General features: G+C 38.4%; 1 non-coding gene across 1 annotated transcript; it reads left to right on the forward strand.

The window, feature by feature from the left end:
* Window positions 1–30108: 30108 nt before the first annotated feature.
* Window positions 30109–30251, forward strand: LOC113935230. The gene has a single exon (XR_003523970.1). It is a non-coding gene; the product is annotated as a U4 spliceosomal RNA (small nuclear RNA).
* The last annotated feature ends 41838 nt before the right edge of the window (window positions 30252–72089 follow it).

A 72089-nucleotide genomic window follows, 5' to 3' on the forward strand; every position in this document is an offset into this window, starting at 1 on the left:
ATGACATTTACTGATTCTCCCAAATCATTGATAGAATTGCCTCCTTCAAAGTGAGAAGCAACGTGGTCCAGGAAGAAGAATTACAGGAGTACTGATGAGAGAAAAGTTGCTACTGCTAAGAAATGAGAGAGAATGATTCGGAATGGCAAAAAGAAAACAGGGGGAGGTTGGGGCTTAAGAGCAAGTCACAACTCAATTCCCCCAATGGTTACATGACCTTGGGCAAATGACTTGACCTCTCTGGAGCGCGGTTTTGGAATCCCATTCCATAAAATCCATAAAAATGAATAAGATAATACATATGGAAAAACATTTATGTGAGCTATTATCCATATATTTTAGAATATAATAAAAATTCAGCAGCTCAAACATATCAACCTATTTGACCTAAGTACACTGCTATTTCAAAACACAGAGCTTATGCCAAGGACCTGCTATGTTAGCAGAAAATAGTTGCTTTGCCTCAGAAGCTTCTGGTTAAGAAATAGTTGGAAGGGAGCAGGTGGAATAATCTAACATGATATTGGTAGACCAGTTCAGAAGATGATGCTCAGCTACAGTTAACAATACTGCATTGTATATTTGAAAGTTGCTAGGCAAGTAATTTTAAAAGTCCTCATCAGAAAAAAAAAAAAAATCTGTAACTATGTGAGGTGATGGATGTTAACTAAACTCACAGTGGTGATCATTTCACAATATACACATATATCAAATCATTAGGTTGTATACCTTAAACTAATACAATGTTCTATGTCAATTGTATCTCAATAAAACTGAAAAAAAAGGTTATAACACTCAGAGTTTCCCTTTTTGATTGGTTTGCTTCTATTCTGATAAGGGGAGGAAATGTTATGTGTGGTGTATTTTTATACTATAAGATAGCAAATAAGAGGGTGGTGTTTCACAGTATAGGCAATTGATTTCCTGTGGTATCTTATTTTGTCTTCTCTCACATTTTGACAGTAACAAACGCTTTTTTGTTTGTTTACTTGTTTTGTCATCCCTCTGGAACAAGAGGACATACTGGCATGTTAAAAGGGACCTCATATTGTGGGGGTGCTTACATGCTTGTACTCCATGAAAGTGTTAATTACCCTGAGCGTAAAATTCTAATCAAATAATTTTAATCCATTTCTAGGGGGCATAGAAAAATGGAAGTAACAGGAAGTAACAGGAAACAGTAGATGAGAGCAATTACTTTATCAGTGTAGAAGTTCTGCTTATATGTTAATATTACCACAGTGCTAAAGCGAAGTATAAAGTGGATCGATCCCTGAACTCTATTTATCTCCAGCAAAGAAACAGAGATTTTACACGAGACAGGGCATAGGACGTCTTTCCCATGAACCCTGGGTTGCTTACCTAGGAGCTTACCCCTGCCACCTCCTAAGGGACTTTGTAAATTTCAAAAGATTTTCTCATATCACCTTATTTGATCTTCACCACAATTTGGAAAGAAAAACAATTCAATTTAAAGCAATGAGAATAGAGTTACAGGGAAGTTGCTGTTTGGTCACCTTCACCCAGCCAACAAGTGGCATTCCCAAGACTATCTTTCTGGTTCCATCCCAACCCATCCCCCACATGGGGAAGCCCAGAGGAAACGAAACATCCATCAATTGCTTATATAAAGATTCAGGGACTGCTCTGTTGGGTAATTAGGTAGCAAACACTAATGAAGAGCTTCCTGGATACCATATTTAGGAAATAAATTCCTAAATATGAAATTTTAGGAATTTCATATAATATATATGAATATATTATATATGAATATAATATAATTTCATATAATAAATTCCTAAATAGAAATTTCCATTTCTACACATGGAAAAATGTGTAGAAACTCCAAAGAACTATATGGAGTTATAAATCTACACCCCAATCCAGTTTTCGATCCTGCTGGCAAGAATCCTATGATAAAGTTGCTACCTTCCTGGTTTTAACTTTTTCCCAATTCTTCAAATCACAGAGTTCTAGCTAGGAAAAAAAAAAAAAGCTTGTCAAGTTTTAGAAGAGGGGATAGCATTAAATACAGACTCATTTTGAACAAAATTAATTTAAATAATGTTTACAGTGCTGTTTGAATGGATAGAATTTTAATGTTTTGCTTGGTGCTATCATTTTAAGTTAGAAGGGGAAAAAAAGAAGGCATAGAGGTGCAGAGACATAGTTCAATAAATCCTAAAACTAATAATGAAACTCAAACCCAGCATGTTTCTCACCATTAAATAAGCTAGGTAACAAATTTGATATAATGGCTGAAAATTATTACAAATTGAGTCTCCTGGAGATAAAATTATGAGGCTCTTGACGCATGCCTCTGTTCTTCCAAGATGGCTAGAAGACCCGCTCTGTGCCAAGTGACTGGGTGGGACAAAGAAGAGCACATCACTGCCCGATGTAGGGGTGAAGACGAGATACACAATTTATAGACATGGAAATTAGACATTGAATTCTACAACCAGAATGGTTCTTAAAGACCAGGAAACTCAGTTCCCACCTTTTTGAGGAGAAAAATACAAGACCTAGAGTGGATAAGTTCCACGCTCAATGGCCCCCAGCTCCTAAGAAGCAGAAGTGAAATTAGAACCCGAACATCCAGATTCCCAGTGAAAACCTTGTACACTAGACCATGTATATTTTATTTTTACAATTACCTCCATTCTTAAAGTCTTATAGAATGAGTATGAGTGTGTATTGCTTTCATAATCAGAAAAAATTTTTAACGAAGGAAAGCTATACTATAGGAAGCATAGAGAAGGTGGGCACCTTAGGTTGTGGAATGTTCAGAAAGGAGATGAGTTTGGATGAAAGGAGTAGAAAGGGATGAGATGATGATGGAGATGGCATTTGAGGTAAAGGAAAGACAGAGTGGAATGAGTGGTGGGAACATAGTGGAGCAAAGACAATAAGACCAGAGTATATAGAATGTGTTGTGGATCTTTTCAGAAGATTGTGGACTGGCGGTCTTTGAGGAATGACTCATTCCCTTTTGTCTGGTATTTACTACTTTGTCTGGTGGATGTTTAATATTCTGGAAGGGAGGGAAGGAGGGAGGGAGGATGGGATAAAGGGAAGGAGGGAGAGAGGAAGAGAGCGAGAAAGCAAATGGAAAAAAAAATATGAGGGTAAGGGAAGTTGAAAGCACACTGTGGAGATTTTGCACTGTCAATTCTTGGAATTTGAACTTAATTTATGAAATTACATAAATCACTGAAGACTTTTGACCAGGGAAACCACTTGATTTCAGTTATATTTTAGAAAGAGCATTATGGCAGCAATAAAAACAGATGAATTAGAAGATGGAAAGACTGGAAATATGGAGGTTTGAGATTTCCTGAACTCCACATACTGTTGTTTCTTATCTCTTTAATTTTGATATTTTGGCTAAAGTTTCCAGGGCTGAATTAGTAAACTTTTGAACATAGGTACTTAAAAGAGATCTACAATTACTTTTTTTAAATGTTTTATAAGCCTTGAGTTTGCAAAATGTATTAGAATTAGCTTAATCGATTATATTCAAATCTAAATCAAAACTGTGAGTTTTAAAAGCTACAGTTTATTTTAAAAGAAGTTAAAATAAAAATACCAAATTCTAAACAATTAAAATCTCATTGTCTTTTATGATAAAAACTCTGAAATATTTTAAAAGCCCTCAGTATATTATTATTAAAATACAGAGTTCATGTAATTCAAACACACACACACACACACACACAGTCTTCCTGCACAGAATTCTAAAAAACCAGTATTTTCCAACCAAATTAATGAATGTGAAGAAGTAATAGCAGACAGGTTCTCACTCCATCCAGTGACCTGAATTTCTGCTCTCCCATCTTTCAGGATACCATAGTTCTCATGGAATGAGGTCTTCAGAGACAAAATCCTCATAAAGCTAACCCTACAAATGACCAATGGAGTGTGGAATTACATAATTCCTAGTCTCTGTTTCAGTTAACAAGAGGGGAAATGGTGTGCCATATGTAGAGATGAAACCCCAGGCTCTTGGAGGCTAGGCTATAAAGCTCTAAAGTTGAGGAAAAGAATAAGGGATGGCCTGAATTGGTGATGGTAAATAAGGTAGAGCAAAATCTCATGAAATAATTAAGTAACAGAAAAGGAATGAGCAGACAAAAGCAAACCAGTGAGAGACAGATCTATAGAAATTACCAAATCAACCATGTGGCCTTTAGAATGGAGGGATCATTCATGTGTTGCAAAAGATTAAGAGAATCTGCAAGAGCCTTAAAACCTTACTTCACTGGAAAGAAAATTCAAAGCTGCACACTAATGCAACCAGCACACCAACAAATAGCCGGAGACACTACCAGGAGTTCAAAGATGCTCTTGGCCTAGAGTCCAGTGCATTTGGAAAAAATGGCTTTGGATTCTTTGGGAATAAGATACATCATAGCAGCCCTATAAAAATAAAAAGGCAAGTGGATGGTGAAAGATGGAGGGAAAGACACACCTGAACTACTAACACAAGTCATGGGAACATAAATCATCCATTGTAATTAAGGATGGTTTCATACCATTCTATTGAACTCTTCAATTAGTCGACTCTTTAAGACTATCAGAGAATTTTTGCATTGTGGCATTCTGTACCCTAGAGGAATAATCTGTTACAGGATATCTCTCACCCCAGCTTTTTCAAAATTCAGTTTTCTCCTATTGGGCATTATAATTTTATTGAGAAAGTCTGCCCCATGCATCATTACACCACAGAAGCAAGGGCACTGTTCACCTCAGAACCACACATCTTCTTTCCATGGGCCTGACCTGGACTTCTAGAACTTCCAGAGGGAGGCTAGTCATGCACCAGGTTTTGCCTCAACCACTGAGATACACAACCAAAATAGAATAAAGAAAGTGAAATACACACATATATATACATGGACAGAGAAGTAGTATAAAAATCCATCTGTGAAACTAAAGGACTTTGAGTTTTTTTGTTGTAAGAATTCTGGAAGTATCTCTTGAGAAAAAAAAAATCACACTAAAATTCATCTGCCAAATCAAGTGACTCATTATTTTGGAACACAATGAATATAATCAGTGAGGCTGGAGTTCAGACTTAAGAAAGAGAAAGGACAGGTACATTCCTAATGTCAGGAGTAAGCAAACAATAACTCAGCAAAACAATACAAAAAAAGAAAGAAAAAACAACAAGAAACCATTGTGGCTACAACTCGAAAAGTCCACCCATTATGACACATCTGGAGGGGAGAAAGCAGATGATGTGAATAACAAGTTAAGTCAAGATGATGATACATGAGCAATAAGATTGGGTTGAAAAGGACTTAACGTTTGAATATTAAGAAAACCCAGGAATCTCCACAACAATTTTTGCTTGTGGTCAAGGGCATTGCTATGTGTGGTGAAGATTAGACTCCCCCTCAAGTTTCTCTCAGAGCTGTCCCCTCAATAGAAAACACAGGGTACAAACTCATCATTACAACGACCTTTCTCTGGGAGCAGATGGAGCATGGCGAAAGGTGCAGAGGGTGAGGATTCCATCTTCAGTTTTCTCCCCAACCCTCTCAGTTCAGTCATCAACAAGCAGAGACATGTCACATTTGGGAAATGCACTGAGGTTAAATAGCCTGCTACCATCTGTCCCCCATTAGGAACAATTGTTGGGGTGGAGCAACACTGAAAGCATTTCCTTAGGCTGGGCAGTGAATCCAGCCCCCTGATGCAGCTGATAGCTACTCTCCCATTGGGTCAATGGCCTCACTCGAGGTCCTTTCCAACTGACATTCTTAAAGGAAGGACTCTACCATCCGAGAGGTGACAATAAACCAGGAGAGAAATCAGGAGTCCTGCTAAAGGGTGATAAAGGTATTTTTTCCAAAGACATATTTAGACTATGAACAAAAAGGCCACCCACTCTTGCACACTGCCAGGCATTCAATGCGAGGCTGATGACTCATGTGACAATTCAGACAGGAGGCAGTTTGGGCCTTAGCAATAGAGCCCATGAAGAACCAGCTGATTGCTCCCCTCTCCTTCTGAAACTCCCTTCTTGCATACTTTACCCCTTATAGCCCAATATTACCAATCCTTCAGAGCCTAGCTCAAGTGCTACTTCCTGCAGGAAGCCATCCTAGCTTTATGCAGCTGGGTGATATTTCCCTCTCTTCTTCATTCCTGTGATCTATCCTCCAGCAACTTGTGCAGCATCTTCATTAAACTCAGGAGCATTTAAAGCTTGGATCTGGAGCCAATGTGGGTTTATAACCTTACCAACGTATTGTAGGTTTATTGTTTGTAAAATGGGATAGTACAGAATCTACCTTGCCAGGCTGTTAGGAGGACAAAGTAAAGTAACTTTTGTAAAGTGCCTAGAACATGGTAAGAGCTACAGAGGTGCTTATACTTACAGTTACTATTACTAGTGGTATAAACCTATACATGAACCACTCTAATAGATAGTTGCTCCTTGAGGTATTTGTCTTACTGTCCCATGCAAAGTACAGCACAGTGCTTAGAATATGAGTAAATAATTAGTATGACCATCATCCTTTTTTTTTCTTAGATGTTTGTATTTTAAGGGTTGAGGTCTTGGGCAGCAGGTAAGACCTGGCAATGGGGAATGAGAGAACGGACTATTCTCTAGATTGGCCTCTACCAAAGCAGCCAGGGGTTCAAGGAATAGATTTAAATGAATTGGCCAGATTCAGATAAGTGTCACCTTCAAGGGAGTTTAATCTATTAAAAAGGGAGTAGCAGTGAGAAGCCCCTAAAAAGAGAGACTCAATGAACACAGAGCTAAGCTATTTTGGACCTATCTACTTAAAGTCAATACAATAGTATGAACATGGTTTGTAGGGCCCAAACAGCCAATAATATCCAGAGCAATGTGACAAAGTAGACTGAGGTTTTGTGGTCAGAAAAATATGGATTAAAATCCCATCTCCACATGTGGCTAGTTATGTGACCTTGAGCCAGCGTGTAAGCTTATCTGTAAAATGGGAATAATTACACCTAACATACAGGATTGGTGGAAGGATTAGCGATAAGTAGCCAGTTGAGTATTGGACCCACAGCAGAAGATCAACAGCTGCCCTTTACTTTTGTTACTGCTAAGCTTGGCAGGCTAGAGAATGGGCTGCGAGCAGAAGATCCGATTCCAAGTCCGGTGGGCCGGGAACAAGCTGGGATGATGTCGGCCTGGCCAAGGATGGACTTGGTGACTAGTGCTGGCAAGGGCAGAGAAGGCAGAGGAAGGGGTTTCACTCAGCCCTTCCATCTTAACATTTTTGCATACAAATTGACCATACAAATATTCTTTGATCCATTCCCCAAGAATTGCTCCACCTTCATTACTGGAATCACCCAACCAGAAAGCATAATCCCATGGTGCTTCCTTTGAAGGTAAATTAAGCTGGAGGCTGGGGTGAGGATAGGACGGAAAAAGGAAAGCCCATGAAAGAGCAGAGAGATATTTGGGAGGATGGGAGAACACTTGAGTTGAAGTGATACAATTCCACAACAGCTTGCTGAAAAATGAGAAAATCATTCAATACGCTTTGCCAAACAGCTGCTTTGATTGATTTTTTTTAAAAGCCTGAACGAACTAAGTAGTCCAGTTGTCAGGAGTGTGTAGCTGAAGCCATAGACAATGTTTCTCTAAGAAATAATAGATGGCTTGAAGCAAGCACTTCGAGTGGGACCAAAGAATGGCATTAAGAATTCTAAAAGGAAAGATGGAGTAAATGAAAATAAGCAGATATTCCAAAGCTATTTCTACATGTGTTACTGAAGGAACCCCAAGTTCTTTAAGATGAACACAAGTAAGGAGGGATCCCAAAGAACACATCAGAATAACAACAGTTGTCTGGCAATCAGATGGCAGAGAGTTGGGGCTATTTAGAGATTCTCAGAGCCAGTAATTTAAAGATATTATTCTTTTATTTTAGGTTTTAGTAGTTGAAGGCCTTCTGGGCTTTTTCGTCTACGTTTTCTTCTAAGACACGGGGTCATGAGAGAAATTAGCTGAAGACAAAAGGGACAGTTCATTGCTGCCCCCAGTTTTTTTTTTTTTCTTTCTTCTAAGTTACTTTCGAGTCCTCACCTGTATGATAAAATACATCCTCATTTTGAACTAGTCTCCAAGAACTGAAGCAGAAAAGGGAGGCTTAGGAGGGAGGACAAACCTTTAGGGGCCAGAAGGTCAACAGAGAGCCATCGACCAAATTAAAGCTGTCTTCTCATTCATCTGCCAGACCCTGAGGCTTTCACATGCTCTATCTTCATATGACTGCATATCCCAAGGACAATTTAAAAATATATAAATTTTACTTTTATTAAAGCAATTCATGTTCACATTTTAAAAATCAAATACCACTACAAGGGCTATAATGAAAAACTGTATTCCCCTGGCCCACCCCACAGTCTGGCCCCCAGGCAACAGTCTGAAACACTTCAGTTGTTTCTACTGACATCTATTTCCACAGCTTTCTTAATATACTTATAGTGCTCTTTTTCTTGGTTTATCTTTTGAAGATATTATTTAGTAATTTCCTGGCATTTTAGTTGATGAGCTAGGTCTCTTGTATCACCCCACTTCTTCTACCCTCACAATGGAGATACTGCGTCAGCTTTTCCTTTGGGTATAACAAATTGCCCCAAAATTGGTGGCTGAAGGAAATAATGATTTATTACTTGTTGTGCTTCTCTGCATTTGCTGGGTGGTTCTTCTGCTGATCTTACTTGGCTTCACTTGTGTGTCTGGGTTCAGCGGCTGGCCTGAGTGCGAGCTGGAGTCAGTCGGGGCTTCCTTCAGAGTTCTTAGTTCTCCTCCACATGGCTCACTTGTACTTTCTGAGAGCATGGTAGCCGCAAGACAACCTTCCAAAAGGAAGCACTCCAAAATATTGCAAATGGAAGCTATAAGATCTTTTAAAGTCCAGCCCCCAAAGGCTCCAGCATCACTTCTACCGCATTGTATTACTTAACATAAGTGGGGAGAGGGAGAGCCTACACTCTAGGGAAGGGGAGATCATCTCCACCTCTTGATGCAAAGTCTCACTGCAAAAGGCATGCACGCCTGACTGGCTCGGTCGGTGGAGCATGTGACTCTTGATCTCAGAGTTGTGAGTTTGAGCCCCATGTTGCATGTAGAGATTACTTAAAAATAAGATCTTTTTTTAGAGGCATGCAAAATGGGTGATATTTGGACATAATTTACCACTGCTATATCTAAATTCACTTAATCAATATCAGCATTTAAGTTATTGTTTAAAGATTTTACATGGTAGAGCCAAGTTCAACAGGTATAATTCCATTTCTTGACAACATATTTATTCTTCCTAGAGTTAACGATTACCTTTCAGCATGAGTAGCCTTTAATGTACCTATCCTTGGTTCTTCCAACAGATCGATCTCTGTGCACTTTTCAAATACTCCAGACTGCCAGGAGAACTTCCTTCCCAGAGATCTCTATCCTCCATCCTCTTGCTGCAATCTGAACTGGCTTCTCCCTAGATGTACTATGTACCTGTCATCTTGTGACTTTGCTTCACCACTTTTCTGTGTTGGGTTTCTCTTTCCTGAACACTTCTTTCTTTTCTTCCTTTTTCTTCAAAATCCTTTATTTTGCACATGTCCAATAGCTTGCTAATAAAGGTAGGGGAGGAATAAACATTTTGAGTCCTTCTTTTCAAAGCATCTTTAATCTCCAAAATAAATCTCCAGGGACATCAGGCACACAAAATTGAAATTACGACTTTACAACAGCAAGTTTTCATAATGCTGAAAAAAAAAGTGGGGACAATTTCGTGAGGTCAGCATAACTGCACAGGAAGCTCTAATGAGTGTAGTTTTAAAGGATATGTACAAAAGAGATAAACAATGAAGGTGACCAACTGGTCATAAAATAATAATTAGATTTATATGATTCTTGGAATAAGTGTGAAGGACAACCAAAAGGGCTTACTTAGTTTTGTAATATGCAAGAAGGAAGTATTGGAACTAATGGCAAAAAATTTTATATGAAAATATATGATGATATAACTTTTAATGAAAACTGAACTTCACAATCCATATTTTGTTACTATGAAGAAGAATATTTTCAACTCTAACAAGGGCAGAAAAAACGTGGATTTGTGAGGACACTACCATGATTCACTGATAGCTTATTCTCTCCTTCTGGATACGCTGGAGGGTTGTGATTCCCCACTCTTTACAGTTTGGCTTGGCCATGTGATTTGCTTTGGCCATGACATGTTGGCAGAAGTAACTGTATCATTTTCAGTTTGAAAGAGTTAATTAATTGTCTGCGCATGACTTTCCATCATCATCTTCCAGTCATTGCAGTCATGCAAACCCATTTTGATACATAAGGGCAAAACTGAAATTACTAATGTTATTTGTTACGGCAGCATAACCTAGCCTAATTCAACTAAAACAAGAAAATTGAAGTCAAAAACAGGTGAGGTGATTACAGAACACATTAGGCGTTTCCTTGCCTAGAAAAGTTATATTTTAGACAATGAATATATTCATTAAAAATTCATATTCACAATCTTTAGATTCAGAGGTCTGGCTTTGCAATCTGACCATATTACTTAACCAGGGTGACCCTGAACAAATATTTAGCTCTTTTAGTCTTGGCTTCCTGATTTATAAATTTCAGATATTCATACCTACTTCATAGATTCGGGGGGAATTAAGTAAGATAATGTAGGTCAGATGTGTATGCAGTGTTTATACATTGCAACTTTTCAAAAAAAAAAAAAAATGCTTGTGGTTAAGAGAACTTCCCAAATGTATCATTAAAATTCTGCCAGAAATTGGGGCGCCTGGGTGGCTCAGTTGGTTAAGCGACCGCCTTCGGTTCAGGTCATGATCCTGGAGTCCGGGGATCGAGTCCCACATCAGGCTCCCTGCTCAGCAGGGAGTCTGCTTCTCCCTCTGACCCTCTTCCCTCTCGTGCTCTCTGTCTCTCGTTCTCTCTCTCTCAAATAAATAAATAAAATCTTTAAAAAAAAAAATTCTGCCAGAAATTTTGTAAGAATTAAACTAGAAAATACTATCTTGCCTCAGCAAAAGGAGTGTGCTGCAAAAATATACAATGTATTTAATGTCTATCCCAAGTAGTTTTCTTGGACAAAGGATAAGATTTAATATTTGTGAACTCTAAGAGAGGGAAGAAAGATGAAAGAAATAATATGGTCCTAAAACATAAGACATACCTTAAGCATTACTTTTTAAAATGGGATTGTCAGAATCTGGGGAAAAATTATCAGATTTGGGGGAAAACTACAGATATAGTATATCTAACCCCACCAAAACATTTCACAGTGTCTTTTAATAATTATAGATAAAAGTGCAGAAACAAGGATATCTTAATAATATAGTCTAGTGGATTTGTAACTGAAAGGACCAATACTACTATATGTCTATGGAGGCATGACACAGGGCTCTGTCTTGGCCCTATATTTTTCATTCATTCATTCAAAAGTTATTTATTGAACACCTATTATGTAACAGGTGTTGTGCTAGGTATTGGGCATACAGCAAGGAACAAACCAACTTTTCTTAATTTTTTAAAACTGAGGACTTAGATGAAGGCATAGAATGTTGAGCCAAATCCTCTTTGACACAAAAAGTGGCCAGAGAGTAAATGCATTGAAAAGAACGATCCAAATTCAAAATAACAGATTACAGCTGTAGATTGACTCTAACATTTAGTTGTGCTTCTCTTGAAAATTTATTTCATCTCTTTGAGACTCCTTGTAGATAAAATGGAGACAATGATATCTGCTGTTTGACTTGTTTTGAGCTTTAAAGATAATGTAAGTAAAGAATATAGCACAATGCTTGTAATATTCTAGATGCTCAAAATATAACAGCTTTTATTACTATGGGAATTACCTTCCCTCAAAGAGTCATTTTTCATGCATGCAAGGATTCTCAGAATGTACCAGAAGGCCAAAAGACGTAAAGTGAATGGTTCAAGGTCAAATAATGAGAAATTGACAGGATCAGAACTTGTAGACATTGTTCCCTATTTCAATTAAAAGTTTAACATTCTGGGGCACCGGAGTGGCTGAGTCATTAAGCATCTGCCTTCAGCTCAGGTCATGATCCCAGCATCCTGGGATCGAGCCCCACATCGGGCTCCCTGCTCAGCAGGGAGCCTGCCTGTGTTCCCTCTCTCGCAGTCTCTCTCTGTCAAATAAATAAATAAAATCTTAAAAAATGAATTTTAACATTCTATCTGGCAGTGACCAATATTTGACATTGAAACTCGTGTCATATAGAATGCAGTTATTTAAACAACTTCAAGGTACAATAACATGACAGTACAGGGACGTCTTTTGGAGCTCAAGAAATCCTTTATATCCACATAGGAATTTCTGCTTCTGTCATTTTAGGCTAATTATAATCATTGTGAACCAATCTTGTTTTTTTAAATTTGGTGATGCTCCTTTCATCAAATAATTGTCCTAACCTATTAAGAAGGTCCTTCTCTGTAAGTGAATATAGGTTAGATGAAGAAGGGAAGTTGGTAGAGCACAAGCAGCCTTTCTCTTGGCAATCAAAAGGGTGAATAGGCTGGATGAAGTGAAATAAAATAAGACTGAGCATTTGCTCTGTGGTAAGTAATAGAAATAGTATCTCACATGATCCTCACAGCAGCCCAATGATGAAAGTATTTAGTGCCCTCGTTTCTATAGTGAGGAAACAGGCTCAGAGGGGTTAAGTGACTTTTCAAGTCACACAACTGGTAAATACCAGAAAGGAGACTCAAATCCAGGTCTTTGTGATTCCATTTCCCATGCTCTTTCTCCTCCACCACATTGCCTCTGGCATGTTTTTCTGTCTCTGATGAGCCACAGAGTCCTTAGCATTACCTCAAAACTAACTGCTTACTTAGGTATGTCATACTTGGCTAATTCCCACTCCCCAGAGAACAGCCTTTTTCTTTGTTCTGTCAGTATAACAACGGTGCAAAGTTTAGGAAGTAGATTTTTTTAAGCTACTAAAATCTTACCACCTTAACAATACCATTTTAATTGTGTTTCCATGCATTCATACTTTTGTTTTATTTTAGTTTAGTTTTTATGGTGGTAACTATAAGCCACTATAGGTATATACCACTAGGTATAGCCACCAGGGTGCAAAGAAGCTCTCAGTTTCGGGGTCACAGAGACCCACGAGCTGACTCCATGCAACCCACGACAGGCTAGGGGGTACTACTAAACCAACCGGCTCTAAAGAAAGCACAACGCCATATATTTTTAAGTAACTGTAGTCCTACTTTACATGTAATTTTGTATCATTTATTTATTCACTCATTCAATGTCTATTTGCTGAATGTCTGCTATAGTACAAGCACCATCCTAGCAGCAAAAACTACAGCAAAGAACAACAAAGTCCCTGACCGCATTGAGATTACATATGCTGGAGGAGACAGATAAAAAACCAACATAAATAAGTAAAATATATTGTATGTTAGAGGGTAAGTGCTAAAGAGAGGTGGGGGGCGGGGGGGAAACAGGCAAAGGGGGTAGACATTTGGGTGAGGAGTACAGGTACAACTGAAATTTTAGATAGATTCCGGGAAACATTTGGCTGAAAAGTTAACAACTAAGTAAAGACCTGAAGGAAGGGAGAGTGGGAGCTGTGGCTATCTGTGTTGTGGCAGGCAGAATTCTAAGATGACCCCAAGACCCTATTTGCCCCTTAGTTTGATTTCCATGATTATGTTAAGTTACATGGCAAAAGGGATTTGTAGACATTAACCTTAAGATAGGAAGATTATGCCTATGGACCTAACCTAATCACACAAACTGCAGAGAAGCAGAGAGTTTTCTCCAGTCGGTAGCAAAAGAGAAAATCGGATTTAAGGCGTGAGAAGAACATAACACAAGGGAGAATCTCCAACACTGAGATGGAAGGAGCCACATGAAAGGATCTGAGGAAAGCTTCTAGGAGATGAGAGTGAAGCCCAGCCCACAGCCAGCAAGAATATGGCAACCCCTGTCGTACAACTGCCAAGAACTAAATTCTGCCAACAACTTGAATAAGCCTGGAAGCACATTCTTCCCAGAGTCCCCAGATAAGAGTCCAGCTGGCCTTCACTCTGATTTCAGTGTGTACGGAGCCAACTGAGCCACATATAGACAAGTGAGGACACAGAAGTAAAGGCATTGTTTCACACTTGTATTCCTAATGATAATGATATTTTCATTAGCTATACAATACTCTCATGTGTGCCACAATTTACTTAGACCTTCCCCTCTGATTAATTCTGTTGCTCAAGTCTTTTATTAGATACTGCTGCAATAAATACCTTCATACATATAGCATTTTCCCTTAGTTTGCTAATTTGGCATTCCAAGGATTATTATCTTATAATAGTATATGAGCCCCAATCTTCCTGGACCCTTGCAAGCATTGCATATTATCATTCTTTTTATTTTTCCTATTTTAATAAGTAAAAGGGTAACAACAACTAAAGATCTTTTCTATGAATACTTACAAGAATGACAATTTCTCCCAATCTGTTTCTTCATAGCACTTCTGTTTGCTGATTTTTGAAAGAAGTAGTGTTGTTTATTGAGATACTGACAGGAGAAGCAATCAATTGAAAGAAGTTCCAGACTTGATTTGGATCATAACTTGTTCTTCTTTAATCTCCTGGTGTTTGGGGTTCTTCACCGAGGAAATGAAGATGGAGTCCGGCATCATATCAAAAAAATATGTATGAAGCATTTACAGAAGTGCCTCTTTGCATTTCTTCCTATTAATCTACATCAACATATTTTCTTTTAAAACAAAAAAAAGTGTTGTATAGTATAAAGAACTCTATTGGATTAAGTAGACCTCAAACATCTTATTGGCATGCTGTGCAACCTTCAGTAAGTCACTTCAACTCTTTGTGGCTCAGTTTCTGCATCAAAACAATGAGAAACTTGAAATAATGCTTTGGTCAATTCCTGCATACTGTAAGTATCTATGATCTTATATAATAGGTCCTACCAAGTCAGACATGTGATCTGGTAAATGCGATCCTATGCACAGATATAATGGATCTACATTTGACCCCCAAATTATTTGTTTCTGACCAACTCTGTCAGAAACCCCCTTTCATAATTCCTATTACATCTTGTTTTTTTCTGTCATCTCTTCAAATAGTCACATTTTAGCTTCTACTTTTAAGACAGAAAATCAGACCCAAGGGTCTTCCTCTTCTCTACCAAAAATACCATCGATCAAAGAATTATAGATGTTGAAAATGTATATTTTACCACTGAAAAGCATAACTGCAATAAACAGCCTTTTGAAAAATTTAACTAAGTTCCAAAGGATTAAAACACAAATAAGCGAATGAGAAGAGTGATTTTATCACAGATTCAGAAGACACTTAAAAACTCACAATTGAATAATAAATGTTACTTTATTCCAATACATTTGATAAAAGAGATGGATGACTTTTAAGGAAAAAGTTCCCAAACTGGTTCTTAAAAAACAAAAAATGAGCAGACCAATACCCATATATAAAAGACTGAACAGGTATCAACAGAACATCAGTAAAGAAATCTAGCTAATTTTGTCTGTGAATTCTTTCAAACTTTTCAAAGGCAAGAAAAATTACCGTGCTTTTAAAAATGTTTCTTAACATAAAGAGCTATGGAAAACTTCCCATTTACTTTGAGGTTAGTGTAATCCTAATATCAAACATCAGAAAAGATCACAAAAGAAAACTATAGATCATTTTTTTATTCCTATAAATGTAAGAATCTTAAAAGAAACATGATTAGATTATATCAAGCAGAATAAAAATAGAACACTCTTTAATTATGAAGTGGGGTTTATTCCAGTAATTCAAGGATGGTTTAACAAGTTAATTACATTAGCAATTAAATGGACTTTGATGAAATTTAACATTATTTGTGTTACAAACCTTCCATAAATACAATACAGAAGGAAATTCCTAAACATCATTGAGTTTTTTAAAAACCAGAATTTAGTAGCAAACATTATACCTACTGGTGAAATTTATTCAAATGCTATAAAATTTATTCAAATATTTATTCAAATGTTATAACCAAGATAAAGATGAAGCTTATCTTTATCGGTTTTCAATATTGGATTAGAGATTTTAGTCAATCAATGGGAAAATAAAAATAAATAAGAATATATACTGGAAAGGAAAAAGTGTTATCATTATTTGCAAATGATATAATTATTTACCCAAGGGCAGGCACCATGTCTCTTCTTATTTAACATTATATCCTCAGTGCCCAATACTTGGGAACATAACGGGAGTTGAAATAGTTATTGAACAAGAAATCAAAATATGGATTAACTAAAATTGTTTAAAAATAATAGAATGATAGAAAAAGGTAAGCAATTTTGAGATTAACACATGAAAATCTATGGTATTCATTTAAAGCAACAATAGCTGGAATGAAATTAAGAAATGTACAGTTTTCTATAGAGAAAACTATGAATTAAAATTTGAATATCTTTGGAGATATTCAGGTTTCTAGATAAGAAGACTCAAATAATTAAGAACGTGAATTGTCTCCAAATTTAATCTAAAATTTTATAGACTATAAAAATTTCAGTGAAATTTTTTTCAAAGTTGAAAATTGACTCAAATTTCATTTCAAATATTATAGTTGGGAGCCACAAAAAGAACATAAGATAGAGAAGACCAAGAAGTGAGGACATTTGCCATTAAAAATATCAAAATGTCCTACAAAACTAATATAATCTTTAAAGTGTAGTACAGGTCCAGCAATGGGCATGGCTATTAGGGAGCTAAAATAGAGAATCTAGAAATGGATCCACAGATATATAAGAAGGTAAAATATGATACAGATGTAATATGAGCTTGGTTAGGAAAAAACTGCCAGGAGTCACTTTAATAATTTTCATTTTACAAAAAAATAAATTGATATCCATATCTCAATATAAACAAAATTATATTCAAAGTTAAAATTCAGTCATTAGAAATTTGATAAAAGGAATAGAAAAACATGTTGCAGAATATTTTAGAATGAGGAAGTTTTATTTATTTATTTATTTAAAAGATTTTATTTATTTATTTGACAGAGAGAGAGAAAGAGAGCACAAGCAGGGGGGAGGGACAGAGGGAGAAGCAGACTCCCCACTGAGCAGGGAGCCCGATGTGGGGCTCCATCCCAGGACCCTGGGATCATGACATCACGACTTGAGCTGAAGGCAGATGCTTAACCAGTTGAGCTACCCAGGCACCCCTGTTTTTCCTAAACATGATATATACTTGAGAAATTTGACTACACAAGGATTAAAATTTTTGCAAATAAAAGTAAATAATTAAGAGCAAATAAAATAAGAGAATAAAATCAAACATATTTAAACAAATATTTTTACTGTAGATAGATTTATTAAAATGACAAACATCTCAAAGGGGAAAAAAATGGGTATAGATTTCCAGTTAGGCATCACAGCCTAAATGTATACATTTATCTTGGTTCCCTTCAGGAATTCCAGTATAATGACAGTAAAGGAATGATAAAGTATAGACCCGAAGACAAAAAGAATAACAGAGGAGATAATACAAGTGGGAGATGTCCATTACATTTTTAAAAATCTTAGTGTAGAGAACAGAAAATTGAGTGACTCTGGTGCCTTACTAATGGCCCACAGTTCCGTAAGCAAACCGATGCCCTATCCCTACATATGGCTTTCAGTTAGATTCTGGCGCCTGATTCCAAAATATAAAGATCACAAGATACATGTGGAAAGCCTCCAGAATGAAGGACAGAAAGCAAAATTAACACAGAAGGAAAGCTGTAACACAAGGAGAAAAAGAAAGCTTAAAAATATAATATCTTCGTAACAATAAGAGAAGACATGACATCCATGAAGAAAAAAGAAAGGGACATTATAAAAAGAGAGAACGCAGGGAATAAAAAAGAAACACTAGAACATAATAATAGCTAAAATAAAACATCCAGTAAAAACTGAAACATCTCAGAGTCCAGAAAGTCTAAAAAAATCTCCTAGAAAAAAGAACAATAAGCTAATGAGAGATAATGGGAACTAACATAATGAGAAATCAGAGGAATAATTTAAGAGATCTAACCAATAAGAGTTTCAGAAAGAGAGTGAGAAAGTGTGTGTGTCTGAAAAACAGAGACCAACAACAGAAACTACCAAAGAAATAATACAAAAAATTTCCTAAAACCAATGGACACAAATTTACTTAAAGGCTATTCCTACCGATCAGTCCAAGTAATGCAAAAGGGTTTGAAAATACATCAAGAAATTTTAGTGTCTTAAGAATAAAGAAAAGATTCTGAAAACTTCCAGAAAGAAAAACAAAAACACAATAGATCAAGAATCAGAACAGACTGGACTCTCCAGCACCACCATGAATGCTACAAACATGGAGAAAAATACCCTTAAAAATCTGAAGGGGAAAAAATGGTTTCCAACCGAAAATTATATATAGAAGTAAATTCTCAAATATGAAAGGAAAAAAATAACCCACCTTTTAGAAATACAAGTTTTTTTTTTTTTAAGATTTTATTTATTATTTATTTGACAGAGAGAGACACACAGAGAGAGGGAACACAAGCAGGGGGAGTGGGAGAGGGAGAAGCAGGCTTCCCATGGGGCAGGGAGCCTGATGCGGGGCTCAATCCCAGGACCCTGGAATCATGACCCGAGCCAAAAGCAGACGCTTAATGACTGAGCCACCCAGGCGCCCCAGAAATACAAGTTTTCAAAAATAAAATGGTTTCACATACTCTTTGTCAGTATTATACTGGAGTTATGTCCTATAGCAAAATTAGGGAAAAGGATGAAATGAGGTCCAGGAAAATGGGCTGAAACACAAGGGACCTACAAAAGGAATTTCAGAATAGCAAGAAGTCATAGGACGTTTCTGCAGCAGGTTAAACATCAACTACTTGAGATTGGAGCAAGATGATAGAGACATATTTTTTTTAAAGATTTTATTTATTTATTTGACAGAGACATAGCAAGAGAGGGAACACAAGCAGGGGAGTGGGAGAGGAAGAAGCAGGCTTCCCGCCAAGCAGGGAGCCCAATGTGGGGCTCAATCTCAGGACCCTGGGACCATGACCTGAGCCGGAGGCAGACGCTTGATGACTGAGCCACCCAGGTGCCCCAGTGGAGACATATTTTTTAAAAAGGAAATTACAGATCACCTAAAGTGTTCAAACCATTAAGAGTTTTATCACTCTGGCAGAGAATTTGGTTATAGAGACTTCTGTACATAGAAAATTAAGCAAACCCCCAAAGGAGGTAATTAACTACAGGGAAAACAAAAAGTCGAACCAGAAAGAAAATCTAAACTATGTACAATACTTACTGAGTTGTGGGTAATATTTAGGCAATATTGATGTAAAAGTGAATATAAATTTAGCCCAGATTTATTATATATCTATACTAAAAGGATGATCAAAGAGAACTGAATGGGTCTGTAGAGACAGGGTGGAATGGGGGAATGTGGAACAAGACCTAAATCTTCCTCTTACCTCATAGGAAATTGAGAATAATTCCTGAAATTAAAAAATGAAGAAGTAGTAAAGAAGCATATAATTCAGAAACATAAAATTAAATAAATTAAATATTAGAAGAAACCATTTAAAAAGTTGAGCACAGTTACCTTTGCATACCAGGTTGGGGAGGGGAAGAAAGATAGAGAAATTCTATTTTTTGCTAATAATCCTTGTTGTCATAGTGGAATTTTTAAACTGTGCATATGTATCATTTTGCTAAAAAGTAAAATAAATAGTCAAAAGATATGAACTAGAAAAGCAAATTTGAAAGATTAATAAGCATATGAAAAGATGCAAAACAATAAATAATCAAGTATTCAAATCTAAACAAGGAAATGTTTTTCACCTATTGGTAACAATTTACAAAATTTATAATATCAAGAGTTAGTAAAATGCAGAAAAATGAGCACTCTTACAAAATGCTGGTAGAAATATATAAATCAGCCTACTTCTGAAAGAAAAATGGCAATTTATATCAAAATTTTAAAACATGACTTTGATCCAGCAAATCTGTTTCTAAGGAAATCATGAGAAAACTTTCAAAAATATGAATAGAAAGACATTTATTAAAGCATTGCTTATAATAGTGAATCTGGGAACCAAGCTAAATATTCATTCCATAGAGCATTTTTAAAATTAAGAGCATTTGTAAAATAGAAACTAGGCACAATTAAAATGATATGTGGATTCACATTTATTGTCATGGAAAAGTGTTGGCAATATACTAAATTTTATGAAAAATGCAGGTAATAATCAGGTAATATCTCAATATTTAAATTTATTATAATTATTTTAGTTTCTAGAAGGCCCCTTCCTCCTCCATTATATTTTCTTTTAAAAGTTTTCTAACTATTCTGTTTATTCCATTAGAATAACTTTAGAATTATTTTTTATCACACTCCTAAGTATAATGTATGATTCCATTTATCCCCAAACTAACTGTTCATCCATCCATCCATCTTTCTACCTACTAACCTATCTACTTACTAATATAGAGTGCAGGATTATGTCTGAGGAGCAAGACAAAGAAGAGATATTTGCTTCCTGTTTTCTAACTTCTTCAATTGTCTTAATATTTCTTTTTACAATGATAAAAAATTATTTTTGGAATCCTCTCCAAAAACAAAATTATTATCACTTAATTAAAACAAAACACAATGGGTATTTGAAGATGGAGGCCTCTTGCTCCCTCATTTCAAACTATGTAACAAAGCTACAATAATCAAAACAGTATGGTATTGGCATAAAGACAGACACATAGATCAATGGAATGACAAGCCCAGATACAAACCCACACAAATATGGTCAATTAACTTACAATGAAGGAGGCAAGAATATACAATGGGAAAAGATAGTCTATTTATTTATATATTTATTTTTAATTTTTAATTTTAATATATTCAATATTAATAAATATTTATATATTTATATTTATATAGCGTTGGGAGAACTGGACAGCCACATACATATGAATGAAAACTGATCATCATCTTACACCATATACAAAAATGAACTCAGAATGGATTAAAGACTTAAATGTAAGACCTGAAACCATGAAACTTCTAGAAGAAAACATAGGAAGTAAACTCCTTGACATCAGTCTTGGCAATGAATTTTTGGATCTGACTCCAAAAGCAAAGACAACAAAAGCAAAAATAAACAAGTGGGACTACATCAAACTAAAAGGCTTTCACACAGCAAAGAAACTCATCAACTGAATGAAAAGGCAACCTAGTGAATGGGGAAAGATATGTGCAAATGATATATCTGTTAAGGAGTTAATATCCAAAAATATATAAAGAATTCATACAACTCAGGGGCGCCGGGGTGGCTCAGTTGGTTAAGCGAGTGCCTTTGGCTCAGGTCTTGATCCTGGAGTCCCGGGATCGAGTCCCACATCGGGCTCCCTGCTCAGCGGGGAGTCTGCTTCTCCCTCTGACCCTCCTCCCTCTCATGCTCTCTATCTCTCATTCTCTCTCTCTCAAATAAATAAATAAAATCTTTAAAAAAAATAAAAAAAGACCTATGAGCATCTAAAAAAAAAAAGAATTCATACAACTCAATAGAAAAAAAAAATCAGATTAAAAGTGGGTAGAAGATCTGAATAGACATTTTTCCAAGGAAAACATACAGATGGTCAACAGGTACATGAAAAGATGGCCAACATCACTCTTTAAGTGTTTATTTATTTATTTGACAGAGAGAGAGAGAGAGAGCACAAGCAGGGGGAGGAGCAGACCGAGGGAGACAGAGAAGCAGGCCCCACGTGGAGCAAGGAGCCCAATGTGGGGCTCAATCCCAGGACTCTGGGATCATGACCTGAGCTGAAGGCAGACACTTAACTGACTGAGCCACTCAGGTCCCCCACTAGCATAGGTTATTTTAAAAACCTCTGCTAATTTGATAAGTTAAAATTAATTTATATTTTTGGCTTTTTTTTTTTATTGCCAGTAGGGATGAATTTGTTTTCATATTTTTACTGTCATCTGTATTTCCTCTACTCTTTTTTATATACTGAGTAATTTTGGATTATATCATGGATACTATGATTGTCATACTATAGAGACTCTTGTGTTCTTCCAGAGAGTGTTGACTTCCTGGGGCTCCCGGGTGGTTCAGTCGGTTAAGTGTCTGCCTTCTGCTCAGGTCATGGTCCCAGGGTCCTGAGATCGAGCCCCACATCGGGCTCCCTGCTCAGCGGGAAGCCTGCTTCTCCCTCTCCCACTCCCCCTGCTTGTGTTCCGTCTCTCGCTCACTCTCTGCCAAATAAATACATGAAATCTTAAAAAAAAAAGAAGAAAGAAAGAAAGAAAGAGTGTTGACTTCTTTAAGCAGGCAATTAACATGGCCTCAAACTGCAACTCTGTCCTTGGGCTGTAACTTAAATCACAGTCCAGTTATTTAGCCTTAACTAGTTGGCTTATAATCTGTTTTGTGCATGCACGGTTCAAAAGTCAACCAGATATCTGGGTAAAGTTATGCACAGAACTTAAGGCTTCCTTCCCTGGTTCTCTCCTTTCTAATATTCCCCCTAACCCTCACTTTCTAGCACCTATGGTTGCCTTGAACTCTGTTTACTGGTTATTCGAGAAAGATCAATTCCAGCTGTTATATTTGCATTTTAGCCAACCTGAATGGCACAGACTAGGACCTGTCTTTTGGTTAAAAACCATACATACAGAGATACACACAAAAGGAAGAAAAATCACCAAGTGCTATTCTCTTTTTCCAGATATGAACTTACCTTTAAAATCTGCCTGTTTGTTTACTCTTAAGCCTTTAGATTGTTACTTTTTATATTTTTATTTTGGAATTTATAGTTGTTATCTGTAGAAAAGTAGTCTGATATTAGCTTACTTGGACATTACTAGAAGAAAACCCCCAGGACTACAGATCATTAATTTTCACTTCCACAAAGGTTTTCTTCCTCTTCTTTTAAAAAAATATTTTTTTAAGATGTGATAATTCCCAAGCATACCTCAAGAAAGCTAAGTTTCTCAAAATTCCAATCCTTCTCTTTGAACATATTTGGGGAATATGTCCTATAAAAGTTGCTTCCGGTGACTAGAGCTGTGTAGTTAGCTTCAAGCATACACAGAAAATGCACCTGAGCTCATACTGAACGAGATAACGATGGCACTGGGGGACTACAGTGCCTGGGAACCAATTAAATCTGAGGTAGGAAAGGGATTTTCTTCAACTGGCTAATGGAGACCATAAGCAGAGGCTCTGACCACAGAGAATTCAATGCTGGCTTCACACTTTCTTCTTGAATTTGAACAAGGATCAATGACTGGGAGGACTAATCTAATCTGACTCCTTGATGGCTTTTCCATTTGCACTACTTCATGCTTAGCAATAATCACTCATCTATGATTCCCCGGCACAAGGAAATATGATACTTTGCAGCTAACAGGTATTTGTCAAGATTTCCATATTCCTTTTCACCTTGAAAGGATGTTAGAACTTATGTTTTTTGTTTTTTTTTTAACTCATCACTTTATTTATTAGAAACCCATAGTCCAAAATGGGGAAGAACCACCTAGGATAACCTAGGAAAGGGCAAAGCTGTAACTAGAATGCAGTTAAGTTGATTCTCATTCTTGCAGGCTGACTCAGCTACACATTCAGTGCTTCTTAGATACTGTGTTATATGGCATGTCCTCAACCTTTCTCAAGGTTAGACTCTACAGTGTTCTGAGTGGACAAAAACAGTTTGTTCAGTGATGTGATCACAATCTCCTGAATTCAGCAGTATGACAGTGTGATCATTGCATTTAATGGTTGGCTGTTCTCCAAAATCAGTTGGCAAGTAAGGGCATGTGGTCTCTCTTATAACTCTCTCTTATAACTCTGCTCTCCTGGCCTCCCCATCTTCTTCTTTCCCATTCCCATCTATGTGGCTCTGCGCTCTTAATCTGTGTGTATTTCATAGGATTCAGATGCAAAGGGACTAGTCAAGATGTAAGTCAAATTGCAAAAGGATCTGGCCGGGCCAAAGTCAGGTTGGGTCTGAATGATAAACTTCCTTCCCTGTGAAGTGTTTTGGTTTTTCATATGCAATAATTTCAATCATTTCCTTGTCGTCTAAAAATACAAGAACATGTTTTTACTCATCAGCCTTCCTCAATCATGCTACAGGAAATGGAACTGAGACATTCAGGGAAGAAAAGCTTCTCCATGTTCAGAAATCCTTCCTTAAGACTCAGCTACCAGCTAGGTGGGACATCAAAGTCCTCAGCATGGAAAAGTCAGAGTAGATGTAGTTTCACATTTTAAGAGTTGAAAAAAAAAAATAATAAAATAAATAAATAAATAAAAACCCCTGCCTGTCTTCAATAGCCTGTAAGATCTCTCTTGTCTCCAGGCAGGGGAGACTCCTTAGGTGTTACCCACTCTATCATAGCATTCCTCATCTCTTCTTTTATCTTGTGCCCTTCTCCTCTTTCCAAGATCATAAATCAACAGAGACAGGTCCTCATTCTTCTTTAAAAGAAAAGGGAGAAAGTCTCAACTTCTCCTATTCCGTGGCAAAGTGAACAACCTGATAAATTGAACTACCTGCTTCTCAGGTAAAAACTGGAAAGATTTTAAAGCCCAAGTGGGCAATCTGCAGCCAGGAACCTCTGCAGCACCAGGACAAAGTCTTTTTCATGCTCCTCTCCAGGAAGGAAGCCCATGTGGTAAAATGGCAGATTGGTTCAAGAGACTTCAGATTCCAGAGAGGGGTCAGAGTCAAATCCAAGACTGTGTGACAGCTGAAATTGTCCATGATTTACTAATTGCTGAAGGCAGTGACCAGGCCATAAGGAGCAAAGGCCAAAGGGAAGGCTTGGTACCCACTGCTGGCATTAGGTTTCTGTCTAGAGGAGAAGACAGAAGACTGAAGAACATTTGGAACTAATTAGCAGGAGTAAGAAAACTTAAGGCTAAGAGGTGGGGGTGGGGTCAGGACTGTACTGTTCCTTAAAATAAAAAAATAGTTGGTCAACTTCACCAAAGGCTCTGCTTCTCTTTATCTTTCTTGTCCTCAACATAACTTATACATAGCTGATTAAAGTAGAGCCTCATCTCTCAGCTTCCTGCAATATTAAGAATCTTATCTGCAGAATAAAACAGCTTAAAAAAATGAAAGGAATCGGCAGATATTACTGTTTTCCTTACGGGTGGTCTGAATCCGGGAATGTGGGAGATGTTAAGGAAAGGGTTGAATTTTAGAGTCAGACCGACCTGAACTCAAATCTTCACTACCTACAAGCTATGTGACCCTGAGAAAGTTAGGTATCTTCACTGAACTTCTGTCTTCTCATCTGCAAGTCAGTCAATACCACTTCCTTCACAGGGCTGACATGAGGATAAAATGAGATAAAATATGAAAAGGCCTCCCATTGTGCTCAGCACACAGCTGAGCTCATTAACTTTTCTTTCTGCCTATAAAAAACATTACAAATACAATAAAAGTCATGTTTATCATTTCTGTCATCCCAGAAATCAAGGCATACAACGAAGCCACAGTACTTAAAACAGTGTGGCACTGTTTCGAGAACAGGCAGGTAGATCAATGGTATAGAATGGGAATCAAAAAGATTGTCTTATGCACAGGCAAAAATAAAATCGAGTTGAATTAAAGGCCCATATTTAGGAAAATAATTCTAATTTTATGCCAAGATAATGAAGGACAATAACAAGATGCTGGAGTTGAGGAGAGTTTCTTAAAATCAGTTATATGCAGCAAAAATAGAAAAAGAATGAAATTTGAAAATGAACAAAGGTAAAAGCTGACAATCTGGGAGGAAATAGTCACAGCTGTAAAATATTCAGATACAAAACAGACCAAGGATAAACATCTAAAGCTTTCAAATAATTCTTACATATCTATTTAAAAAGTCTAAAAGCCCAATGATATAGTTTATGGGATGCAAACAGGTAATTACAGAAGATGAAATCAGAATTGCCCTATGAAAAATGGATCTGCCTCATTAGTAATCAGAAAATATAAATTAAAATAGCAATGAATTACCGTTATGCTACCAGTTTGACAAAGATTAAAAAGTTTGATAATATCAAGTGTACACAAGCAAGGGCAGGGCTGGGGGTGGGGAGAGTAAAATTAAACGTAGCTGCTCATGACCTTGAAATTAGTACAATCAATCTGAAGGGCAAGATGGTGGTATCTATTAGATTACCCCACAATTTCTTTCTACATATCTATTCTGGATAAAGACTTGCACATACACACAAAAGATATAATGTAATATTGTTTGTAATATGAAAAAAATTTTTTAATACTTATCCACAGAGAAACAGATGAAAGCAATTCCATGAACACAAAGAATTACTATAAAATGTTCAAAGGAATCAAGTAGATTTCCACATATTAACATGAATCACTCACAAAAATAATGAGAAACCAGTATTTTATATTTCTTCCAATACATAGATACGTATGAAAATTATAAAGAATTTTGGAAAGTCTTTCATTAGACAAATTCATCAGAGTATACTCTTAGCACTGTTTGGTGGGAGGACATCAATATGGAGACAGGAGATTTCAGGAGACTATAGCTTCTTCTATAATGGTCTAAAAGTTTTAAGTTACAACTGATTTATTGTTTGCATAAATTTAAAAATCAATACATAAAAATACTTTAAAAAGATGCAAATATCCCAAAAATGTTGACAGGGATTCATTTTGAGAAGGCAAGGAGAGAGTATGGATTATTGTTTCTTCTTTGAACATCCTTATACCTTAAAAAAAATTTCCCAAAGAGGAAAATGATCACCATCTTTTATGAGTATCATTGTATAATGATACTCATAAAATCCCTGATAATGGCACTAGACACCAAGCTAAACTGGTTTAGCAAAAACTGTTCTTGCCCAGTTTTGCAAGTACGATCTCATTTAACTCTGTGTTAACCCTGTGAAGTAGGTAGATACCTACTATTGATAGATAAGGAAACTGAGGCTCCAAGAAGCTAGGCAATTTACCCAAGCTCATGCAACTACAAAGTCACAGAGCCAATAGTCCATCATATGTCTTTGAATACCAAAAATAATACTTCTCTCACCATATTAAAGTTACCTTAACACAAGTATTACATGTTTTTTTCACAAATTATAAAGTTGCTTCACTATGAAATGAATTTGAAATCTAGGGAAGAGATAAATAAAAACAAGTGCTAAAAATATGTAAACATTTTAAAGACATTTGTACATTTAAATATAGGAGTTAGATTAACCTATTTAGGAGAAGAATATTACTGATCCCCAATAAGGCTAGTGTATAGAAAAGCCATTTGCACAAAAAGGAAATATCCTTTGTTCAAACATAATATTCTTACACAGTGTGATAAAGCAGCATGGGATTCCACAGAACCAACTGTTAGCTAGAACTGTATTAGTAGGATTTCAACTTAAACTAGCCCAAGACAATGAGAATTTATTGCCTTACATAACTAGTTTCAGGAACATCTGCATCCAGGGGTTTCAAAGACGTTATTAAATCTCAGTCTCTCTTTTTCTCTCCTTTTCTCTGTGTTGTCTTTATTTTTAAGTATGCTCTAGGCAAGTGGTAAATATATGTAACTTTCAAGTTCTCAAGTTTCCATGAATATACTTCTTGCAATCTCAAGAAAAAAAGAGACCCTCTTTCCCTCAATGTGAATCTCTGAGAAATAAGTTGGCCATACCACAGCAATCTCTGTATCTAGACCTGAATCTTTATTACCTCCCTTTAGCCCCAGGAATGATGGGGCTAAATCCCGAAGGGATTGAATTGGATTATTGTAGAATGGGTAAAGAGAGATTGAATTGGATTGTTGTAGAATGGGTAAAGAGAGATGAACCAACCAAAGAGTTCTGGGCAAACAAAAAACATATGAATACAATATAGTCACTGCTTTGATGGTATTAGAGGTGTGTGGACACTGAAAAGCCAGCAAGCTAACCTACGGAAGAGGGGAGACATTCACAAACAGCTACCTCATAGGGTTCCCCTGAGGATAAACAATAGTTGGAGAGAAAATGTACCTAACACAGTTAGCAGATAGAAAGTGTCTTATATATTTGTTTACTAATTGATTAATCAAAGGTAGGTGCTTCCGAGTTACTTCTACCTTCTCATCCCAGAGACTTTATCAGTTACCAAGTCCAGTGGAATAATACAGCAATTCTATTGAATGTGAAATAGAATCGGGAGCCCATTTCCAGTCATCCTTTGTAAGTCTACTGAAAGCAGGGGGCTGTGTGACCTGGGAGTCTTCACAACCACAGTAACAAAAACCATAGTAACTAACGTTTATTGCACACCAACCATGTGCCAAGTGGTCTGCTAAGTGTATAACATGCATTTTCTCATGTAATCTTCGCTATAACTAATGAAGTAGGTATTATTATCATTTCCATTTTACAGATGAAGAAACAGATGTAGCGAGGCCAAGTAATTTGCCCAAGGTCAAGAGAGTGACAAGGCTTGGACTCCCACTTGGTTGTGTTTGACTAGAGAGCCTGAGCTCTTAACCATTCATTGTTCTGTCTCACACTGCCCTGCGCGGCCTCATAATACCCTGAGGAGAAGACTCAACATGAAATAGCATTTGGCTGCATTCCAATCAGTCAACACATTCATCACTAGATGCACAAAGAGAGAGGTAGGTTGGATTCCCTGTGAACAAAACAATTCAGGCATATACATGCACTGACCTCTAACTCAATTTGGAGATTTAGAATCTCCATCTTGAAGACTTCCCTAACATCTCAGCTGCTGTATTTAATGGGACCTTTTGTCGATGTGGTCAAGAGGAATCAAAGAGAATTTATCTTTTTAGTTTCTTTTCCTTTCATTTAAAAAATTATTTAACCATAGTGGTTCTGGAGTTATTTCTTGTTGGCAAAATTATGGAGCTGCGTACTGATTCAGAGACGTGTTGGGACACTGGGCACAGATGGCTTTAATTATTTGGGCAGCCATTGACAGATGTGACGGTCTAGGTTTCTGCTGCCTTGGACAGGTGTAAGCTATAGGATTGACCCAGAGGGAGTTGTGGAGAGCCAGAATTGGATAGAGCCCTGTGATGGCCCTTTATTTGGTCTTACTCCACCCCTACGTACATAGTTATCATATTTCTTTGCCTCAGGGCATGGTCAAGTCAGTCAAAACCATCAAACCAAGTTTGTGTGCAGAAAAGAAACTCTCAAAGAGAGAAATACACTGTTAGCAATTGGTCCCAAACTCTGCTCGATATTTTTACTCAGAAACCCTTCTTTTCATTAATCATGGTTTCATAATCAAAAGGATCTATGTATATATCCTTCCTTCTGGATCATAACAAGCATGTTCACTTCTCTGATTATAGTCCACACAAATAATTTCGAAGACCTGAATGTCAGCCTGTGAAAACCGTCGTAATTTTGTTCAGTGAATTTATTGAGTAAGTTATGAAGAATAGGAAGATAAAGTTGACATATTCCCTGCTTATTTAAGAAGCTATTGAGCATTTAGGAGGGGGCTTCTGACCTTTGAGCTAATAAGAATAAGAGACAGCACTTACTGTGTCAAGCCACTGTTCTAGGTTCTAGAGATGCAGTAGTGATCAAAATAGCCATTTTCCCCATGGAGCTTCCATTCTAACTGGGTATATGGATGATTAAAAACCCATTTCTTTCTCTCTCCATATATGTATATACATACATACACATATTGTGTGTACACATATATATGTATTACATGGGGTGGATTGTGGTATACTAACTTTTACAACAGATTATATCTAAGAAATTATGTCTAGCTGTGTATGTGAATTCAACAGGAACTCTGTAGAGGAAAAACTATTTAAGCAGGGCTGAATATAAGGGAGAGATCACCAAGTGGAAAAGTAGAAGAAAGTATTCTAGGTCCTCATAATTCTTCTTTTGAAAAAGCAGGGTTCTGACTTAGTACCTATAATGGGTTGAAATGTGTCTCCCTAAATTCATGCGTGGAAAGCCCAACCCCCAATACCTCAGAATGTAAGCATATTTTGAAGTAAGATCTTTAAAGAAGGAATTGAATTAAAATGAGACCATTGGGAGCTTTGCGCAGTGGCAGTATCGTAGTCATTGGGTTTATCCGAGGCACGATTATTGCTAATTGAAAATGAGACCACTGGGGAGGGACCTAATTCAATAGGACTGGTGTCCTTAGTAACAAACTATAGAAATGATCCCTGTGTCCTTAGAAGACGAAGAGGTGCCCTGGATACTTGACAGAGAAAGGGCCATGTGAGGACACAGTGACAATGGGGCCATCTGCAAGTCAGAGAGAGAGAGAGACAGCCCTCAGGAGAAACCATCAACCCTGCCAGCGCCCTGGATCTTGGATTGCCAGCCTCCAGAACTGTGAGAAAATAAGTAAATAAATCTGTTGCTTAAGCCCCTCAGTCTGTGTGTGTCATTTTGTTACAGCAGCCCCACCAAACTAATACAGCACCTGATGTTCAGATTGGAAGAACGGTGTATACCTAGTACACAGAAAGCTTTCAAATATCGACCAAATCAAAATGTCTGTGAGTTGCAGAGCTGACCCATACTGAACATTTAACATGTGTGACAATCTAATTTAATCCAGCAACACTATGATGTAGATATTATGATTCTTATTTTACTTATGAGGAAACTGGGACTTGGCATGGTTCACTAAGGTACCCAGCGTCACGTGGCTGGTAAGTCAGCCTGTGTTTGAACCCAGACATGTGTGATCTGACGGCACTTAGCTCCAGCACTCTGAGGAGCTGAAGGAGGAGAAGGAAGTCCAACTCATGGAGGGCCTTGGTTATAGCTACAGAAGCTGACTATTCAAGGAACCAAAAATGCACGTCAGTACCCAGAAAACCTGTTATGCAATTACCTGTATTTACTCAGACCAACTCTCAAGATAATCACAATCCATGCATACAACTCATCACCCAGTACCTCATGTAGGCACGGCCCTCCCAACCACTAATCTCCCCCTTGTATAACACACACACACACACACACACACACACACACACACACTCACACTCACACACTCCCACTCACCCCAAACTCCTCAGACAATACAACTTTTTAAGAAGTCCTTTGAAGAATGCCTTAAAGGATTTGAATCAATAATCTCCTCAGATCTAAAACCGGAGCTCCCCAGTTTGCTTTTTAATGATATCTCCCAGCTTGGCAATCACAACCAGTTCTTACTGTTCGCTCCTACCTAGTCTACTCCATTCTTCCTTCAGCCCACAGAGCATGTTTTTTTTTTTTTTTTTTCTTAAATAAAGAAACAGACATGGAATTAAGTCTCAGTGTCCCATGTGCTTCATTATCCTGGCTTGTTGGGAATGTGTTAAACATACAATGTGAGTTTTCGTAAGTAGCAGAAAAGGATCAAAGGAACCTACTTTACCAAAGGTTTTTCTTCTCTCTCTCTCTCTCTCTCTCTTTTTTTTTTTTAAGTAAGGTTTGGGTGATTCAGATCACACTAGGTAGTTGAGCTGATAAGATATGGAAGGAGAGGTCTCCAGCAGTAGTTTTTATTTCAAGAAAAGAAAACTTTTTAAGTCATAAATGTTCTTAGGTGCCTTTTTTTTTTTTCAGTTGAATTGCAAACCTGGAATTAGAAGACGTTTTGAAAAAATATGCTTGATGTTAACCCTAGGTAGTTATATAAATAGAGTGAATTGAATGAAGTTATATAGCCCAAAGATTATACTTTGCTATGCTGCTGAGATTTTTACATACCAAAAACTTTAAAACTTTAAATGGACTACTTAAAATTAAACACACACACATACATCTCCCTTAATAACATTTTCATGTTGCTCTTCTGTAAAACTGTACAGTGTTTGTTCCTATGTGCAGTAAGCAAGAGACCTTGGATTGGGAGGATTTGAATAAATCACCCTGAGATGAGATATAATGTGAAATGTGACTTTCCTGGGGAAACAAACTTGCTTATTTGATCTTATCTTTGCAATACAGAGGGATCTTGTTTCTCAACTTTTGGATGTCCCTAAGCTATTTGGATTTCTAAAGACAAGACCAAAATCCATTAAGATCTCAAACTGACTCAAGAGTACACATTTGTAATCATGATTCATAAGAATCTGGTTTATACAGGACTCTGAGACATTTTTCTCAGTAATACTTTTTAAAAAATGTTTTCAAAATCCAGTTTTGCTGAATAAAAATCTGTTTCTTCTGTTCTTTAATTTTGCAGCTACTATTGTGGTGTCACTACTATATGTCTATTCTTATGTTAACATCATACTGTCTTGATGGCTGTAGTTTTATAAGAAGTCTTGAGATCAGCTACTGTAAGCCCTCCAACTTCTTTCAAATTGCTTTGGCTATTCTGTTTTCTGCATTTCCATGTAAATTTTAAGTCAATCATAGAACTAATTTGTTTTTTTTTTTAAGTCTGCCAGGATTTTGATTGGGATTTCATTGACTCTACTGACCAACTTTGAGAAATTCACATAATAATAATAATATTGAATCTTCTGATACGAAGATGGTAGATCTCTCCTTGATTTTGTTATTTAATTGATCTCGGCAATGTTTTGTAGGTCTCAGTATATAGATCTTTCTTTTTTTAAAGATTTATTTATTTTAGAGAGGGAGAGCACGCGTGTGCAATCACGAGCGGGGGAGGAGCACAGGGAGAGAATCTTTAAGCAGACTTCCCACTGAGCATGGAGCCTGATGATGCGGGGCTTGATCCCATGACCCATGAGATCATGACCTGAGCCAAAACCAAGAGTCTCCCACCTAACTGACTGAGCCACCCAGGCTCCCCTCAGTATATAGATTTTGAACATATTTGTTAATTTTATCTGTAAGTATTTCATATATAAAATCAATTTTAATTGCTATATAATATTCCACTGAGCTAAAGGGCTATTATTACTCAACCATTCTACCTAATGTTGACTATACAGGTGATTTACAGTTTTTATTCTAATATAAGTAACATGGTGATAAACATTTGTGCATAAATCACTTTTTGTATTTAAAATTAGTTTCTTTATATAAATTTCCAGAAGAGAAGTTACTGGGTCAAAGGCCGTGCACATTTTTCAGGTTCTTGATACATACTGAGTAACTTTTTTCTTAAAGATGAATTACAAACATCTTTTTCAGATATTCCACTTTTTTCTCTTTTGTGGCCTAGGCAAACAGTCATTATTATACAATCTCCAAGAAACACAGAGAAAGGAAAAAAGATTTTTAAATCCCTTATGAAGAGAAATAGAACACATCAATTTTTCTATCACCTTGCTCTACAGTTGAATATAAGATCAAGCCAAGCTGTTACAGATGATGCCTTGGTTTTGGTTGGATTATTTCTAGTAAGTAACTCTTCCTGGGCCTCATCTATAGAATAAGATTGTTGGATGTATCAGTGCTTTTCAAACAGTGCTCTGAACAACCTCAGAGTTATGGAGGGGGAAGCTTTGTGATGAGCATCTGAGCTGACCAGCTCTGAGCTTCCTTGCATCTCTCCATGTAGAGAAACTCCTTTTGTCAGTTTTGCATAATGTGATTCTTTTTCAGATTTGTTTTAAAAATAGGAATCCAGTAATAAAAACAATTGGGAAAACCACTGACCTAGAGGGACTCTAATGTATTTTTCAGTGAACCATTTTATTTGAAGCTACACCATCTTCTAGCAGACTTGTCTACATATGAAGCCCTGGGGAAGCTAGGCAGCCATGACACCAAACATGTCACAAAACACCCTTAGTTCACAGAACACAACTAGTTCTGGACCAGTCTCAAAAGAGACTGGAATCAAAATTCAGATGCAAATGGAGATTTCTGGGTACCTACTAACAGGGCAGGTGCCCTGACTGCATTCTAACATACATTCTCTTATCAAATCCTCAAAAGAGATGCATGTGAGTACCACCATTTTGAAAATGAGAAAAGGAGGGCTCAGCTTAGTGAGTCCTAGACTTGAGACTTGAACTCAAGTCACCGGACCCTTTAGTCACACCCCACAAGTATCCCAGAGCCTGGTTTGAGATTGGGCAACAGACATACATTATTAAATAGGTCAAGGAATAAGAACAGGTGAGAAGCTCAGAGATTCACAGGAAGAACCCAGGACTGGAACATGCTTTCATGTCTACTTGAAAATCAAAACCAAAGCAGACAATTTGAAATCCAACCCCACTCTTTATTAGCTTATGATCTTGATCTTGGAACAATTCCTTAACTTCTCTGTTTCCTTTTACATAAAATGAGAGCAGTATTACTTCATAGGGTTTCTGAGAGGATTAAATGAGATGATGAATATGAAAATGCCCAGCTCAAAGTTGGCACATAGAGGGTGCTCATACCCAAAGTGCCACATAGACCACAGACACATCTTCAGCTACGGCAGTTTTGAATCAGGCCCTCAAAAGGCAGAGGAGAAGACAAAAGAGTGAGGGCCAGGAAAATCAGATTATTATTGTTTCTAGGCAACCACAGAAAAGGAATAATACAAGGGGCATTTCTCATAAGAGTACTACACTGGCTACCTCACAAAAAGACTCCCTTGTCCGGTTTTAAAAGTAGGATACAACTATCAACGACCACAGAGAACCTTTTAATAATTCAAAATTATTCAAAATTCTTCCCAACACCCCCTCCTCTTTCTCTTCTTTCCTCCCTCCCTCCCCCAATTCTCAAAGTACCCAGGGAGGAAGATAAGAGATGTTTTCATTCCAGTGTTATAAATGATCAAACTGAGGGACAGAGGAAGCTGAGAAAAGGAAGCACAGTTATCCACCTTAAAATCAAAGCCCCTTGGGCTGTAACCTCCTTGAGGCCAGCGTCTATACCTTGTTTTCTTATATATCTTTCCAAAAGGTTCTCAAAAATAAGTGCTGAGTGAGGTGCATTAGTCTGAAGTCTGCTCATTCAGGAGGCTCATTTTGTTCAAAGCAGACTCTCAGATTAAATTTCAAGGTCCCAGGTGCTATGGAAAGCTTCTTCAGTTGATACATTTCCATTTAGGAAAAACTTATTTTAAATGTCTTTGTACATTGTCATGTTCCACTGCTAATCCATTCTTTCTTTTCTTTCTGATTTTTGAATAATGCATGCACTTTTTTTTTTTAGAGACAACATAGGGGAAAAAAAACACTAACTGAGGATAAATTTTCATTTTGAAAAAAAAAAAAAAGAAACCCTTGATGTTAGCTCGTCCTCCTGATTGGCTTTAAGTTGCAAGTACAATTAATTGACCTTGGACATGACATGTTTTAAAGCCACAATGAGTGAAATTTTACTGGAGGCATATTTATCTTAAGTTGAAATGCAACTTGCTGTCTCAGAATATTATCTCAGTCTGGTATTATCTCTGACTGAAGGCAGGAAGTATTGTCCTGCCTATTTAAAAATATACTTCACTTGGACCCAAAATAAAAACATGTCAAATGCAAAGAGACCCACACTTGAACCTTGACTCCCCAGATTTACAATGTTCCATTATGAATATCACAAAAAAACTGCTCTGGGTCTCCAAATAAAATAACTACTTTTCCTCCTTCCCCAGCTTGTAAAAATTAAGATAATGCTGCAGTGTTGATTTCCTTAAAAGAAAGCATCCACTAGGTAAATGTTGAGACTCCCCTGGATTCTTAGTACCACCGGTTGTCACTATTAAAGTCATAAAAATAGGACAGAGAAGACATGTTTTGCTTCCGACAATTTGAGGATTGGATTTTCCAACCACCTTTGAACCTTTTGATGTTCAAATTCCTCACTGGCAGGCATTCCAAAGCCTTGCAGGGCTCCTGAAATCTGAGAAGTCTCCTCACCAGAGACATGTTGAGCTGAGCTGAAGGCTCGCAGATGTGGCTGCCGCCTGGCTCCCAAAACCGAAAGGGGAGAACCACAGTCAAATTATCTGGATGGTGCTTCCTGCTCTGCCCTTCCCGAGATCCCCTTCTATTCAAGGCCCCCTTCATTTTGTTTTTTGGGGGAAGGGGTTTGGCAGCCAAGAGGGCTCTCTCACCTCTAGCACTTTCTGATGGAGGCTATGTCTTCCCACCCCCTGCCCCACCTTGGGGGAGGCACTGACAGCCTTTCTTTGACGGTGTCACTCACAGCTGGAGGAGGGTCCAGCCTGAAGATAAATCTCTCACAGCTTGCTCATTCTTCTCCTGGAGGCTGTGAGGAGAATGATCAATGCTGTGCTTCAAGGCTAGCTTGCTCAGTGAACCACAGAGAAAGAGAGATTACAAAGAGCCCATTTAAATACCTAAGGCCCCTCAGCTCCCTTCCTCCTCAGGCATAGACTTGCTCAAAATTTCAATGAATATATCTACAAATGGTGGCCTCAATGAGATGGCTGGCAAAGCCAAAAATATAACCCAAGGAGATAACCCGGGGAGCTTCCTGAAAATGAAGCCCTGTATGTATCTCGAAAAGGGTGCCTCTCCATCCTAATTGCCTGAGCTGCCAGTTGTTGCATCCGACGGAAAGCAAGCCCTGGGACAAATGAGACTGAGAGATTAGCAGGACATTACTGGGACACTGACAGGTGCAAGACGACAAAAATTCATTTGCCAAGATGCTAAACGGTTGCTGCAGGCCCCCGGCTGGCCAGTTCTCTCTCTCCAAGAACCCGAAAATATTTCAGGGGTGGTGGGTCATTTTACACAAGCCAGAAGTCTTGTTGGGTTTTGTGTTGTGCCCTGCATTCACCGTGCAGTCCAGGAGTTAGCCTGTCTCTACGGCAACTGGTCACTAAGCTGGACTGCCTTTTCTCTCTCTTTAATAGACCATCTGGGAGTAAGGGTGCAAATTCTTTCTTCTCCCTACCCGCAGCCTGGTGCCTCCATCGTGCCACAGACAACCTTCAGCAGATACCATTACTACACACCCTGTCCATAACACTTGGTGCATGCCTTATAATTGGTTCTACTGCTACCAGATCCGTTCTATGCATGTTCTTTCCACTCCAGCATAAGAGTGATCATTTCAAGCTCAGACTTAACAATGTTATTCTCCTGCTTTAAAACACTCAGTGGCTCCCAATCAACTACAGGATTAATTGTTTGGCAGGTGCCAGACAGGGGCTGCTCCATCATCCTGGGTCCTGGTATGATGTAGACATGGAGTCCCAGCCAACCCATGATGGGCACGTGAAACCGTCATTTACTACCTCAGTCAAACTTAGCCAAAACGAGTGAAACTCTGAAGTTTCTCTGAAGTCATCTTGTTTGAGACATAACATGACATTTTGAGAACAATTAAGGGCCAATTATGTCTTCAAGAAGAAATAATTTTAAACAATCCTCTCTTAGGTTCAAGCCTATTGTAAGCCTTCTCAGAACTAGTAACTAGGGCAAATAAGCATGAAAATCTAACCCCTTCATCATGATTCAAAACACTGTAGTTAAAAAACAACAACAACAACAAAAAAAAACAAAAAAACTTTAGCTTGAGAATTCCCTTATATCTGAGAGAAAGAAAGAACTTGAAAATCTGTAAAAACTTCCATGACCCCAATGTATGATGTGATTTCAGGACAAGGAAAGATATCTACACTTTAAAAGTTTCTACTGTGCACCAAACACTATAAGAGCTTTATAAACATATAACATGGGTCTCAGCATGAGCCTAAATGTGCATTCAGACATGTCCAGATACGTCTGACAAATATGGGGCAGGCCAGCCAGATGCCTTTTTGTACAAAGGCATGAGGAGTTTCCCTGCAGAGGCCTCAGGGAAGAACGGAAGAAGGAGCAGCCCAATGGAGGGTACTATCATTCTGGGACCAGTGTGGTGGCCGTTGGATTTATCTCCACCCACAGCCCCCACAGGATTCATTATATCTGAGTCCTATGGAACAAGGAAGCTAAAGGAAACCCCTAATGAACTGCCTTCGTAAAGGTTGATGAAACATCGAGTCTCACGCAGTCCTGCAAGGGGACCCCTATAATAGAATGTGACACCAAGCAGGGATAGGGGCCTTCTTCTCTATCTGCCCTACAACATCTCATAGGCCCCAGGCCCTGTTTGGTTCTAGGAGTTGTTTTCCTGTTGCTAGTAGCCCTGAGCAAATGCCCTGCTAGAGACAGGGCAGCAAAGACGGCACCAGGAAGGAGTACTCTTGGAAACTGCTATAAACACTTGTAAAGTAACTCCATGGAGATGAGGTCATGGGCACACGAGAGGCCCAACCCTACAGAACCAGCATTACTCCTGCTGATGTAGCCCCATTAGTATTTACCTGATCAATTGACAATTACGCATCCAGCACCTACTCTATGCAAATAACTCTGTTACATGCTGAGCAATGTTGTGAGCAATAATCCTTGATCCTAAGGGTCTAGTCTCTAGCGCGCCACAGGCTGACAGTGCTAGAAGAACTATTATCTTTATCATCACAGTAACTCCATGAAGGAGATTTTATCTTCCCTCTAAAAAGAAGGGAATCTGAAGTCCAGAGAGGTTAAGTAACTTGCCTAAGGTCACAGAGCTTGTAAGCAGTGAAGACAAGCGAAGCAAGTGAGGTAAAATGACAGGAACAACTAATGATCAATGCAATGGCAGCACTGTTGCTTATTACAAATAAAACAAAAAGATGAAGAACAAACAAAAGAAGTTCTACAGACCTTTCTTTCTGTGATTCTTTGGTGGAGCTCTGTCACCAGCTTTTACCCCCCAGGGAGAAAATAGCGGCTGTCAGAAGCCGCCCACTTTGCTTTGCCTCCAGCTCGCTCTCCAGCTTCTGCAATTTCTCCCCATGCCGACCTGAGCCTCAGGAGTAATCAAATCAGTAACTGATATTCAGAAAGTAGGGATAGGCTTAGCTGAAGTGGCTTTTGTATGTTAATTAAGTGTTTTATGGAACCTCTGAGATCTCAGATGACACTCGGTAAATATTCCTTACTGAGTCCATGGAATCTGTGAGCGGGTTCTGTATAATAAAGCAATTTCAATGTCCTGACAGATGGGCCATAGAAATTGACTGTGTGGCTATGATTCCAACAGATTATATACAATGAAAAATCTGGACAATAAGTGCTTTCTCTGCTTGTTGCCTATGTACTGGTCACTTTCTAGAAGGGAAGAACTCAACTGTTTTCAGTTAGTATTACAGATAGAAGAGGGGTTCTGAGATGTTTGCAGTTCTTTTGTCCTGACATTAAAAAAAAAAAAAAAACCTTCCAGTTCTGCTTCCTGGTTCTTAAATGAACTATTCAACCCACGAAAAGCCATTCGTAGAACATTTATCAAAAGGATGGAAGTGATAAATCCCCCCTTCTCCTGAATTCAGAGCCCTCTTTTTCTCTGATTTCTCTGTTGAGAGCCTGATCTAGCTCCTGTTGCACCTTCAGTTCTTTCAGACCAGGAATGCAAATTCTTGAAATGAGTTCATGTACATAAACCCTTAACACGTGCGAGGGCACGCATGCGCTCACTTCCTCTCTCTCTCTCTCTCTCTCTCTCTCACTCTCTCTCCAGGAATTCTCTAAGCTTGTAACGTGAGACAAGATGTTAGCCAGCGAAATACCCATTAAGCAAAATATTTTTAAAACATCTACATAGAGATCTTTTTAATTTGCACAGAGCAAGTTCCAGGTTTTTAATCTGTGATTTTTGCTTACCTTGGATAACTGTATTAGAGAATAAAATTTCAAAATTTCCTAAGCCCGTCACAAAGAGACAAATACTATACGATTCCACTTCTATGAGTCGTCAAAATCATAGGGTCAGAAAGTAGAATGGTGGTTGCCAGGGTCTGGGGGGAGGTGGGGAATGGAAAGCTACCCTTTAATGGCAGAGTTTCAGTTTTACAAGATGAAAGAGTTATGGACATGGACAGTGGTGACAGTTGCACAACATCATGAATGTATTTAATACCATTGAACTGTACACTTAAAAATAGATAAGATGATAAATTTTATATGTATTTTACCACAATTTTAAAAATTGAAAAAAAAAACCATATGAGGAAATTAAAAACAAAACAAAAAATTTTTAATTTCCCTTTTTTGCAACCGTACCATCATCAAGGGTCATCTTCTGCCTACACTGGCTGGTAGATGCTCACATGATGAAAGAAATCTTACACAGCCCCACAATTAGATAAAGGCAAAATTGCCTATGGAAATGACCAAACCCTTAATTAGCTAATTGCAGGTGCAATTGGCCACTTGCACCATCAGATGAAGGGCAAGTGGTTAATTGAGCCCACAAGTGACCTACTCAATCAGAACTAACAAATGGCTCATCAGATGAAGTCCTAGCCAAAATGTGTCTGCAAACAATAGCATGTGCAAAAACTGCACAAATCAGAAGCGGCAGTCGGGCTGCTATCTAATAATGAAACCCACAAAACACAAGATAATTAGGAAAGTGATCAAAACAAGAAAAATTCAGTAATGAGTCATGATCATGGGGGAAGTGAGGAAGATGGGTGATGTGGCGATTTTGGGAATCAAAGGCCAAAAGAGCATCTGCTTCCAGTCATCCTTATTTCAAACTTTCAGGAAAACTTGTCATTTTTCTCCCCTTGTATGTGCTTTTTCACGGAGGATATTGCGAGAGCTCAGCACAAAATCCTGTATGGAACAGGGGCCTGGGAAAGGTAAATGAATGAGCAAATGGAAGACACTCTATCTGCATACAGAGGACTAAGAACACAAGGACAGCCACCGCAGCAAACTGATAGAACTGAGAAGTTTCTGTTACATTTCCCCAATACAGAACATTTTTGTTTGACTATGTGGCTAGTCAAGTTAACTAACAGGAAGCCGTACTGATGGTTATGAGGATGTTGATGGAAGCAAAAATAATAGTTTGTTTTCATCAGGTTAAGCCAGGTCTATGCTGAGGTAGAAACCCCAAAACCTCAATGGCCCCAAACAACCAAAGTATATTTCTCACTCACACAAAATCCATTGTAGGTTATTTCTCTTTCTCACCTTTCATCCTGTGATTCAGCCATCTCAACAAAGGCTTCCACCTTTATCACTCAGGAGGACAAGAAGAACTGTGCAACGAGATCAGCCTGGGCATGTCACCTGTCACTCCTGTGCACATTTCATTGGCCGTAATTAGTCATGTGGTCCTGCCTAACTGCGAGGATTGGGGAGTGCAGGCTCCCATCTGCTCAGAATAGAGGAGACCTGAAACAGGGTTGAGTGAATCTATGGCATTTTTTCTGCCACACACTCCAAAAACAAAGAATATAAAATAATCTACTCATTTGGAAGTCTAGAATGTCTCTTCATATAATGCTATTAAAGAAGTAATCAAAATTAAATATACAATGGTGACAGATGGTGGCTATACTTGTGGTGAGCACAGCATAACATATAGAGAAGTTGAATCACCACATTGTACACTTGAAACTAATGTAATATTGTGTGTCAGTTATACTCAAAAAACAGTTTTAAACATACAAATGATTCAGAAATGGAAAAAGAAAGCCAAACACAAAAGCCAAAAAAATAAATATTTTTTATGTTTTCATTCAAAAAACACAAACATATAAGCCCAAGTCGTATTCTTAAGGAAATCCAAAGACATAAAACTCTTTATAAGAGGTAGACTAAAAATAAATAACCCAGACCTTCACTTGATAATCTTAAAGATAAGAAATAACAAGTGTAGGCAAGGATGTACAGAAAAGGAAACACTTGTTCATTGTTGGTGGGAATGTAAATTGGTATAGCCACTATGGAAAACAGTACGGAGGTTCCTCAAAAATTAAAAATAGGACCACCATATGATTCAGCAATTTCACTTCTGGGTATTTATCTGAAGAAAATAAAAATACTAATTCAAAAAGATATATGCACCCCCATGTTCACTGCATTATTTATAATAGCCAAGATACGGAAACAACTTAAGTGTCTATTGATGGATGAATGAATAAAGAAGACATGGTGTGTACATACGTATATATATATACATTGTGTATATATATGTATGTGTATATATACACACACAATGGAATACTATTCAGCCATAAAAAAGAAGGAAAACTTGTCATCTGTGACATGTGTAGACCTTGAAGGTAATAAGTCAACTGAAATAAGTCAGAGAAAGACAAGTAAGATGATCTCACTTATATGTGGAATCTAAAACAAACAAACAAAGCTTATAGATACAAAAAACACATTGCTGATCAGCAGAGGCAGCGTGGGGGAGGGTAGGAGAAATGGATGAAGTGGATCAAAAGGTACGAACTTCCAGTTATAAAATAAATAAGTCATGGGGATGTGATGGACAGCATGGTGAGTATAGCTAATAATAATGTAGGGCGTATTTGAAAGTTGCTAAGGGAGTAGATCTTTAAAGTCCTCATCCCAAGAAAAAAAAATTGTAACTATGTATGGGGACAGCTCTAAACTAGATTTACTGTGGTGATCATTTTGCAGTTTGTACAAATATTCAATCATTATGTTGTATACTTGAAACTAATATATTATATGTCAATTATACCTCAATAAAAAAAGAAAGAAAAAACTTAAGCAGCAAAATAACACAACAGAGATGTGATCTAGGAATTACTGAAGATTTAAAGAAATAAAATATATTTTTAAAGCAGATCATACTAATAATTTTCAATGTGTTCTTTGTAAAGATTGATGAAATAGACAGATTTGGGGCCAGTAGGATTATAGGGAATAAAGAATGGATTCCTATGAACAATATTATGAACAACGTAGGAGGCACACGCATAGAGGTTGAGGGACTAGAAAATGTCATATGAGCCAGGTCACTTTGGCCCAGTTATTTAACCTCTTAGCGTTGTATGGTGACAGATGGTAGCTACACCTGCCATGAGCATGAACAGCATTAACATGTAGCATGTCTATATTGTATACCTGAAACTAATGTAACATCGCGTATAAACTGAACCTCAATAAAAACAAATATTGATTCTCTCTGTGATACCAGTTCTCAATCTAAAGCGACTCACAAGATTATTGTGAGGATCTGGCCTGTAGTAAGCTATTAATAAACACATTTTTTGGTAAAGTTTTTAAAATTTTAATCCCAGTATAATTAAAATACAGTATTATATTAGTTTCAGGTGAACAATATAGTGATTCAACACTTCTATACATTCCTCTGTGCTCATCATGAAAAGTGTGCTCTTAATCCTCTTCACCTGCTTCATTTCACTCATTTCCCCCACCACCTCCCCTCTGGTAACCATAAGCTCGTTCTCTATATTTAAGAGTTTAGTTGTCTGTTGCTTTGTTTGTTTCTTAAATTTCACATGAGTGAAATAATATGCTATTTGTCTTTTTCTGAGTGACTTATTTCACTCAGAATTATACCCTCTAGATCCATCCATTTTCTTGCAAATTGCAAGATTTCATTCTTTTTAATGGCTGACTAATATTCCAAATGCTGTTATTACTCTTTAAATGGGACTACGAGTATAGAATTTTTAAGTGGGTTGAGAAAAAAATGTTAAAAATAGATAATCTATATTTACATCTGTTATTCCAGAGCAAAGAAAATACTCTATAACACTATGGTAATTCAAGGATGTGATATGGGCTCAGGGATAGACATACAGATCAATGCATCAAAAATTCAGATGATGCTGTGAAGAGCCACATGGCAATATACATGAGAAAAGTAGGCTTGGTGTAATAAAGACCAGTTTTACATTCTTTTGGGGGGTCCATCTTTGATATTCTCAGTTTCAATAGAGACATGGGACAAGGAAGTGGTTCCAAAGAATATGGTACAGAGGGCACCATTCATTAGGAGTCACAGGTGAATGGCACCCACTGGAGTTGTGGAGTCTATCACCCATGTGGTCCCACATGTAAACAATTTCTGCATTTTTCAATGATACAAATGGTGTTGTGATGAATGTACTTGTCCATCTCTGTGCCAGTATTTCTAAAGTCAGATACCCAGAACTTGAATTGCACAGAAAAGGGTACGGACAGTTTAAATGGTGACAGATATTTCCAGAGGGACTCAAAAAGACCCTATCATTATTCTCCCACCAAGAGTGTATGAGAGAACTCATTTTCTTCCACCCTCACTAAAACATATTGCCAACCTCTGTGTTTCTTGTCAGTCCAAAAGGTGAAACACCATACCTGTTTTGGACTGCGGTTGAGCTTCAGCATCTCTTCTTCTATTGTTTTATATTATGAACATATAGAAGCATAGATAGTCCACATGTGCACTGTCCACAGATACTAGGAGAATGTGGTCATTTGAATGTAAATTAATTAAAATTAGTTTCTCAGTCACACTAGCCACATTTCAAATGCATATGTTCTCTGATAGAAAGGAGGCAGTGGAGAAGAGACTAATGATATGAGAGAATAAACAGGTAATTAGAAACTAGAAAGAAAATTGAGAAAGTAATATGATTACAGAAAAAACACCACAGAGAAAGTTAGGGCTGAAAGAAAGCTTGGAAATGATTGGATGTCACAGTTTCCAAATTCTATTTTGTGAAGCCCTGGAATTCTGTACAGATGCTCAAATCTAGATATTTTAAGGTATAATAAATCTGTTTTGAATGCATTTTAAGTGTTACAAGTAAAAATGCACAGACCCAAATTTCAACACATTGTAGGTCATTGGAACTTTAAACCCGTTTCACCATTTTAACTTCTTTTGAGGCAGATTCCAACATTTTTTCAATACGTAGGTGTGTGTGTGTGTGTGTGTGTGTGTGTGTGTGTGTGTGTGTGTGTGTATGTGCGCGTACACGCACGTGTGTGTGTGTGTGTGTGTGTGTGAGAGAGAGAGAGAGAGAGAGAGAGACGGGGGGGAGAGGACTTATGGTAAATGTGTCACTGGACAGGAAAGTTATAGCTCGGCACTGAACTTTTTAAAAAAATTCAAGACTGAATATGTCAATTCTCATAAATTTGAACAAAAGCAAGCCTGCTACCTCAGCTCATGTACACAGTGCCCATGCAAGGCAGGACTCTGTTACATCTGCTTGGCACATGCTCCCATCTTCAATTAATAGTCGATAGTGCAGTAAGAAGGGAGCACAAAATGCATAGAGTCAAACTATTATGTGATAGTTTTAGTGCTAATTTTAAATCTTGGGGACTTCTGGTTTGACTCTCTATTGATAAAGTAAAGTAAAAAATACTGAGTTATTCTGTCTTATTTTTATATTTATAAATGTTTTCTTTTTTTTCAGGAGGTGTAAAAAATACCCTTAAAACTAGAAGGCGATATCTGATAAAAGAGGGGGGGGAGGAAGGAAAGGAAAGGGGAAGGGAAGGGAAGAAAGAAGAATTAAAAGGTAAATTAGATACGGCATATTAGCATTTACTGATGTATCAACTAATGCCAGCCCATTGAGAATAACATAAAGAATGAAGGCAAGTGCTGACAACACACGAACTCACTCAAAATCAAGAAACTAAATGATGGATAGAAAAACTGGAGGAATCCATGTTTATGATCATAAATTCATCCCATGTCTGTGTATGTTCTATGCAACCAACTACTCCACGTAGTGTTATCATCACTGACAGGTTAGTCTTACCTAAGTAAAAAACAATAAGCAATTAATAGGTCTTTCTACTTGCTTTTTTCAATATTAATTCAACAGTTTTAATGTTTCCAAATCTGGCAGGAAGTGCCTCTTAGTGATATGAATACACACTGCCTCCCATAACAGAATCAGATTCCAGGGAGGGAAAGTATTAAAATCCAGTACTTTGCAAAAATCTAACTCAAATGTAAGAGGGGAAAGTATTGTAAAAATAAAAATATGTATATACCCTTTCCCATTTCTGATGATATGTCTAGGGAGAAGTGAAATTTTTTAACACCCAAGATACATGGTGGGTTAGTGACAAGTGGTCAGTTTGTGAACTCTTTAATGAACTTCATTACTAATAATGTGCCTCTCCACATATTTCTTATTTTTCTATGCTGGGGTTCATGCAGAAGAAATTTGAAAAAATATATATTATCTCAAACTGGCCAAATTGTAGTAATGTCTATACAAATGATGTGAAAGTAGTATCTGGGAAAAGTATAGAAGTAATGGCTCTATGTGTTCAGCTGTCTAATGAAGCTTTAATAATACTGTATAGTCAAATATTAGGTGTTAACGTCTTAGAAACATGCAAATGTCTTTCTAAATAGTGTTGTATCAGGCCATAGAAATAATCGATTATATTAAGGTGCAGCCTTAAAACGACAAATTTTCAGAGCTGTTGGTAATTATATTGGCAGTACGTTCCAGAATTGCCTTTTTTACAGGAAACTTATATGATGAACTGAAGGCAAGGTGCTAGTACAACTATTTCAAAGATTTTGAGAGGAGAAAAAATTGTGTTTGTCAGTGAAGAGATTCCATTTATTAAGTAGCTAACAAAAATACAACAGCTTTTCAGAATCCTGGTATTTTCATGCTTATAATTGCAAATAAGGTGTCAGCAAGGAAACTGAAACTTCAAATTTCTACTGAATAAAAAACAAAGTAGATTTTTACACCCTTGAAAAATGACACACGGAGGTGTGCTAAGACATCTGAGATTTTTTTTAAATGAAATCACCAAGACATCTTATATTGTTATCAGATATATTTGAAAAGTATTTCCTGCCAAAGACATTTCAACCAGCTAGATAGGAGCCAGTTTATTAACAGTCCCCAAACAAGACACTTACCAAGGCCCAAAAGTAAGCAGCTATCAGATCATGTTAGTGACTCAATCTTGAAATAAAAATATCTATTTCTTCTCTTTCAATTTTCTCTAATTGTTAATGGAAAAATAAGCTTATCCATTGAAAAACTGTTATCTTTTGAAAAAACTTCTCTATGTGAGAAATATTTTAGTGCCTCTATAATAATAATAAGCATGCATTAAATAAATACATGTGCATATACAAATATATATAAATAATATGTTGGAACTAAAAAAATACACTAAAAACCGCTTTTTCTTTGTATACATTTGGGTTCCTCATATAGTTTTGTTTGAAAAGAAAATGCCACCAGAAAGGACACAAAGCTGATGGATTCAACTCCATTTTACAGAAAAAGGATTGCAACCAAGGAGACAATGAGCGCCATACTTCAGAGCATGGTCTCTGGGTTCTAACAGATTTGGGACTAAATCCTGACTCCACCACTTATTTTCTGTGTGCCACTGACTATCTTTCTTATTTGCTCACCAAGTTTCAGTTTCATCATTTATCTGGTGAAGATAATAATAGTATCTATCTCAAAAGCTGTTATTATGGTTAAATTAGATAGAGCGAATTCTCTTAAAAAGAAAAAAAAAAGAAAGAAAAATGCCCTGCATGGGAAAGTGGTCCAGGACACCCCCTCTGACAGAAGTCAGCAGCACAGCCCAAGCACTAGTTCTAATGTTCTCTTCATTCCACTAGCAAGCCATGAACCCGACGGGCAAGCTCATGTTCGGATAAGGACGCATATGGCTTCTTCCCCTACAAGGAGGGGAAAGAGACAGGAGCCCAGCGTGGGTGAAGAAAAATAAATTATGAGATGGAATGTGGACAGTAGTCAGAAATTGTATGGGTTTGTTTCTTTGTTTTTTTTGTTTTTTTTTTTTAAGTAGGGGTTACTTTATTTAATTGAAAATGTGGGGTTTTGAGTTGCGTGGGAAAAGGTGGGAAAAGCCTTTGTAGGCAAAGAGTCTATCAAGTATGACCATATAATTCAGTGAGATAAAGTTTGGGCTAAGTTTACAGACTTTGGAAGAGTATGAAGTTTTGAATTCCAACAGAACTGCTACAAATTCAAGCTTTGCTACCTAGTAACTATGTGCTTTTGGCAAATCTTTACTATCTCCATACCTTTCTGGTGAGGTTACTGTGGCCATTACACTAGATATTCCAGATCATTCCAGACCATGAGCTCCCTGAGACCAGAAACAGGGTCAAACTCATGTTTGTTGAGTATTGAACAAGCCCTGAACTCTTGTTTCTTATATTCTTTGATTTGAATAGCTGACCCTTTATTCTGTTGGTGATAGCCCAATTTATTAAGACCTCTTGCTTCACCACTTGGGCTACATTACTACTCTCAGCCTCTGCTTCCTGGGAATCAAATGAGAATGAGAACTACTTTGTACAGGTACTATGAGACTTAGCAGTAATGCATCTAAAGTCTTCAGTGCAGTTCTGACACATTGATGCGCATTCAACTTTTACTGTCTATTACTCTCTAAGTGTCCTTCCCCTATGAACTGGGGTAATGCAGTTTTTCTGAAGTCTAAATAAAAATTCCTAAATGTGAAGACTTTTCAAATTATAAAGTGCTAAATAAATGTTGATTAACATCTTCAATAGAAAACAATGCATTTATGTAACTTCAACAAAAGATACAATAGAAACATTAAGTGCTGGAACTTGAGGTTTTCTCAGTTCTCAAAATGAAGGATATTCTTTCATTTTAATTTGTTTTGGTTAAATGTGGTTCTTCCACCTGCACTCTGGAAATCATTCCCTTTACCCTGTGCAGGAAATTTGTTCTATAAATCAATGAGTTGCCACCCATAGAAGATCAAACTACAGCAAGGAGCGTGCACACTTAACAAGTACTCAAAAAAATTTGGCTGGAGGGCTCCATTTTCTAAAGAAAATGCCTATGCTGGGTGGAAGATAGGACTAAAGTGATAGGAATGTTGAATTGGAAAGGATTTATATGCCAGTCCCTCACCACACCAAGTGGATATTTATCTACTTGCTGCTCAAGTACTTCCAGTCATTCCATTTTCTAGGCACCTTCATTTTTAGAAAGATCCTCTTTATATTGTGCTAAAACTTACCTCTGCTTGGCCCACATTCTCTCCTTTGGAGCCATCAAAACCAGCCTCTTCCATCCTAAATGTAAGGCTTTCAAATATTCAGAGACAGAGGTCAAGCCTCTCATTATTGGAGCATGTTATTTCTCATCACACAAGGGAGCACGAGGGAAAGGTGGTCAGGGGTTTGAGGGGCATCTCAGACAGACTTTATCAAAACCCTCTGGAGCCACAGGCTATATCCTGATTGGCCACACAAAGTCCAAAGAAGCCACAGGATGACACAAAACCACCCAAGTCTGCCCCTTCTCTTGAAATTCTCTTGACCTTACTCATACTTATGAATCCCAGTCATTTTCTATGGCATATTAAGTAACACTTTGGAAAAGGCTTGCTTTTTGTGGGAAAAAACCTCCTACATATTGAATGGCTAGCTATAGGGATTATGACTCCATCTCATTTTTTCCCCTCTCAGGCTCAAGTGTCTGTCTGTCAACATTTTGGTATTCATCTCCAATCCCTTCTCATTCCTAATTTTCTCACCGTATAATTTCTTCCTTCCTTTCTAATAAACCATTTGAGAGGTTCCCAAACCATTTTATCTTTTCCTCATATCAGGTGAGAAAATGGCATGGAACACACATATAATCAAGATGGCCTCAGGAAGAAAACCATAACTGGACAGTAGAACCCCTCTTCCACTGTGCTTCTTGATCATGGGAAGGCTGTTGGATTCTGCAGGGAACCACAATCCTGTTGTCTAATCCCAGGTACTTCTAACTAACTGCTATTAATAAGTGGACTATGGCTTCCTGTTACTTTTAAGCCAGTCCATCTATTCTCTCATTTGGGTATCTCATTCTTAGTTGCTCGGGTATGAAATAGTTGTCATTTCCATCAAGTCTTTGCATACCTATTTCCAGATGCTCACATTTGCCTGATCTTCAGGAATTTCTCATTACCACTTGTAAACTGGTAGCAATGACATATTCTGTGTGAATGAGTTTTAATTAAGTGTTTTATATACACAGTGAAGATCCTTTAAAACTTCCATGATGTACGGGGAGCAGATATTATTAACTATCTTTCTACAGATGGAGGAACCATAGCTCTGAAAGATTATGTTTTCCCACATGGATTGTGTGCAGTAGGGGGAAGACTCCATGTGAGTCTTCGGATCCAAACTCTTGTTTCATTTACCTCACACGGTATTACTTGTACTACTCATTCCCAAAAAGAAACAGACAAAATAATCTAGTATGGAAATTACTACTCTCTAAGTACAAAATTTTCTCCTAAATTCTTCACCCTTGGCTTAAAGAAGGTAACATCATAAATTAGCTCTGAATACTTCTGTCCAAAAGTATCTCTTGCTCTTCTAAATCCAAGTAAAATGTATTGTATATTTCCACTTTGATTTTAACTCATGCTCATTCGTTCAACACTTTTTAAAATATCTTTCTGGTACCAAAGTACCAAGCATTGGGAATTCAGAGTTAAGTAAGATATGGTTCTTGCTTTTGAAGAATCTACTGTGCAGTACAGGGCACAGGGAAATTTTTTAAATGTTACAAAAATAGTATTGTTTATAACACTAATGTCTAACATTTACTGAGTACATACTATATGCCAGGCGCCATTATAAGCACTTCACATGTATGGTAAAAGAATGCACAGAGTACATGATGAATATTTTCTTATGAATGCAAAGTACCTGTCCAAATGCTTTGCAAACTCTTTGAGAATAGGAATCTTCCTCCTTAGTGTTTTGTTTTCCTTATGTATATCCCCAATTAAACCAAAATGAACCAGTTCATGGTGGCAAGCCTGGAATTGTAAATAAACTAAACTGGAATACGATAAAAAATTCCCTACTTATTTTAATGACAACTGTTACCAAGGGACACATATATTATTAGAAATCATTTTGACTAGGTTGAGTGGGGACCATGAAAGGACAAATTTTAATTGCATTTGAACTGAATAGCTTTAAATACATTAAAAAGGTAAAAAAAAATTGTGAGGATATAAAATATAATGTCCTACAGATCAAAAGTATATATGGAGAATTACAAGGGAAGGAGTAAAGATAAAAACAAGAGTGTGGGGTATGTGCCAATCTTAGCTACATTATACAGCACTAATGAATAAAAATTTCAGCAGCTTAAAACAGTGGTTCTCAACCAGGAGCAGTTTTCTCCGTAGGGAACATTTGACAATGTTGGACAGTTTAGGTTGTCAAAACTGGGGGAGGGGTGCTACTGACATCTAGTGAGTAGAGGTCAGGATTACTGCTCAATATTAGAATCAAGAATCACTCAAATTGTCCCCAGTGCCAAAGTTGAGAAACTCTAGATTCAAGTAACAAAGGTTTATTACTCACTCTTGCAACATGTCCACCATGTATAAGGTTACGCCTTTGCTCTGGGGTCATCAGCATCCTCAGTCCAGAATTCAGGCTAACAAAGGAACATGGCTAAGAGAAGAGAGAGCTTGGAGTGTCTCACATTGGCAATTAAATGATCCAGCTTTGAAGTGATGTGTTTCAATTGCACTCAAGCTCATTTACCCAAACTACTCACATGGCCCCACCCAAGCAAAGAGAAGCTAGGAAGTGTAATTCTAATATATGCCCCAATCCGGGAAGAACTGGTACATATGATGAATACCACAAATGAATAGTTTGAGGAGTGGAGGGCAGGATATAAGAATAATATGGGGCAGAATTATTGCTATTTTAATGACATTCCAAAGTTCTGAAATCAATGCTGTTTCCACTTTCAGAAAATCTTTATACTGGAGGAAATATATTCACAAAAAAATGTGATTCAGGGATTTTTCAGCTAGAAATGGCTAGAAATAATGCCTACTCCACAATGTTATTAATATGTGAAAGCAATTGGCACAGTGCTTAATTTCTAAGAAATACTTTTTAAATAATTATTTTCCTTCTTTCCATTGCAGAGTGGCTATAAGAACAATGGCATAGCTGAAGAATAAGCCTATCAAAAATGGGATACTTTTTTTGCATTAGGTAAGAGAAGAAAACACTACATTATATAGGATACCTGAGACCTCTGCTCATCCTTGCCAGGCCTCCATCAATTACCTTATGAATTCCCTAACTCCACTACCTCTCCTTTCCTCTTCTTCCCTAAAACTATTATTAGACTGGGCTTTCAAAACTGCAAATCAGTTCATAGTTTCCTAAATGAAAACCCTTCCATGGCTTTTTATGACCCTTCACTGTAAACGTATAACTCCTTTTCACAGCATCCTCACATTTATGATTTCATCTGCTCACCTGTCTTTCCTCATCTTTCTCCCTGTTGCCCAACCACCTATATTTTCCCAAACACGACAGTGCTCTTCCGTGATTCATGCCTTCTTGCCAACTGACTTCATCTACCCATTGGCCTAGTAAACCATACTTTGTCCTTAAGATGCTCTCAGCCATCACCTTCCTCAGGAATGTGTCTATTTACTTGACTGTTTCCTCCGTTTTATATAAACTGCTCTATCAGGGGTTACATTTTATGTCTGTATCCACAGAGCCTAGAACAGAGTGAGAGCTCAACGAATATTTTTTGAATGAATCATTAAAATATAAATTTCATTTTGCTATGCCTTCATAATAACCATTTTAATAATTACATATTACTCATATAAGAGGATACCCAACTTGTAAAAACTAAAATAATTTATCATTTTCTTTTAAAAAACTAGAAAAAAAATTCATACAAAGAAGAAAAATGTCAAATACACAGATGTTTCCTACAGCATTATATAAAAGCAAAATTTTTGTCTTCCTTTCTCAGAAGTAGCTCTTAGGAAGAGACTAAGGTATAAATGACTAAATAAAGTTAGATAAATAGGCAAGAAAGGGGTTTCATCTTTTTTTATTCCTAAGAGTTTCCAACTCTTTCACTACAAAATTCTACTTTTATTATTATTTGTCCTTGTGTGTTCCATCCTAGACTTGAATCCCATTTTTGCCCTCATCAGCACCCCTTGAAGACTCTTATAAGAAACAAGGGATTCCAAGCACAGTACCCATTGGTTTAGTCCAAATCTGTCATTTTACAAAATCCTTTAAGATGGATTCTACTATAACCCTATTTTGCAGATGAGGAAATGAAGCCATAGAAAAGCTAAATAAAACCAGCTCATACATCATCAGATTTGAACCCAGGAAGTCCGATTCAGAGATATACAACTCTCATACCGCAACATCTCCTATAACAAAACACGTATTTTTGCTTTTTTTCCCCAAAACGTATGTATTCTAATGGCTTGAAAAGCTTTATCCCTGAAAGAATGGCTCTTATGAGTCTGAAAATCATTGGGAAAGTAGAAGAACTTCAGTGAACATGTGTCTATTATTTTATCCCCTTCCCATCTGAGCCCTCATCATTGTTTAGAGAATTCCTCTCGTAAGAAACTTGGTGGATGGCAAAGATTGCCTTCACTATAGTGAAAATACTTCCCTTTTCTTTCTAGGGCGACGGAGGGCACAGAATGAAACAAGGTTCACCCTAGAATAATGATCTGTATAATATTCCAAGGATCTAAGCTTTCTGACTTTTATATACAGAGAGAAAAAGCCATAAGTCAGCTGAGGTCATTCCTTTACAAACATGACTCATACGCCATCCAAACCATAAGTTATAAAATTGAAATCTAAGAGGAAGTGGCCCGTTCGTCAGCTCTACCTAAAGAAAAATTTCTTTTCAGTAAGCACCATCCTTGCGTGCTTATTGGCTGAACTGAATCTACTCTAAAGATCTAGCTTCTTTTTAGTAAAACAGATTGAGGAAGGTCTGTTATTTAAATAGGGTAATGATTCAACAGGGGCATAAGAGGAATCTCCTGAAACACCCTTTCTCAGTCATATTGGTTGTAGGTGTTTGCTAGTAACTAGCTGACCCTGGGGGAAAAGCATCAGAGTTCTTTTTTTTTTTTTTTTTAAGATTTTATTTATTTATTTGACAGAGAGAGACACAGCGAGAGAGGGAACACAAGCAGGGGGAGTGGGAGAGGGAGCAGCAGGCTTCCCGCGGAGCAGGGAGCCCGGTGCGGGGCTTGATCCCAGGACCCCGGGATCATGACCTGAGTCCAAAGGCAGATGCTTAACGACTGAGCCACCCAGGCGCCCCAAAAGCATCAGAGTTCTTACAAAGCCCAGAACAAAGGCAAGTGGAGCATTATCTGAAGGATGAGAAGAGCTAAGGATGTAAAAGGCAGGGAGTAGAAGCGACAGGGAGGTGGGTGCAGATGGAACGGCATGAGCCAAGGCCTTGAAGTAGGTAGAGATTAGGACATACTCAAGAAATGGAAAGAAGGTCAATGATCCTGATGCACACGGGATAAAGGAGAGGTGGTGGACCAGGCTGGAGAGATCACTGGGGCCAGACAGCACGCATTTTTGTGAGCATGTTCGTCATATAAAACGAAAGTGAGTGCTTGTTTCAGGCTGCTCTGCAGTTAACTTTCTGGTCCTTCCAGAGACACACACATCTTCTCCCCCGATACTGGGGATACACAGATAGAAAATGTGAAGCATTGGTTTGTTATAGATCTCGCGCTGCCCTAATTTGCAGATTAGGAAACTGAGGCTCAGAGAAGTGAAGTGAACAAGGTGGTCTAAGTTGTAATGAACAGATAGGACATCAACGTTGGTCTAATGGACTCTGTCTGTGGGAAGACTTCGTCCAACTTTTTCTCCTCCACAATTTTGCCTGTGACCAGTCAGGGCTATGTATATTGATTCTGTGTGCAATAGTTTCCATCTGTGTTGCTTTTTAAAATTGACAGCATGATTTCCTTTAGGCCCAGGTTCTCTGCGGATCTCTAATCCAGGACCAAAGCAAATTTGCATGGTTGGTTTAAAATGGTGTTCTGGTCACCCCCATCCGTCACAGGTATATTCAACATTCAAGTACAGACAGCTTTCTTTCTTTTGGCTCAATTGGGATGTGAATTACTGGTCCCCACCAGTCACATTTTGCCTAGTAAGTTCACTGCTCTCTCCTCAGCAGGTTATTCTCAACCTAGCTCACTTCTCTGGGATTTACTGAGAACTCAACATTTGTCAGAGTTGAAACGGACTTGCTGCAACTTCTCACTAAAAGAGATTTTGTTAAAATAAATCCTTGATACATCTAAGGTTTTTGTGAATCAGCACACTCACAAGTATTGCCCTAATTTAATTTCTCCTAGGGGGGAAAAATAATGAAAAACTGAAACATTTAAGTTGCACTTTGATAATTTACTTAACGAGCAGTATTTGCAGAGTAGTGTGCTGCCTCAAGTTGAGTCACAAATATCTTTCACTTAATGCTGTGCAGAGCGTATGGTGGACTTGTTGATGTCATGGAGCCAGAGCACTGCCAAGTGTGACATTTTCCATTCCTTAATGAATCCAAGGGTTCAGCTTTCTGGCAAGGGACTATCACTTTCTGAGGCTTCTTATTTTCTATTCGCTTTCAGCACCAGCTCGTACAGTTGATGTTCTTCTCTTGTCTAGTTTTTTTCACAAAGAAATACAATTTATCACATTATGAGAATTGCTAAGTTCTCGTCAAGGAGCGCGAAGCCACAAAACTGATTAAAACACAAAAGCTGGCTGGTTGGCTAGGTTCATAGACTGAGTGGCTTGGTCAAAACGCAAGCTTTACAAACCCATGTGATTTAAAAGTGCTCTTGCAGCAAAATGATAAATCACCCCCTATCCTGGCCTTGTAAAGTCCCTTGTGAATAGCTGAATTCATGGATACTAAATTCACAAATGCTAATGATCTACTCTGTTCCCCTAAGTTTTCACCTAACTTGCGTTCTGCTTTTTATGTAATAATATCCAAAGCTCTAAGTCCTTTGTGTATACTATGTTCCCAACTCAGCCTGTCCTGGGTCTCTCGTTGAGCTTCTGCCTTTGACTGTGAATTTGCCACATGACTTAAATCAATTTATCCTTGACACTGACCTTAAATAGCACCCCCCCCCCAAAATCCCTGTAGCCATTTCTGATTATTCTGTTCATCTGTTTCTACCACACAAATTTTATGTGACCAAGGACATAAACAAAACCCAGGATCTAGTTTATATTATTCTGGGGGAAACAAATGTCCACTAAAATATATGGTTTTAATTTTTTCGGGTGATTCATAAATGCAATGAACTATTATATATTCATGAAAATTATGAATAAAATGTGATATAGGGAAATGGTTATGATGTACTATTAAGTAACAATGCAAGATATAAAATGGCAAGTATAGTGAGACTTCAATAGTGTACTAAAAATACTAAAGTTCCATATATCAACAAATTAATAGCAATCATTCCTGGGTATATGAATAATTTTCATTCTCCTTTTCTAGGACTCTGGATCCCCAATTTTCTTACAAACCAAAAAAATAAAACAGATTATTCAAAAGCTCAGTAGTACCTATGAAGTACCTTAGTCTTAAAGAATTGTAGACCAGCTCCTTAAAACACTGCTCAAATTCCTCCACAGTTTCAGAGGCTAAAAATCAGGGCCAGCAACTTGAGGAATTTAATAAAGAACAAGAAACTAATCCCAACTTCAATTCCCCTGCAAATATGACAGGATTTTAAAATGTGCCTGGAAAACTGCATCTGGGGTTTTGCCAATCCCATAACGTTTGGGACGTTTGCTGAACCCAAAACACAGCCGGGCCCACCCATCCATAATTAAAGCCCTCCCCCCAAATGAATTCATTGCTTTGTGGCACCATCTGTCTCATTCCCTTATTTACATAATAGGGAACCCTGCTCAGACTGCAGCAAACGAGGAACGACAAAAGGATGGCGAGTGGAGATGAAATGTATACATGTATACATCAGATTATGTATAATATGGTCAAATCCCTCCAATCTAAAATTTTAAAAATATTCAAAACCCATCCCAGTCTTCACAGGGGCCTCTTTCCAGCTCTCGGGACCTCCTTCCTCCTTCTGCTGCATCGGCAACTCTCACTAATATGGCTTGTTTCACTCAAAGAGTTCGTTTGTCACATTTTATTTTATTAAATATTTTATTTTCCTCTTGTGGACCCATTAGAACACCAGTTAGAGAAAGTGGCATAAATCAACTGCGTTTGGCAGTCACTAAGGATGCAGAGGAGAAATAAGCAGGTTCATATTAACTTGAAATTTAAAAAGAAAAAAAAATTGTCCTCAATGCAGAGCTTCCGTGAATCCTTCTCATTTTCCTCTTGTCTGTCTCCTGGGAAGTTTCTGTCCTAATAATGGCAGCATGAGCAGTGGATCTGTTCAAAGACAGACAAAGGGCTGATTTTTTAATATGCAGCAGTCACTCTAATCCCATGTTCTCTGTCCCTTCCTACCGGAGCTGGGGCAGGGACAGTTTTCCAATGTCCATGGCAGCCACAGGCTGTGGTGGGGCAGGCACTGGTCTAAGAGTTAAGTGACTCCGATTGCTATGCAGGCTCTTCCACTAACTCTCAGTGACCTTGGGCAAGCCTACTTTTGAGGAATTCAGGCCCCCAGTCAGTGCTCTGCTGACCCATACATGCCTGCTTGGAAACGGAGATGACGCTCTTCCCTGTGGACCTCGAGGCCCCACTGCCGTGTCTGTAGACAGAGAAGCAAGCGGGGGAGAGCTCCTTCAGCCCTGGGGATCACCTTTCACCAGAACAGAGTCATGCCCTCAGGCTAGAGCAGAAAAGCTACCAAGGTTCTGAGGCATACATTGCCTTCTGTACCAAGTATAACACTTTACAGCCAGAGATCAGGAGGGAGCCTCCTCAGCTCAGCACCGACAGCCCTGGGAGCAGCCGCGCCTCAGGTTGGAATTGCTGGAGGCCCACGCTGACAACAGGGGCTTCGTCAGTGCACCACAGAGAGCTGGGGAATCTGCACCGACCAGATTCCTCAGCCCTCTCCGGGTCTCTCAGTCAGAACTTCTGGGGATGGAATTGAGGAATCAGTATATTTGTTATGCTCCCACAGAATTCTGAGTCAGTCAGTTTGGGCTCTACTGGTTTCTGTAACTATTGCTGCCATAAAAAGAAGTTGAGTACATCTTTAGGAGAAACAATTCCTTAGTTCTGAAATCCAGGAAGAATTTGCCACATATGTGTCTTTCTTCAGGGGCATAAAGGCAGTAGATAAAACTGGCAGCAGTTTTCTTCCTTAGATGCAGAAATGTTTAGGTGGACACATCTTCCTTCCACCTGCAAATAGCCTGAGGCCAGCACCCGAAGCATGTACCTGGTGAAAGCATTTCTTCTGGGACTACACCAGTTTGGGCTGAGCTTCTTTCTAATCTATGCCCGGCAATGCACTAAGCGTGATAGCAGCCCCACTAGAGAGAGGCCAAAGCCCCTCCCCACAATCTCATGCAGTAGCTAAAACACCCTTCCCAAAAAAAGAGTACAATGATGATAGTATTCTTCAATACAGACAACTTGGATTTTCTCAATCTTATACCATGTATGAAATAAAAATGGCTTCAGAAACCATTACAATTTTTAATGATGTATAACACAATCCAAATACAACCTCTGGTGTATTTGCAAATGCAGCTTTAAGGTAAGTCAGCTAGACATTTTCCAACCAGATGCCCCCTAAGCCCCTGGTATCTACATAAGAGAAGCTACTGCTGTTGCGACAAACAGTAAAGAAGTGTACCAGCAGATAGTGTGTGGCAGTGGGGACACTTGGCTGGGCCTTCTGTTTACTAACTGCACAACCTTGAAACATTAAACTGTCACCTGTGAAATGGGAGAACAGGGGCCCATCTGAGAGGGTTGGAGGATCAGTGAGACAAAGGATATGGAAGGTCTAAGTAAGCACCACAAACAGGGTGCGGATTATAAGACATGGTGCTGTGTTCCCCTGAGCTGGCAGTTAGTAGAAGAGATGAAATATTAGGAAATCAAGTAAAGTTCAAATTACTATGGAATCCCAAAGCTTGAAGGGATTTGTCCTGCCTGAAGACATCATACAGCATTTTCCTTCAGAAAGGTTTGAACTGAGTCTTTAGGGGTGAGTACCAGTTTTCTAAGAGTTCAAAGGAAACATAGGTAGGAATTTTTAAAAAAAGGATCCTGATTTCAGGAATCCGACATGCCAACTGACATGGTTTGAAATGTGCATTTTGAGGAACAGGAAGTTTAATCATAGAAGTGGTAGATGAGGAGACTGCTAATGAAGGATTTTGTAACTCTACTGAGAAGAAAGGCCTTTCCATCAAACATTCTAAAGGACCAAAGGAGGCTTTATGATGGAGAGTGACATGGTCAGATTTGGGTGTAGGAAGGTCACTCTGTAAATACCAGTTAGGACAGGCTGGAGCAGAATGGGACTGGAGGCAAGAAGATCAGCTGGAGGGGCGGTTGTAGGAATCTTGGCAAGAAAAGGTAGGGGCAGTAGCAATGAAGTGGATGCTACTTATTTGAAAGACACCAAGAGGGCAAAAAAGGCAGGACCCAATGACTGAATGGATGGGGCAGGTAAAGGCCAAGGAGGAATTAAGGCTGTCTCCCAGGTTGCAAGTGCAGGTGAAAAAGTAAATGATTTGCACACTGACCAGGAGGAAAGAAAAGAAGATGAGCAAATTTAAGAGTGAGTGGATATGGGAGATAGTGAATTTGGTTTGAGACCTGTTGAGTTTAAAAGTACCCGTAAGAATCCAGAATGTTCAGCAACTATGGACATGTATGCCTCCAATTTATTGGGGAAAAACTCAGGAGAAAAGAATCTCATTAGGTGGAAGCTAAGAGTAGTGACTTGATGTCAGGATGTTCTTAGAAGTTTGTTAATAGCAAATACAGTGGTTATTTTCAGGACTGCTTTGAGGACCATGTTTCTTTCCTCATTAACTAAGCTTGGTGTTCAGATCCACACACCCAGTGATGCTCAACCACATTCTGGAGGCTCCAAACAAAACTCAAAGGCATTTCAGCTATGCCATGTCCAGAGTGAGATGGTAAAGGATACAGACACAGTCAAATGAGACAGTGTACATGAAATTGCTTTGAAGATCCTCAAGAAACAGTAGTTTCTTCTCTCTTTCCTGGTTTCCTTATAGAAGAACAGCCCACAGCAATATGACTAGAAGTTGAGTGGCCTACCGAGAGTCATACCCAGCACAGTGTCAGAGAGGAGTTATGCACTTAATGTTTAATTAATAATAATAATAAAAGCACACATAAATAAACATCCCAACAGACCTAGAGGAGGCTGAAAGAACTTTTATTCTCTAGGTAGAAGTGGGACATTCAGATTTTAGTCAATGGTCGCATTTCAACCTGGCCACATCCCAAGGTAACCGCTAGGGGCATTGAGAGTGGGAAACTGAAATTTTCTTTCCTTTCAAGAAGAAAGCTAAACGTTCAAAGAAGGGGTGAGTGGGTGCGGCTTCTTTTAAACGGTGGTGAAATGCTATATCAGGTCATAAACCTGTGGGATAGTTTAGTGACTGAGTTTAAATGGATGCTTCTCATTGCCTTATGAGATCTGGAAAAGCCATAAAAATTCATGGCCTACTTGTGGCTGAGCTCTAATAAAGGAATAATCGGGCTTTAAGCAAGGAGTAATGGGAGGTACAGTAGGAGATTTACTGAAGCAGTAAGGCCTGCAGAGAGAGAGAGAGAGTAGGTTTTTCATGCCAGTTACACTGACAGACAACAGACCAAGACTTTCCTGACACACACTTGTAATCTTATTAAGTGACAAGACAGGGTCCTTAGTTCTTCCTTCTCTTGCATTTCCAGAATCAAAGCCTTGGATTTTCCTCAGGTCTCCCATTACCAAAGTTTGTAAACCTTCTGCAAGGTTCCAGTAGTAGACTACTTGGTAAGGTGGAAAGAACCTGGATTTCAGATTAGGAAGAACTTCAGTTCTTTGGGTGTTGAGTTTAAGAAGTTCTTTATAGATTTTGGATACTAGCCCTTTTGCAAATATCTTCTCCCATTCTGTTGGTTGTCTTTTGGTTTTGTTGACTGTTTCTTTTGCTGTGCAAAAGCTTTTTATCTTGATGAGGTCCCAATAATTCATTTTTGCCCTTGCTTCCCTTGCCTTTGGAGACATTTCTGGGAAGAAGTTGCTGCGGCTAAGGTCAAAGAGATTGCTACCTGTGTTCTCCTTTAGGATTTTGATGGACTCCTGTCTCACATTGAGGTCTTTCAACCATTTGGAGTCTATTTTTGTGTGTGGTGTAAGGAAATGGTCCAGTTTCATTCTTCTGCATGTGGCTGTCCAATTTTCCCAACACCATTTGTTGAAGAGACTTTTTTCCATTGAACATTCTTTCCTGCTTTGTCGAAGATTAGTTGACCACAGAGTTGAGGGTCCATTTCTGGGCTCTCTATTCTGTTCCACTGATCTATGTGTCTGTTTTTGTGCCAGTACCATATCAAGAAATGGGCAGAAGACATGAACAGACATTTTTCCAAAGAAGACATCCAAATGGCCAACAGACCCATGAAAAAGTGCTCAACTTCACTCGGCAACAGGGAAATCCAAATCAAAACCTCAATGAGATATCACCTCACACCAGTCAGAATGGCTAAAATTAACAAGTCAGGAAATGGCAGATGTTGGCGGGGATGCGGAGAAAGGGGAACCCTCCTACACCGTTGGTGGGAATGCAAGCTGGTGCAACCCCTCTGGAAAACAGTATGGAGGTTCCTCAAAAACTTGAAAATAGAGCTACCATACGATCCAGCAATTGCACTACTGGGTATTTACCCCAAAGATACAAATGTAGGGATCCTAAGGGGTACGTGCACCCCGATGTTTATAGCAGCAATGTCCACAATAGCCAAGCTGTGGAAAGGGCCAAGATGTCCATCGACAGATGAATGGATAAAGAAGATGTGGTCTATATACACAATGGAATATTATGCAGCCATCAAAAGGAATGAAATCTTGCCATTTGCAACTACGTGGATGGAACTGGAGAGTGTTATGCTGAGTGGAATAAGTCAATCAGAGAAAGACGTGTATCATATGACCTCACTGATATGAGGAATTCTTAATCTCAGGAAACAAACTGAGGGTTGCTGGAGTGGTGGGGGGTGGGAGGGATGGGGCAGCTGGGTGACAGACATTGGGGAGGTATGTGCTACGGTGAGCGCTGTGAATTGTGCAAGACTGTTGAATCACAGATCTGTACCTCTGAAACAAATAATACCTTATATGTTAAAAAAAAAAAAAGAAGATAGCAGGAGGGGAAGAATGAAGGGGGAAAATCAGAGGGGGAGATCAACCATGAGAGCCAATGGACTCTGAAAAACAAACTGAGGGTTCTAGAGGAGGGGGGGTGGGAAGATGGGTTAGCCTGGTGATGGGTATTAAAGAGGGCACACTCTGCATGGAGCACTGGGTGTTATACACAAATAATGAATCATGGAACACTACATCAAAAACTAATGATGTAATGTATGGTGATTAACATAATAATAATAAAAAAAAACTAAAAAAAAAAAAAGGAAGAACTTCAGTTTTAATCCCAACTCATCACTTACTAGGTGATTTTACTATTGCCCCTAATTTTTCCTTCCCAATTATTCATCCCTGCTCATTGCCATGGGACTTGAGATGTCTCTCTATGGGAAAAGCACTCACTCCGATCCCCTTGACTTCAAGCTTGGCCATATGACTTGCTTTGGCCAATGAAATGTGAGTTGAAGTAATGTATGCCACAATCCAGAAGAGCTTTAAGAGTCTCTGGAAGTTTGGCCATTTCTCTTTTCTCTCTTTTATGAGAATAACATGCCCCCAATACAGACTGTTTTTCAGCCTGGGTTCTGAAATAAAGAAGAATCATGGAGCTGAGCCAGAGCTGACATCAGGCACTGCACTGGACATTTAATATGATTAAGAATTAAAGTCTTGTTGTTCCAAGACACTGAGACCTTGGAGGTGTTTGTTACCTCAGTATAATATAATGAAAGCTGACTGATACCCAGAGTGATTTTGGAAAAAAAAAAACCCTTAACCCGACTGAGCTTTGTGTTCCCCAAAATGGTGACAATACATCCACTTGTATGATTGTGTAGAGATCAAATGAGATGCTAGCACTACACGTGACACAGAGAAGTTGTTTAATTAATGGCAGTTCTTATTATTCAAATTTGCTACTCAATTAGGGTGATAAAAGAGGTTAAGTTATTTTCTCAACATGAGCACTTCTGGTTAGCTATGTTTCAATGGGGAGTCCCTGGGCCAATGTGGCAATCAGTGGTAAATTGGACATTTATGACACTCTTCTTCCAGGACCAGGGAGAAAGAGTCTCTCAGATCTTTTCATTACAGCCTTCACAAGCTGTGAAAGATATAGCAGCAGGTTCACTTTCACCCCATTACACGTCCAGTCGATGGAACACTGCCTTTTCCTTACCTGGGGTGACAGTCAGGCAGCTGAAAGCTGCCTCCTAAGGCCCTCTGCCCATGGCCACCCTGCTATGAAAGCTAGGGGACTGTGCTCATTGCAATCATAGTAATAGTTCCTCAAGCCCAGCCATTCATAGTTCATAAAGCCTCCATAGTTTTCACTTTGATTTTCACAATAGCTCTATGAGGTTTTTGCTCACTCACTCATTTATTCAACTAAGAGAGTGCCAGCTGTATGATCTCTGCCTCCATGGGGGTAGGTATTACTGTATTATTGCCAATTTATGAACTAGTGATTATGTTTATTCAGTAAATAATATTTTGCATCGACTGTGTGCTGGGCACTGAACAAGTCCATGAAGATACCCAAATGAACAAAGCCTAATCCCTACCCACAATTTGCTCACATTTGCAAAGAGGATGCTGACATGTGAACCGCCATGTCTGAAAGGTTACAGCAGAAGTGTGACCGGAGAGAATGAACCAACTGTGTAGGGGACAGAAGGGAGAGAGACAGAGTTTGCGGGAAGAATCCGGAAAGGCTGATTCTTAGAGATGACTGGGAATGTACCAGGTAGTTGAAAGCGGAGCAGAAGGAGCAGTGGTAGAAACAATGTAGGGGCTGGAAAGAGTATTTTGTGTGCCCAGCTGAAGCACCGGATTGGTTAGAGCAATGAAGAGGGATGAAAGTCAGCACGTAGGAAGTGGATTGTAAAGAAACTTAAGGTACAAAGGAGTTTACCTTTATTCTGCAGGCAATGGTGAGGTTTTACATAAAGTGTTACAGAGGACTATCATGATCACAGTTTTTTAAAAGACATCACTCTGGCAACAATATAAAGAGTCTATTGGAAGTAAATAAGACTAAAGGAAACCAGTTAAGAGGTTAATTCGAATCCAGAATTCTGAATGAACGTGCACTTACTCCAATATTGTATGTGTGCTATTACTGCTGAGGACTTGTACTCCTAGGGAGGCATCCCTCCTATGTCCTCTGTCAACTCTGCCTTTCCTCTGGGAAAAGCAAACACTCCACAAATGACCCACTCATGTAGTTGATTATATTCTTTCATCAGTGGGACAATCACTTCCCAGATCTCTCAGATACTCTCTCTGTATAACAATCTCTAGGTCAGGATCACCAGGATAATCAGCCCAGGCTTGATTATCCATGGCAAACTAACATGTGTTCTGAGCACCAAAAAGGGAGGGGTTTAAAAAAAAAAGTATGTATAGACATATTTTTAAATCATCATGGAAAAATCAGAATTTTGTTGGACTTGGCCACACTTACTTTGTAATCTACCTTTGTTTTCAATTGCATATAACGTGGAGAATAGCGATGGAGGTGGAGGTGGGACATTGTAATCTTTTCAGCACTTAAACTCTTCCAAAGATCTCGGTCTGGCCCTGATGATACCCTCTTTTCTCTGGTATTGCTGGTTGCCATAGGCATTTCCTTCCTTGGAACTCCTTTATAAAGAGTTTTTAGACACTGTAATTAATTGGATTCATCATTCACAGCAACCCCGAGGACATCACCTCTCCCCTTAGTGAGGTTGCACAAGGGAATATTGCGAGCAAAACTCTTACTAATTCAGGTTTGAACAAAGTTTACTTGAGCAACAGAATTGGAACCACAGTTTATCAGACTCTGATTCCCCAATGGCAGGATTAAATTGTGGTCCTCTATACTTTCAGTGCTGGAAGGTCATGGTGATTATTGTAGGACAGGCTTCTTAAGCTATAGGCAAACTACTCCAAACCAGAGCAATCCCAACACTCTTCCATCAGGTTGTGATTGGAGGCCCTTTTCTTCCAGGGGAAGGTCAACTCCATAAAGAGAGGCTCGGAGGAGTGAGCAGTTCCAGGAACAACATAAGTTCTTGCCATTCCCAAAATGGTTCCCAAACACTGGGACAACCCAGTAGTCTACACTCCACTATGGAACAGAAATCTGAAAAGTGTATTCAGGGTCTCTAAACCAGAGTAGCTCAAAATCACACTTTAAGATTTCTCTGCTAATTCAGTTTTTCTTCTCTGGTCACAAGCAGTGAGGTTTCCAACAAAATTGCCTGACTAAAGATATGCATTGAGCATTTACTAGGTGCTAGGCATATGCTAAGTATTCTATATACATTATTTCATTTGCTCTTCATATCTATAGGGCATATGCTGCTATTATTATTATTATTATTATTATTATTATTATTATTCAACAGATAAGAAAACTGAGACACAATGATCTAAGTCACATAGCAAGTACATTTTGGAGCCCAGGGGGCAACTTAGGAAGCTGAACTCCAAAGCACCTTCTTGACCATTTTTGTTAGCTGCGTCTTCCTATGTAAGAGCTTAAGTCTTTTACCCCAATTTACAAATATTTGTAAACTGCAATCCCATCTTCAATTCATAGGTGAGGAAACAGAGGTGAGAGAGGGTTAGTGACTCACCTCAGGTCCTATGATGAGTTGTGGCAGAGCTGGAAGTGGGATCCAAATCACCACCTCCTTGATTTCTTAACTCGAAATCCTTACTTTAACCTAAACTAGTCCTAAGATTATTTTATCCTCTCAAGGGAAAGAAAACAGAGAGACAAAGGTGAGGAGGGGTAACATTTTTTGAGCTCTTTTTAAGCATTCAGTAGTTTGCTAGGTACTTTATGTCCAACATCCATTTATTCAAGCAACAATCTCTTGAGCTTGGTGTTACTGGTTCCACTTTCCAAATGAGAAAACAGAGGCTTACAGAAGTTAGGGAGCCCTGTCTGAGCTTACCCAGAGAGTAAGTGATGGAGCTGGGGCTCTAGACCCTATCTGTGTGAACGTGACACCCAGGCTCCTCTGCCAAGAATTTAATAGTGGGCTTGCCCCTTGCAGGAGTGGATTTTATTCTGCACCTGCTTTTACCAGGTCCTCAATAGGATTAAGGAGTGAAATGAGTCTTGAATCAGCACAGGCAATCTTCCATCATCCTCTCACTAGATCCTGGCCACTGTGATTTAAATTGAATTTTTAAGCAGGTTCCCCAAGGCCCCGGGTCAAATGGCTTCTGATGTTCTGGGAAGATTTCTCCCCCTGCTTCTATTCCCTGACTTCTCACCTGGGCACCGCAGTGAGAAGCCTCACAATTTATTTAAAGGTCACCCACCAGAGAAAACATCTTCTAGACCTTGGTTAGAAATTGCTGGGTGAGCCAGGTCACACTTTCGGTACAGTGAATGTGTTAAATCATTTCCCAAATATTTGGGGTTTAATAGAGCAATAGAAGCCTCTCACCAGAAACCTTCCCCCTAACTTTGAAATTTGTGTGTACAGCAAAGAAATTTTTCTGGTTTTGATGCCCTTACACAAATTGTCAACATACTGTATCTTTTTTCACAGCTCTTTGATGTACTTGAAGGGGTTTTCTTCCTTGAACAAGAAGCCACAACTCCAAATGTGTTTCAAACAGAAGCCCCTAAACATTTGAAGTTCAGTTCAGAATTCCTAAGCAGAAACTTGGCAAGAAGTCCTAACTTAAATTAGGAAAAAAACAAAACAAAGCAAAACAAAACCTTCTTCCATCCATGAAGTATCAAATGTATACTTCCCAATACAAAACAGATTTCACATCCATGTCATGCTGGTCTTCCGTTTACTCAGTGCTTTTCCCCCACAGAACTTAGATTTTTTACTCATTTCAAAAGCACAGTAAAGACCATTTGGATGTCTCGCTCTCATCTCAAACTTGACAAGCCCAAGTCTTGACCTTTAATCTTTTTCTCCACCTAATGTCCTCTGCTTTCTTCTTCATTTCTGCCAACAGCCTTAGACATTGATTCCCTCATGGGCAGGAAGGGTGCCTTAATTATCTTTATAGGCTTAGTATCTAGGCAGTGCTGGTAGAGAGGAGATGCTCAATAAATATTTGTTCCGTGAATAGATTTACAAGTTGTCTCATCTTCCCTCTCCTTTACCCATGTACCACCTCTCTTCAAAGTGCTTGCCATTTGAGTTGTACAATGTGAGGGCCCAAGGGCCAAATATGACCCATCTGATCACGGTGCAGCCTATTTAAGACTTTTTTACAGGGAAAAGAGAACAACACATAATCAGCCAGAAATAGAAACTAAGAGGCCAGTGGCTCCCAATAATTATGCGTCTGTGTGCAGACAAGGGTCATATTACAAGAAGTGAACCAGGAGTAATTGTCATTGACTCTAGGTATAATTTTAATCTGTGCATATTAAATTCCTGTGCAAGATCAAGATAAAGTCTGATGAATCATTCCAAAGGATTTCTTACCATATCATTAACATAAACTTTTTTCTTTTTTGAGAGAGAGAGGCCAGGGTGGGGGGCAGGATGGAAGACAGAGGGAGAGAGAGAATCTTAAGCAGACTCCACACTCAGCACAGAGCCCGATGCAGGGCTCAATCTCATAACCTGAGATCATGACCTGAGCCGAAATCAAGAGTCAGACACTCAACCAACTGAGCCACCCAGGCATCCCTAACATAATTCTTAACAGTAGAATCCACAAAGCCCCTTTTTAAGTTCCTACCATGTTTTACACATGGAAGCTACTTACCAAAGTATCTCACTTGAGTCACATGGCCAAACTAAATCTGAGTCATTAGCCCTCTTTAACTAAAATTTATTATCAATAACAAATTAATAAGCTTCATGCAACTCTATTTCTGATTATGAGGTCCTCTATAAAAAACACATACCTTTACTTTTTTTCCTTCGATTGTTTATCTCTTCCCTTTCTTTCAATATATTTCATTAATTTTGTGGCTACTATTGTGGCTCAGACCTTTCTGATCCACTAGATCAGAAGCTCTTGACACAAGGTCTACAGTATAAAGAGAGACTGTGGGCTTCCTACAAGTAGAGCTAAGGGCCCAGAAGAAAGCAAGCAGCATTGATTTCAAGCTAGCATGAGTCTAGAGAAACCTTAAACACACTGATGAGAGTAAGCAGATGCTGGAAGAATGAAGTTTACTTCATTAGATAGAAACACAAAGTTTACTATGCACCAGGCTTAGTCCTAGGCACTGGGGAGAAAGCAATGAACAAACACCCTTCCCTCCTGGGGCTTCCATTCTGATGGGGGCAACAAATGGGCTAGTAAATAAATATATGCATATTATGTCAGCTGGTCCTGAGTACTATGGAGAAAAATGAAAAGAGACAAGGAAAGAGAGTTCTACAAAATTGCCATTTTCTACAGGGTATTAGAGAAGGCCTCCCTGAGCAGAGATTTGGTAGAAGTGAGAGAATGGCACATACCACAATGTGGGGAAGAAGAACCTTTGGGGCAGGGCAGGGGAAACAATTTGTGTTGTAAATTCAGTCAAAAACTTTCAGATTATATAGGCCCTTAGAGTTAATCTATTACAAACCTGTTCCTTTGCCCCCCAACACTGCACTGATGAGGAGAGTGAATCCTAAGGGTTTAGTAGGCAATAAAGGTCATGCTTCTAACCAGCAATGAATGAAGACCTGTACTAACATCCCTTTATCTTCCTACCACATTTCTCTACCCACCTCGCCCAGTCCTTTCCAATACTGTGCCAACATAAGGTGGGAGTGATACCCATTCAGTGCTTCAAGCCAGAGCTTTGACTGTATTATTGTAATATACCGATGATATTAATGACTCACCTGATATTCCTCCCCCATCTGAGCCCCATCTACCTCCCCAGAATTCTTCTCACACTGCCACTGGTGACTTAGCTATGTGGCTATACATGAGGCCTTCCAAATACCCAGTTTTGGCATCTTCCACTCCCACTTAAACTCCTATGCCGGACAAAAAAAAAAAGAGTTCCCTCCACCAAAAGAGATTTACTACCACCACACCATTAAAAAGCTTTGTTTCCTTTTCATTTATTTGTGCAGTACTTCATATGAGAAGATCTTGACTTACCGTTTTTCAATAATTGAGCTTAGCAACCAGCTCAAGACACTTTGGGATTTATTTTCAAATTTCCAAATTTATTTCTAATGAAAAGTAGAGTTGACAGATAGAGAGCAAGAGGGGATGATCCAACTTAGCCACAAAAGTAAATTTTAGCTCTTTGCTTCTACTGTAAAGAAAGACTAGAAAGTTTGGAAAAATCTTCCTATAGCTTGACGTTTTCATTTAAATTCTGAAAATGATAAGCTAGCTTCAAGACTCAAGCTAGTTACTAGTTCTTTCAGGAAACCCTCTGTGAACAAACACGCTCCCCAAATCTGTGCTTCTGTGGTATTTCATACATACCTTCAAGATAGCACTAACCATACAGTATTCTGATAATCGTTTTACATGTCTCTTCTTTCCCACCAGGTTCTCAGTACCCATCACAGTGAGGAGGTAGGAAATATTTGATGCACATAGTTTCCAAACTAACTCAAGACACAGAGTCTAGCAAAACATTTCTTTGCTGCTAATTGGTTAAGAGTAACCTAAAGACTAATAGCTTGGGTGTCAAAACTAGGTTTCCATGCACACTGCTGGTTTATGAGGACACCAGAAAAGAATGTTCTAAATTGAGACTGAAAATGTATGATGCTCACTTAACTACACACACATTACACCTCAAGCCTGGACAAATAAAAATAAACATTTCATGGATCTACAACAATTTTCATAAAAGCTTATATGGGCATTCCTGGTTCTAGATACATTAGTTTTACATATTTGATACAGCACATAATTTTACTTAGGCCTCTAAGTGAACCAATGCAGTAATGTAACGTGTGGCAAGTACCATAACAGGTGGGCACCATACTACCTGGGGCCCTAACTGCCCACGAATGACAATGCTCCAGTGTCTACCATCTGCCCCCTCTAGTTTCTCCATTGCCCATCAAGTGAGATGAATTCGTGCTGTTTGCATTTTTCTGCATTGCAGTTTCCTTCCTCTATATCAGCTGCTTGTGATTCCACAGCTACACAAGAGCCTGGGGTACATAGTTCAGGGTTAACGATTTTTAATTTATTTAAGCAGAAAAAGAAAACCCTACGAGGAGATGTGACCCATAGCCATCACCCCTGTGGCAGTATCAGGGAAGCTGATTTATCATCTCCAACTCTTTCTCTGCTCACTCCACCTCTCACCCTAGATACTTATTACATGAGTTCAGCTTTAAGTAACTATAGAGTAGAGGTAGTGATGGCCCCCTAGAGTAGTTGAAATAGCCTAAACCTCTTCCATGGCATTACTGTATTGGAAAACTGCTTTTGACTTATTTGGTTTTGGCTGGCACCCTTTTCAAAGAATTCAGCCACCGGTCCTGTCAAGGAATGGTTGTACCCCTGAGTTTTTGATCTCCAATGCATAGGACACCAGAAGTATATTTAGAGGCTTGAGGAACATTAATCGGTGTTGAGCCTCACCTTGCCAAATGGCTTTAAGAATACTCGGTATGAAACATTAATATCTGAAGTTCAACTTCAGATATTAATTATCACTAATATTTTATCAGGACATTGACAGATTTCTGCAAATGGAGATACAGAGAAGGAATGTCCCCTGGGCAGAAGAGCATATGATAAAGGCGTCATGGAGTACACAAGGAAGCCACAGAATTTAAACAATTCAGAACCTCAATCCAAGAATATTTTTTGAGCACCCACTATATGCTCCAACTTGTGCGTGTATAAAATCATATAGTAGCATATATAAACACGGGGTATAATTATGAGTTCTTTTGGAGCAACTTAAAGTGTGGGAGATCCAAAGGATTGCTTGGCCACCTCTCAGAGGGGCTGAACTGTGGCTGAACAACATTTTTCAGGAAACTTTTGGGTGAGGGCAGAAGAATCAGGTGCTTTTCACACTGACTGCATTTACCCAGATCATCTATTTCACGAAATTTTCAGTTTCACCTTAAACCATCCTTCTATTCAAGCGTTGGACTTTCCATTATGAAGTTAAATGACATCCTTTTAGTTTGAGATTTTTTTATATCTAATGTTGTTAGAAAACAGAGTCTTTCTTATTCCTTCAAGATCTGTGTCATCAGCAACTTTAACAAATGAGTCATAACCTCTCTCTTAACAAAAAAGATGTTGGCCCAGGCCAGCTCAAGGACCCGCAGCTTCGCCATTTCATCAGAGATGCCCCTCCCAACAGCCACTGCAATACTCTTCGGGACTATCCATTATACAACCACCAAGTTGAAAACCATTGACCTCTGTTTTCATCCTCACTCTAGGATTTTACAAAGCACCTAGGTCAAATATTCTACTATTGTGACTACAGAATTTTAGAAGTGGCCCAGTTTTTATCTGCAAAATGAAACGGAGGTGATATGGCGTAATGTATTCTTAGAGATTATTGCTACGTCCAGAGATCACCGTACCTTTTTTAATGGCTTACAATTTTTCTTTTAATCTATTTAAACATCAGAAGCATCCTCAAGCACTCTAAAGCTTTTGGAAATCAAGCTATTGGCTCAGTCACCTAGTACCTCTGTTCTGTGCACATTCCTCAAAAGTGGCTGACAGCGTCTCGGCAATCTCATCCGCAGGCTTGCCCAGCTCAGCCGTCTTGCAGGCCTGCAGTTCCATCTGGGCAGAGGGCTCCATGTCCTTTCTAGAAAGGTAATACTCCTTTGGAATCACTTTATCTTGATTGGGCTTCCAGATCCTCCCCTTAATATTTATTCCTCTCTTTTCTTTCTTTTTTTTTTTAAACTACTGATTTGGAAAGAAGTTGAGGGAGCATTTTGTGATTTATTCAGTTGACACCTTACTCTTTAAAAAAAAAAAAGAATAAATGGCACTTGACACCTTACTCTTTAAAAAAAAAAAAAAAGAATAAATGACACCAAAACTAATATACCTAAAAACCAAAGGTGACTACACTAATCCAGACAAGGGAACTTATTTGAGTAAGAAGATGAGAAGGGGAATGTATTTTGAGAGAGTACTTCCA

This window comes from Zalophus californianus, chromosome 13 (assembly GCF_009762305.2).
Source record: "Zalophus californianus isolate mZalCal1 chromosome 13, mZalCal1.pri.v2, whole genome shotgun sequence".
NCBI classification, from domain to species: domain Eukaryota; kingdom Metazoa; phylum Chordata; class Mammalia; order Carnivora; family Otariidae; genus Zalophus; species Zalophus californianus.